Raw genomic sequence first — 59,321 nt, forward strand, 5'->3', positions numbered from 1 at the left:
CAATACCATCATCATCTTCATCAACATCATCATCATCACCATCATTATCACCATCATCACCATCATTATCACCATCATCACCATCATCATCACCATCATCATCTTCATCACCATCATCATCACCACCATCATCATCATCACTATCATCATCATCACCATCATCATCATCACCACCATCATCATCACCACCATCATCATCATCACCACCATCATCATCATCACCATCATTATCATCATCATTATCATCACCATCATCATCATCATTATCATCTTCATCAACATCACCATCATCATCATTATCATCATCATCACTATCATCATCTTCATCATCACCATCATCATCACTGTCATCACCATCATCACCACCACCATTATCATCGTCATCATCATCCCCATCATCATCATCACTATCATCATCATCACCATCATCATCACCACATCATCATCACCATCTCCACAACCATCATCACCACCACCAACATTATCATCATCATCATCACCGCCACCACCACCTGCCCGTCATTGTCACCATCTTACGAGACATTATTCAAAATCAATTTCACTACAAATTTACTCATTGAAGCACTTATGATTACAGCGTTATTTATTCTATCGAATTCATACATGAATTTATAACTGATGATTAACACAGACAGAGCAACGGCATTTTAATTAAGGGTTCCATACAAAACATAACCCTGAGTTTCAAAGAAAAATACAAAAATATGCGAAAAATAAATATTTCAAGTACATTTTAGCTTCGTTATGAACCTGACAATGGTCACAATGGCAGTAATAAGCTGTATTCGAAGGTCTTTTATCAAGCTCTTAACAAAATATATATCGAAATTCATAACTTTTACTGTAGCAATTTTGACATCAAATTGGATGAAGAGTTAAGAAACAAGGGTCGAGCACCATGCGAAATACTACATCACTACATTCACTGGTAAATTGGAAGAAAACAATTTCTTGACATTAGATAGTCAAAACAATCTGCTCATGTATATATATATATATGTATATATATAATTATGTAGGGCCCAGTTTATAAGCAGTTTTGCTTCTTTTGGGTCCTGGCCATTTTTTATTTTTTATCTTGTTTGTCAATGATTGATTTGTATGATACTTATTTTATGATTTTCATGTACTTTGTTGATTTTAAATGGTCAAATAAATGAAACGAAATGACATATATATATACATGTTCAGAAAAGTTTGATTCCTTTCACTGAAATATTTTCTCGGAAGTCATCCAATATGGATCGTTATTTAAGAAAAATTATAATAAACAGTTGACAGAAAATAAGTTTTGTGGCGGTACATTTTTTTCATCTAAAAGATATTTATCGATATTTGTCGATATGAAAAGAAAAAGTTCCTCTACGTTTCTTTGAAGAACATGTTCTGAACCTTAAAGGAAATTCCCTTTTTTCCTGAATTTTTCCATAATACATTTTCGAATGTTATAGAAATTTCAACTTTGTTAAAACATATTAGAATAATAAATTGATTTCATTTATCTTTTATTTTATGAGAAATCTAGAAGAAACTCGGACAAGAAGTCCGACAATCAATATCACTTCCAGTCAAATGTTGATTTAGTTCATAAAATAAAAGAATATCTTCATGACCATTAAAATGTGATATACATCCAGAATTTCTACAACAGATTGTTTTGATCATATTATATCTAGACATCTTGCAATATTCTTGATACAGAGTCTAAAATGTACATATTTTAAATATAAATAAGGAATATACAGTTCACAATAAGTTATATTACATAGAGACATGGTACATGACGAAGATTTCAATATCTTGAACGATAAATACACATAAAACTGCCATTGATACGTCAGTTCCCTACCCATAATGCATCTGTGTACAATTTTAATTTTATACAATGATAGTTCTATACACAAAATTCAGTCACATGATAATTTCATTATATATATAATAATTATATCTTACATAAATTGATTGATTGGTCATTATTGTCCTGAATACAAACAAAATTCCTTATCGCACACAACGTTGTGGAAAAAATCAAAATTTTAATATCAATAATTAGTAATATAAAGATGATTTTAGGACACGATCGTCTCGGAATCAGATAAAAGGATAAAAAGGGGAATAAAAACACGTTTTCGTCAACGATGTGCAGTTATTTTTTTCCAAATGTAAAAGTAATTATATTTGTAATCATCTATTACCATTTTATAATTGAGGCTCATTATAATGATTTTTTTTACGTTATTTCAATTTTTGAATAAAGAATAAGAAGATATCGTAAGATTCTCTAAACATCACAAATGACCACATGTCTATTCGCCACTAAAATGAGTTAATTTTGAGGAAAACAACAGCATAAAATCACGAAATATCGTATCAAGCATTTTAACCCAGAGCGTGTTTTATAGAGTATTCCCATCCACGATGTGTGAACTTCTGTACGAAAACAACAAATACTAGAATTTTAATTCGTCATGAGGACGAATTAGGTGATCTGCCTCTGATTCTCGTGATCACGAATATGATCACCATGTTAATTCAGATCAATATGATAATCATGATGAAAACCAAAATATGTTGATAGCTCTTGCAATTCGGAAAAATGAGGTGAAGCGGGGGTTGGTTATAATTATGATGTAATGGTAATAAGCCAATCTCCACTTACCGACAGACAATCATCCAATATATCAGAAGTGTTTCAATTATTGTATTATCCCAAAATTTGACACAATATACGCAAAATCGCACAGAACCTAATTTGGCTAGCACAAACGGTATCTTGGATTTTTCTCTAGGTGAAATGACAGAGAAAAGGGGTAGTACGGACTTGAATATGAGATGACGTAGAAGACACAATGTATGAAGTTTGCTTTAGCCTTAGGTGAGATGATACCAGCCCACAGAAGTAGTAATTTGAAGACGTTCTCAAAACATGTGCCTCCTAGAGTAGAAAACTTTGATAAGTGTGTTATCGGCGATGTTACACAGGCGACTGGTGATGGGTATGGGGAAAAAGTTTTACTTTTGAAACACATAAAATACTTCTCGTTAGACAGCTAAATTATATTCGTTAAGCTTTTGAGTAGAGGAATAGTTTATAAAAACACTTGAGCAAAATGTCGACATAAGCGTTGCACTTTATACCATGCAAACTGCCATGCATTGTGATAATGATAAGGACCCTTCAGTAGTTTGATTAATTGAATTCATATTTTGTTTTACTCAATATTTGATGTTACAGTTAGCATCTCATGCAAGTTATGATATTTTGTAAGGAAACAAACTCATCAATAGGTTATTAAATTTGTCACTCAATTTGACAGGGATCGCCTCTCACTTTAGTTTTAAGAGTCCATCACAAATCACGTACATGCCATCGATAACTGCTATCGATTGAGAATCACGTGATAAGTTTGTGTCGGGAGGAATTCAAGAAGCAGATAGTAAAATGTCAGGAGAGCATAGGTTCCCAACCCATCACATGCCGGATATTATCGGGCCGATCGCAGGACCTTGTTCGGCAATGTAGTCAATCCACATTCATCGGTCTCGGACGAAACTTGACAACCGGTTAGTTCCCATTCGAACCGACTCGAAACCAAATGATAACAGTATTGTCTACTTGATGCCAGCAATCCATTTCACTATTTTCGACTATGATACGATGTTTAGGCTTTCAAGACGTTGCTCACATGAATAAGTTGCATCCGTTTCCTTAAAAAAAAACGATGACTTAAATCCGACTTCTCTGCTTCAAATGATCACATTTGTCCTTTACTCGGATTGGCCGCTTGTCAGCTGATCATCATAAAAAAAAATCGTCTTCTGAGATGAGCTGGATATTCTTGTTTTCGGTCGGAGTAAAGTTTCAAAGTAAATTCGAACTTAGAAGATGGTTTATCTTTAAAATATCAAATCAATTATGAGACCTCGAACTTTGATAACAATTTCCCAACTTCTTTCTCTATAAAACTTCTACCACAGTGAAAGGACGTCCAACATCGACTGATAGTCTCATGTTCATCCGCAAACAATCGTGATAATGGGTTGTTGCTGTTGTTGCCGCTGCAGTTGTTCAATTTCAATTTCAAATTTGTCAATTTCAACACATCTGAATTTTGAAGGATGATCTAGACCGATTAAACTCCCATCAAGACTCCGCTATAGTCTGATCCCACTTGGATTTCAATTCTTCGGCCTGAACTATTATCGATGTACACTGATGCGTATTGCCCCTCCTGAAAATGGAAATAAAAAACAAAATAATTGTGACAGACTTTATGTTAACTGTCTTATTTGTTTCATTGTTTTTATAGGCCTATCCAAATCATAGAAATGTAAAACAAGGTCCTGTATATGTAATTTGGGTGAAATATTATGGCAGATATAAAATAATATCATAAGTGGTATACTCGCATATATAGCATCTAAATGTGCCACTGTTCTCCATCACCGGCTGCCTATGCATTCAAATACGGGTAAAGGGTTAACATTCAACGAGGGATCTTATCCCCCCCCCCCCAAGAATGATAAAATCTTGGGAAAAACATAATAGAAGTGTGTAGAAAAAAATGCCTCCAGACATCAAAGAAAAGTTGGTAATTGGAGCGACTATATATATATATATATATATATATATACATTTTTTTTTTTTGGGGGGGGGCTTGTCAATTTTCTTTTCCAAATGTGCACATTTTTTTTTAAACAAGTGCACACCTTACCAATAATGCATATAGCATTTCCATTTATTTGAAAGCAGGATAAAAGAGCATTGTAGATTAAATGCCTTGCTCACGGGCATAGGTGCCGCAGCCGGGGATCGAACCCCGGACTTTACATGTATAGCCAGGCGCCTTAGACCACTCGGCCACGGCACCTCCACGGCCCATCTGTTAAATTCTGGATCTGTATCACCCCCTTGTGGTAGGGAAGGGGAGGGGGGTTGTAGGGAAATAAAAGGGGGACAGTGCCATTTACCTCTATTTGAAGGAGACCAGATACTGCCACGGTGAATACTCGACTGTTGCTCTCCATGCCCGATACAAACTCTAATGACCTGTATTGAAAATAAAGATAAATCGATTTGAATTGATTTGATTTGATTTATTGCTTCCTCCTGCAATCATAACACATATCACACGTTTTTAATAGCATAACATAATATGTGATTACATAAATTACATTGCTTTGCACAAATTATAGATTAAGAGGACAAAAATGTAATTCCCAAAATTGTATGGTGCCATGATTATAATACTATTCACGTTTTGCACAAGAATTGTCATCATAAGCACATTGCTTGAAAAAAGACAAACCTAACCGAAAACTTACTCATTAAATCAATCATACAATTAATACAATCATACAATTAATCATACATTCAATACCGTATTGAGCAGAGATAGTAAGAAAGAGGGAGAGGGGCGTAAAATGAGAGACTGAAAGAATAGAAGTGTTATCAAAACATTACAATTCATTTCATATCATTTCACTTCATTTCATTTTAATTCATCTTTTTTTCATTTTTAAAAATTATTTTGAGTTCACTTAATGATCTGTGGGGAGAAAGGGAAAGCTTGGATTTGGTTTGGAATGGGATGTTTCTCGAAAAGCGCGAAGCTCCTTAATATGGCATTCTGCTTAATATGGCGACAAAATGTACGGGCGATCATATTTAATATAAACAATATTTTTTTAACCATAACCTAATTTCGGCAGATATTTTCGAGAAAAATAACTTGCCCAGAACGCCACATTTAAGTATATAGGCCTATATACTGAATATATTTTTAAGTCAAGAGCCCCTAACACCCTCCCGACGAATTGGTAATTTACCGCCCGAAAGAAAACAGAACTATTCAAAATAATGCTACTGCATAAGAAAGTAATTTATTAAAACCGTGAACACACGGGGAGGGTAGAGAGTATTTAAGAGATATGCCATCCCAAGCATTAAATGAGAAGCACGAGATATTCAGATCTGTTTAAAGGTTTTAAGAACTATTTAAAGAGTTTAAGGCGATTATAATCTGGCACCATCCCAAAGCCCATCCTAATAAAGGTAATAGTAGAGGCCTATTCTAAAACATACACACAAACAATCTCGTCCGCGCATCAACGTTACATTTAAGTGTGGATTTGTAGACAGAATAAATCAAAACCAGCAAATCGCACATTCTGAAATTAATAATCATGCTTAACCTGACCACCTACCCCCCCCCCCCTTCGTTAAAGTAGATACTTTTCATCTCTGAAAGAATTCTGTTCCGATATCCCTATACGTTTATTTATGTCGCGAAATCTACACCTACAACACTACAACACTTGTCTCGTGCTAATTAATAATTTAGGAGCCGATGTTCTTCTTAATTTTAAGTGTTAATTACGAAGTGTTATAGTCCCACATACTCCTTACATTATTTCATAAAAGGACTTCGCCACTTTCTTTTCTGATTCAGTATTTTAATGGACAATATTCTCATCAACGCTAAGTTACTTTGAAGACCAATTCGGCCGTGTCTTTGAGCTGTAACAAATGGGATATCGTGTTGTTTATAGTATTTTTATGATATACAAGAGCAGATGTGCCTCTTAGATCTCTCGAATTCGCCATTCTTTATGATTCACACTAAAAATAATAAATTCACAGTGTAAATAGCCCTATACAATGTCGATCGACTTCCCCCGTGAACTTCTCAAATCTGTCATCGGTGAAACAACAGTGTGAAGATGTTTCCGAATTCTTTTCATAACCTTCTGACATCCACAAAAATGAAATAATTTACATCAACTGTTTCACCAAGAATTCAGAAAGAGAGAGAAAAAAAATTGTCAACAAAATTATGAATCCTTCCAGAATTCTTGTTTGTGTTTATCGGCGCCGGAGACGTCATGTCCTCCTCCCAGGCGCGAAATTGGTTGATTTATTTCGAAATATGATTTTCTTGTCTCCGATTTCGCGGTGTTGGTGGCACATTTTGGAGGGGCACTTCGAAACATCATTTGGCTCAAGATTTATTGAAACAGTTTCTGAATTTAACGGCCGTAACCTCCTATTCTGAACCTATTTCGTTTAAACCACACAAATATGCATGGACTTATTCTTTTCTGCAAAATTTACTTTGCTACTTTGTAAACAGGAACCTCTCGCCAAAAATGGAATGGGTCAACCCCCTCCCCTTTTTCACCCCCCCCCCCTTCTCTCTCTCTCTCTTACTCTCTATTCATATTTCCCTCTCCAATAGAAAGCAAAGAGATACCCTCATACTCGAGTAAGTGTTTTGTCTTCTTGTACCGAAATTCTCCCAGAAAAGAACCATTCTCACGAAACATCACCATGTCAGAGACTTAGAATAAAACGCGTGTAAACATTACGACTGGACACTCTTTTGTGTGCCAAATAAGTCTTACAAAGTTTTGTGAAATCGAGTACCATTTATCAAAATGTAAACATTTACATCAAGGATGAGTAAGCATGCAACATAACGGTCGTAATTATATACAATTCTCTCGCTGCCACGTCAGATCAACTTCGGACAAACTAATGACATTCAACACATACCCGCACCATCTTTTATACAGAAGTATCATGAGTATTATAAGAAAAAAAACACTGAAAGACGCACCTGAAGTGGTGCGCTATTATTACATTTCCATATACTTTCTTACTCTACTTATGGCGACCGCGCTTTTGAGGGTCTTAAATTTGGCGTAAAATTCTTCCGGGAAAAGACGATTAAACTGAAGCAAAAGCAGTGAAAAGAAGTTGGTTTTATCACGCTGCGAGTTCTTCTTCTGTGGGATTCTCTATACACGAGATCCAATCTAGTCATTTCTTAAAGGGAAGATCGCCCTTTTACAAATTTGGTTTAAACAAAAGCATAATATGATGGATACATATCAAAGAATGATCGGTTAAAATCAATTAAAGAATTGTATATTTTGAAGTTTTAGATTAGTGACATTACATGCGAGCAGCTCACTCGTATATGCCATGTAAATATGCAATTTTCTCAGGAAATGAATTTACCTGTACATTCTACATTATATCAGACAATTATTATGGAACCATTAAATTACAAATCATGGAATTGATATGAAAGGAATTAATGCACAAAATAAAATGCACATAACACTGTTATGATACCAAACGCCATTTAAAGGAAAAGAATTTCGTAAGTTACTTGGACGAAAGCTCGCCCCAAATAATCATTAAGGTTGCTTCAAGCTTAAAAGTTATTTAAAACTATTATATACTATTTCTTACATTTTCAACTCGTTATCCAAAACTTAATGATACCAAACGCCATTTTTTAAAGGAAAATATTACTTAGACGATATATCGGTAGAAAATACAGAGATGATGTTAAATAGTATATAATTCAAACTACGACCCCTTGAACTGTATTAACTTAATTTTGGATTTACTTTGAACTTAAGAACGAAATGAATTATGGTACTAATAAGTCAATATAGATAATTATCATATATATATTATTACACTAATTCCGAATAAAGGCCGATGAATGGAAAATCAACATTTTTGTTTTTAGGAGGGGGTTTCCTCAGAAATTTGAAAACAAATTATAGGATTAGGAAAGTATGAAAGTGGAGTTATTCGGGGAAATGGAAATTTACAGAAGATGAAAGAATAAAGTAGGACTTTTGCCAAGTCATGCTTGACTTCTTGTGATATTTCCATTTGATATACATAAACTCGATCGCAAAGCAATATACATAAATTGACATCGTGGATGTATACTACAATGATAACAATGGATTGAAGGTTTATTTCTATATGCAATTCAATAACGTGTTAAAACGTAGGCGACCTTCCCCCAAACGAAAATATTGAATTTCGTCTCAATTTTCCCAAGCATAAGCATTGTTACAACTAATATTTAATAATATACTTATTCTTACTACTCAAAAGACGCTTTCGTGTCCTTCTTTCATTTTTTTTCTGCGGAGGAGGGGTTGGGACACCCTATTCACCGTGGAATCTGTGTGGTTTTGAATGGGAATTTGACGCGTTCTATTGTTTTCGGGACAAAATGGCGGGCATTGAGCGGTGATAAAATTGTTGTCATGACAGCGGGGCATCATGGGAACGCATGCTGGAAGGTGAATGGACAGATAAAGACATTCATAACAGTTACATTATCACAGGCGACAGTTCCCCAACGTGCTTAGACGATAATCAAGGATAAATCGTTTGATTGGCATTAGAGTAAGATTTATTCTGAAAAAAATTGAATTCTTCTCTCTTTTTTTTTTGCTTTACAAAAGAAGTAGCGCTCAGAGAGCGTGGCAATAAAACGAGTATCGCATTTATTATGATAGAGTTCGAGGGATGCTTTGACCAGAAATTTAATACACTGACATGGTTACATATTTGCCTGTATATTGGATTTGTAAGGAATACGATTTTATCCCCAAACGAGCTCAAAATCTTAATGATTAAAGACAAGTTAAGAATGAAGGAATGTATTTGATACTGACGGTGTAAAATAAAGATTTATCTTTTGAATTTTTGTTCAAACTTTGAAACAACTTCTTTAAAAACTTTAAACAAACAGTTAATGACGGGCATAAACATGCTTTTAATTAAAAAAAAAGCTTTTACAGTGTACACCATTAGGAAAACCACTAGATTTATTTTTCAATTTATCTCATGCCAATTCGTCTACAGTCATTTAGTCTACCGTCAGTTCGTCCACTATCCGCACGGTCTAACTGCCATTTCCTCCACTCACCACTTCGTCTTATAACCAGTTGGTCCAATAGCCAGTTAGACCATATATAACTTTGTCTAATTGGAATGTGTTAATTGGGCGAAATGAATGGAAAGAAAATGTGTATTAGACCAACTGGTTATGAGACGAAATGGTCATAGACGAACTTGTGATTAGAAGAAGTGATTATTGGACCAAATTCTGGTTGATAGACGAAATGTTGAAGGACGGAATGGCATAGGATTAAATGAGTGTAGACCATGTGATGAGTGGACGAATAAGAAACCATTCACACCAATACCAAGGTCGAATACACGATCAGAAGGAATTCCTTGAAAAAAAGTTTGAAAACGAGACATTGACATTGAGCCGTGGGTGCGGTGGAATATTTCTTACAGTCACCAATCAAGAGATATTGTAATAATAATTGCAATTCTTTGTCATTGTACGGGTTTGTGTTTTGTTTCTCTTTCCACATTAAACCGCAAATACACCGTCATTTTGTGGCAATGTACACTCTAAAAAGACAGAGATTTTAAATAAATTCTTTACGGCTGTGAATAGTAGTGATCAGTCGATATTTGTGATTTAAAATCAATCCTTAAAGATTTAAATGTCAATCTAAAAGGTTGATTTTTTAAATCCAAATTGATTAGCATTTAATCTTAATGGATTAATCTTATATCCCAACATCGACTGGTCACTAGTCATAGCCGTAATGGATTTATTTTAAATCCTTGTAATTTAGAGTGTAGGCAACGTTGTTTTCCCACCGATTATGTTGACGATATTCACGCATGTGTCCATTAAATATAACAGTCATCCATTCTTTAGCATATCCATCTACCCATCTTTTCCCCTTGCGTGCTCATGCACTCCTGCTATTCTCATTTAATGTGTTAAATTATTTCTTTCTTAATTCCTTTAATTTTGTCTCCCTTTCACAATGGATGCATGTTTTTATCTTAATAGCTTCACTTATGGCAATGGTACATCTTTTATAATTTTTTACCATGTTTTTAATGAATGAATTCAAAATAGGCCTACTTGGAATCCAGTGTGTATACGTTAATTGTTGCTATGTCGCACAAACTTACGACCAGCTTTTGTTAGAAAGCATGCATGTATATTGACAATAGACCAGTTCGGAGTGGTTTATCATGTTCATGGGCAATTTTGGTCAAATGACATTTCATTCCTTTCATTACGATAGGCAGATGTCAAAGCAAGATATTATGTAAGTATTCCTTACATATCAGGATGCAGAAATTGCATATACCTGGGGGTGTTCCACAAAGATTTAAGTATGGCTTAGAGTCACACTTAAATGTCTATTTGCGCGAAGTATAAAATGCATGACAGCATTGGTCAGATCGGGTCAGATCATGCCAAGAGGACGCGCACTATATACTGCGTATTAATCAATAAGATTTTTCAGTACGTGTCGGCATTTAAGTGCGAGTTAAGTCATACTTAAATCTTTGTGAAACACCTCCAGGTGACTAAAATTGCACACAATGAACACTCTATGAAGGTATTTGTTGCATTTCTGCTATGAATGCATTAGCATGTTATTATAACTATGTACTTGGCCAACTGTGAAATACCAGTCGCTAATACCTTCACATTTGTTCTACGGCGGCCGAACGACGAGTCGAAAATATTCGTTTTATTCCTTTTTATTAAAACCACCTATATGTAGTGATACCAAAAAAATGTTACAACGGCTGTTTTCGACTCGCTGTATATGGCCGCTGTAGAACAAATGTGACCAAGGTATAATGGACGCATTGTTCTTTGTGTGTGTGTGTGGATCTAATTAAAACTGGCATGTCTCTTCAGTACAAATGACCTTCTCCTGATCATACGCAGAATGGAAATCCGAGCGATTTTTACCGGGGATTTTTCTCAAATTAATTCAATCCAACAATGTGGTACTTACGTGTGTCTCTGGCACATGGAGTTGATACAGATGAGAATTCGAACATTATCTCGCGGCTTGAGTTCCCTTGATTTGACGTCGGAGAGCCGCTGGCCTATGTGAAGGTTTGCAGAGAGTTGGTATATGGCTGTGCGCGGGGCTGTGAATCTACCCGAACGGACATCCAACCCTCGCCCTCTCTGAAATGACCCGGTATCTATCGGCTGATAATTGGGTATATGAAGGAGAAAAAGGAATACGAGTTACGAGAAAAGGGTAGATGTAAAGGTAAGTCACTTATTTTCAGTTAGAACATAATGACTGTTTGAACATTCAGCAGAAATTATTGATCTGATTGGCTATAATAGACAAAATACAGTATGCTAATGATTCGTATCAATAAAGAACCGAATATAGTCTTTCTTATAAAGTTTACATACCATACAGATAAAGATAACTAAACCAAAAGTTCCACTTATGTAGATGCAGTCATGACCGTGGCCCAAAGAACACTGCCGCAAAGTATCCTAATGATTTTCATGACATTATACCCAAACGTATTCTTGCTACATTGTGAGGATCGGCCTTGGCATTATGCTGTATTGAATTCAATTGTTTTCAAGTTCGTTGTCAAATGTCAGAACTAACGGCTCGTCCAACTTCTCGGCAGTCGAGCTGTGCGGACATATGTCACACACATTCTAGACGTCAGAACGGCTCATCCAACTTCTCGGCAATTGGAAGTCAAAATTTGCAGACAAAATTGATATTTTGCACTTTTTCTGGACGTCAGAACGGCTCATCCAATCTCTTGGCAATCGACATTCGAGCTGTGCAGTGCAGGCAGACGAATATGTCGCACACTTTCGGGACGTGATGGTCACCATAATGACTTTATCTGGTTGGTGTGCTGTCATCATGTCCCTGCTAGCACTTCAATTGTTATATCTGAAGTAATTATTCATGCAATTATTCATAATATGTGATTGGAATTTCAATCAAAGACAGACCTTATGCACTGGCGTCACAGCGCCGCCATCTTAGAGGTTGAAGCAATAGCTTTGCACAGAGAGGCGGTCTGCTGCTGGTGAATTTCTTATAACTCCGTCTACGAGTATTCCTGTATCCTCTGAGTGAGGACGCTATGAGACTATGACGTCATGTAAACAGGGACCATTCATTTAACTCGAACCTGAACTACTCACCGTTCTAAAATTGACGACTTCAATAAGACTTTTCCCGGGAATGTCAAGGTCCCTACTGAGTTTACAATGGAAAGCAATGGGAAGGGTGGGAAGGAGTTCGAGTTCTTCAAGATTCGGAAGATGTAACTCTGTTCCTTCCGTCATGTTGAGAAGACAACTCGGACACTGAAAAGGATTTCAAAAACAATAGAAAATTGGTTAGCAGGCCTGGGGGCCGTTTCATAAAGCTATTCGTAAGTTAAGAGCGACTTTAAGAACGACTGGTGATCCTTTCTTACGCGCTAAACCGTTGCCAATGAATATACCATGTACTACAAGAAAGGATCACCAGTCGTTCTTAAAGTCGCTCTTTACTTACGAACAGCTTTATGAAACACCCACCTGGATATTTTGGAGTGTAGGTGACCGCAATAAAATGAAAGAGTTTTGAAAATCAATGAAATAAACTCATTTTTGAACGATGTCACAAGACACGAACTTTCATGTATATTGTTTGATGAATAATTACATTAGTACAATAATAATGAGTAAGAAATACGAAATCTGAATTGCTTGAACTAAAGGGACTAAACTTTACTCCGATATCTTGTCTGAATTTTATTTTTATAAGTTTAGATAAGTATACAGAAATTTCTAGCTATATATTGAATCTTTCTATTTTTCATTGTATTGATATAAACGTATTTTAATATTACCATGATCTTAGGATAAAAAGGGGGGGGGGGTTATGTTCGGAACGGAGGTGTGGCACAGGGCAGGAGTAAACATTTCCCCTTGCTCTAAAACTGGTAATGTGCCCACACTTAAAAATAGGTACCATCCTTTTCAAAATGACATTTTTTCAATTATCACAGTTTTGGGTTGGAAATTGCTTGTCATATTGTGTGTGTGGTTTTTTTTAAAGATGTCCATAACATACCCCATTCCACATTTTCTGAGATCCTTGATCGGCATACATGCAGTTGTGCTGGAAAGTTTAAAAGTGAACCCGACCACAACATGTACTCCTTCATATGCTAAGTGATGAATACAGACAACACTGAAATGTTCGGCAAGCCCAGAGAAACAAACTTTATTTAAAGGTCAAGTCCACCTCAGAAAAATTATGATTCAAATCAATAGAGAAAAATCAGACAAGCATCATGCTGAAAATTTCATCAAAATCGGATGTAAAATAAGAAAGTTATGACATTTCAAAGTTTCGCTTATTTTCAACAAAATAGTTATGTGAACGAGCCAGTTACATCCAAATGAGAGAATCGATGTCGTCACTCACTCACTATTTCTTTTGCTCGTAATGTACAATTTTTGCTCGTAATGTACAATCAGTGGATAGGCTAAAAGTTCTAATTGCAGATTTTGAAAAACTTTCTGGATTAAAAATCAATAATGACAAAACTAAAGTATTAAAATTAGGTTCATGCCAACATTTGCATCATGACTTCTCCTTCGGCGAGACCGTGGATTTTCTTAAAGTTTTAGGAGTATTTTTCACCTTAGATGAACATAAGAAAGAAGATCTTAATTACAAAGAAATCTTAAGCAAAATTAAAACACTCTTGAACTTTTGGAAGCTAAGAGATATAACGCTCATGGGGAAAATTCAACTATTGAAGGTGCATATCTATTCTAAAGTCCTCTTCCGAGCGTCTCTTACTCCTGTTCCTAAGTGGGTTTATGAGTCATTGGATAAATTAACTTTTGATTTTTTATGGAAAGGTAAGAAAGACAAAATTAATAGGAATACAATGTTTTTAGACTATAAGCAAGGAGGATTAAAGATGTTAAACTTCCCTGTACAGGTAAAGGCACAGCGAATAATGTGGATTAAAAGACTTTTAAATAAAGATGAAGATATGAAATGGAAACGGTACTTTAATTTTGCCACTAAACATTTGGGTGGAGATTTGTTATTTTCATGTGACTATATACCAGGTTTATTGAAAGTAACAGCTTCCAAATTTTACATGGACTTATTAGAAGAGTGGGTAAATATAAGACATACTAGAAGTACAGAGTTTGGGAAAGTGGTGATTTTTAATAATAAGCTTGTTCGATATAAAGGGAGTTGTATATTTGATAAGATTCTATACGATAAAGGGGTTTATAGACTGCATCATATTTTGGACAATAACGGTAAACTAAAATGTGATACACATTTTCTTAATTTGAATTTAGATGCAAATGATGTTAAAAAAATTAAGCATATTTATGCCTGTTTACCTGTTAGTTGGAAGAACAATAGTGAAATGAATGCAAAGCATAACTCTGGAATCGATTTCAATTTGGGTAAGAAAATGACTAATTTGATGTTTTTAAAATCAAAAGAAATATACGAACAGCTGTTATATAAAAATGAAATTAAACCTTCCATTTTTGACAGAATTAGAACGAATTATGATCTTACCAATAAGGAAATAGAAAGTATATTTTTAAGACTAAGATATTGCACACTGAATAGTCGATTAAGGGAGTTCCAGTATAAACTCTTGCATAATATTTTATACACTAACCACCACCTTTTCCGTTTTGGTCTTATTTCGACCAATTTATGCTCATTTTGTGAAAGGGAAGAAGAAACGTATGAACATCTATTTTATACTTGTGAATTTTCAAAATCACTTTGGGATCTATGTGCAAGAAGTTTAAATTTTGAAATAGATAAATTTAGTTGGCAGGAAATTCTTTTCGGGAAGCAGGAGAAAAGTAAAGGTAAATATCAATTAATTAATCATGTCTTGATTTTAGTTAAATATCTTATTTACAAAAACCGAGAATTAAAAAAACCTCCTTCATTGATTGAAATAAAAAATAGTATTAGGGGGGATCAAAGAGAAGAAAAGAAATTAGCAACAAAGAGGGGGACTCTTACAATCCATTTCTGTAAATGGGAAAACTTAAATATTAGACCATATACTGGAGCCCAGAGCCAGTTCTCCACCGGATAGGGGATGGGGGTGTTCAAGGGAGGGTTGGGGGGGGATGACAAGGGCTGAGAAAAAAAAAATCATAATCCTTTTTTCTTTTATCCTTTTTTCTCTCTGATCATGTCATATATTTTGTTAATATTTCATTTTGTAATTGCTGAAACGCATTAGTATATTAATTTCTAGTATTTTTGAAGTAATTGTATAAGTATAAGTTGTATAATTATATTGTAATGGATTTATTGTATAATTTGTAATTATGTTTCAAATAGTCTGTACGAAGTATGTATGTTGATTTGAGAGAATATAATAAAACATCCTTTAAAAAAAAAACTCACTATTTCTTTTGTTTTTTATTGTTTGAATTATACAATATTTCAATTTTTACGAATTTGATGATTAGGACCTCATTACCTGAAGCACAAAATGTTAAAATAATGGAATTCCACGTGTTCAGGGAGGAATGAAACTTCATTTCACATGACAATGACGAGAAAATAAAAATATTTCATATTTTATATAATAAAATACAAAAGAAATAGTGAGTGAGTGATGTCATCAACTCTCTCATTTGGATGTAACTGGCTCGTTCATATAACTATTTTGTTGAAAATAAGCGAAACTTCAAAATGCCATAACTTTCTTATTTTACATCCGATTTTGATGAATTTTTCAGTGTTATGCTCGTTGAATTTTTCTCTTTTTATTCAAATCAAGTTTTTGTTGGGGTGGACTTGTCCTTTACTGTAATATTTCATCACCCGTCTTCATAATTGAATATCTTTAATATGACAGAACTTGAATACTTTAAATATGTTCATTTTCTGGTGGGGTTCACTGAATTTGGGGCACCACTCTTTTCATGTCTACGAATTCATGTAAAAGGGTTGCGCCCATAGCCCATAGGCGGCGGAAGCGGGGGGGGGGGACGTGTCCCCCTTAATTTTTTTTGGGGGGCGGTCCCCCCCTAAATTTTGTTTTGATAACCTTTTTTTTGCTTGTCAAAAATTTGTTGGTTAGCAACTCATAAAATTTCTAATTTAGGTTCAAAACCTCTCTTGGGGGCGCTTGTCAAATTTTTTGCCTGTGTCCATCCCAAAAATTCAGGTGGACACCCCCTAAATTTTCTGGCTTCCGCCGCCAATGGTTGCGCCCCCATTTGACCCAGCCACCCCCACTGAATTAGTTAGCAGTGAATCATACCTTTTCTCCAATAATAATCTGCGCTCGTCTTTCTGCCGCTTCTGTTGAATAGATCGGGAAAAAACGAATAAGAATGATAAGAAACCGAGTTTTAGATATAAATGGAAATACGAGATCTACCTTAATAAGAAAAGTAAACAATCATCGTCTTTGTCAACTAGCGGCACGATCAAAGACTTTAAGAACGGGACCGAAAAACTACATTTGATTTTATTCCTTAACAAACGACTTGTCAGATCTATTGAAAAATATAACCTTGAATTTGTGATCTTTCCTTCGCCATAAAAACGGTCATTGATCATCATTACCATCCATCACTTTGTAAAATTGTGTTTTAATATCATTTTCAAGGAATAATACACAATCAAAGTGGAATCTAAGTAAAGTCCTTGATCAAAGTTAAGGTAATGAAACGAGCGAAGTTGTAGCCACCACGGAGAGATTTTTTTTTTACTTCTGCCAAGAAATTGGAATTACGTGGTCAGATAATAGTCTGATTTACTTTCATTATTAAGTATATATATTGCTTTAACAAGACTCATGTCATATCATGTTTGTATTATTATTATTATACAGGAAATAGTCTGTATACAAATGAGTGACCCCATTGCCGATATGTCACTTCCACGTGTGAAACATTCAACGAATCAAATAGTTTTTCTGATCCACAATTGTAAAATATATTTTTGGCACCTGTTTCAATGTGAGAAATTATCAATTATATTATCATTGTGATATACAGTGCGATTATCTAGGTATATTATTATCCTCCCATACATATATATATGTGTCTAGTCATATAGTTTTACAGGTGTTTCTCGACACGAGCACCCTTCCGCTAGTGAATCTCTCATCACAATTTAATTGCTTGAAGATTATATGCTGAACTCATCGTGTGAGAGTTAGCATCTCTATATAATTATGTGATGTTCCGTTTTCTTTTAGGCAAATCTCAGCTTATTTCACGACATTGATGGTAATTAAAGTGTAAATCAGTAACCGAAACCGCTAGGGTGTTGCTGGCTTCCATTCGCAATAAGGGACCAAACATCAGGAAATAATTCCTTTAAGGGTTATTATCGGTTGGCCCTTTAAAAGCATCCGAGTTAACACTCTCTTCTGCATAACTCCCATTTCCCTTTTCCTATCCCCCCCCCCCACGAGTCGAGAAATTGAAAACGGAGCTGCGAGATCATTAACCTACAAAACCCATTCAATAGTTCCTTCAGTGGGCTTTTCCAAACCTCTCCTTCACGCGTGATGTATTGCCCCTCGTCACACCTTCTAAAACATGTAAAAGAAATATAACTGTCGCATAGAAAATTCTTTGATTCTGGCTGGAGTTGTAATCTATTGCCCGTCAGTCTCCCCCTTTATTAACTTCTTTGTCCTGGAAGTTAGCTTTAGAGGAAGGCTTTTATCAATGATGTGAATGAAATATGTGTCATATAATATTACTGTTCGTTCGTATGAAGTCTTTGTAATGATCGCCAAAGCGGTACCGTACTTGTCCACGTCTGTTCAATTTAACAATACTATAATACAATTAAGAACGCTGCTTAAATTTTGAAGCAACATTGTTTAAGCCCAATACTCTAACTGTTACAAAACAAAATGTTCAAACTTTCTTGGAATTGATTAACATTTTTTAAACAACTTCTCTGAAAATTAAAACAATAGTTACAGGCTGAAACAACGTGCTTAAAATTTTTAACATCGTTTTTACAGTGAACACTTGGCGAATACTTTCAATACAAAATCTAATAAAATGTATAAATTTCTGAAAACGATGACATCTATTTTTTGTGAAGACTGTTTTTTTAAACTTAAAAACCATAATTGAACATTTATCTATACACATTTATTACCTCTAATCAGTGTTCTAAATTCTGTAAGTAGTTCCTGCTTTGTGATCTGTGCCCCAGGTGGGCCGGCAGGGCCCTGAGGCCCGGGTGGTCCAGCGGGCCCCTCCGCTACTGGCTGAAAAACGAGATAAAAAAAGATGATTGCAAAATTAAAACATTTACAAATTTACAAATTTTGCAAACATTAGCTGTGCAGGCCTTGGATGGTTCGAATCTTATTGTTGTGGGAGTTTTATGAAGATGTTCGCAAGTTACGAGCGAATTTTAAAACGACTGGTGATCATTTCTTAAGGTAAATTATGCGCACTAATTTTTTTTTTTATTATTGAGCTCCTTTAAGAAAGGATCACCAAATTCGTCCGCCCAAAAATTTGGGAGCAAAAAAGAAAGGGTCTTCAACCACAAATAAAGGATTTCGTACCAGAAAAAAAGGTCTTCAACCAAGAACAAAATTTGACTAGCAAAATAAAAAAAATTGTTTAAGTTCAAAGGAGCGGGCCATGGATCAGTTGTGACTCGTCAGGGGGCAGTCTGCCCCCTCCCCGTGGGTACGTTATTGCCAGTCGATTGTAAAGTCACTCGCGTAACTTTATATAGGAACAACTTTATGAAACACTCACACAGGGTCCCGTCTCACAAAGAATTGCGATTGATCTTATATACCACAACTGTGGAAAGCCAACAACTCCAATATCTAAAATGCATATGTGTGCTCAAAGTGTTTTATAAATTCTAATATAAAAATCATATATGCTTCATCGTTCCGACAATCAGTGTGCTCATTTTTGTTTCCGAAGGAATATTTCGCAAGATTCCTGTATGAAAATTATGACATTGATGGATTTCCATATAGTTGAAGTTGATCAGCCTTATCCGTCACTGGAGGTGGCTACAAGAATTACTGAAAGTTTCTTAAACTGTAAGGGATGTTTATACGCTTGGAGTACAAAAAGGTACATTTTTTTTAAAGAGTCGGGGTGAATAAAAAGAACATTCCTTGCGAACTATAAAAATAGGAAGTCGGAAACTTTTCGTCCAGGTATCTCTCGTATTTTGTGAACCACATATTTTATGTTGTATCGGCGCGTTGACGCGTGGAGCGATTTGAGCTTGCCTATTGTTATCAAATTCAATTTCAAGAATACCTGTAAAAACCGTGAAATAAGATCTTTTGGCGAAGGTGTGAATACTAATTGCTTCACGACTTGCTCCATTTACCATCACTGGTCCTTTTCTCTTCTCGTTATGTTCTCCAAAATCCACCGAGCTTAAAAAGAATTGTTGAAAAAAAAATCTACTTTTCTCTTACAATTCTCCCAAATGATGCGATAAAGCAGCGCACCCAAGGACGTGTTAGTCGTTATGAGAGGGCGACAATTGGGCGACAAAACCGCAAAATAATGAGAGTCGCTAAGGGTCATTTCATTCTCCTGAAAGTTCTTTTTTTTCACCAGCACCCCTGGAAGAAAAGTTCTTGATATTGGTATGAATTGGTTAGCGTGATCCCATGTATGCGTCTCTCGGAAACTATCGCTCTGGTGTACTGATGGTGATTGTAGTCAAACGGTCTTTGGAACTTGATATTGAACAATCATCAGCAACCTTGCACGATGAACAAACTATTTTACTTTCATAATCCTCCAGCAAGCCACAGTTTAAATATGTTCAAGGCGGGTTTGTCGGAGATCTGAAATTATTCGAGTCGGGCGAAAAAGGCTAGCCAGAATGATTAGATTTTCATTTCATGACTATTTATGAGAATGAATTTCATTTTGAAGTAAAAGGTCAAGTCCACCCCAGAATAATGTTGATTTGACTAAATAGAGAAAAATCAAACTTACTGAAAATTTCATCAAAGTCGGATGTAAAATTTATGACATTTCAAATTTTCGCTTATTTTTCACAAAACAGTGATATGCACGACTCAGTGACACGCAAATGGGACAGACGATGATGTCCCTCACTATTTCATTTGTTTGAATTACACAATATTTCTTTTTTTTTACAGATTTCAAAATAATGACCAACTTGACCGGACCATGTAGTATTAAACAATGCTAATTCCTCATTTTTAGGGAGGAGTTAATCGTTGTTTCACTTGAAAATGAGGAGAAAATTAGAATACTTCATATTTCATATAGTAAAATATTTTTTAAAATGGTGAGTGGATGACGTCATCAGTCTCCTCATTTGCATACCAACTAGGATGTGCATATAACTGCTTTGTGAAATTAAGCGAAACTTAAAAATGTCACAACTTTCTTATTTTACATCCGATTTTGATGAAATTTTCATTGTTTACTTGTTAGATTATTCTCTTTTCATTAAATCATCTTTTTGTTGTTGGGTGAGCTTGTACTTTAAGATACGGTTGCCCGTATTCATATGTTCAAAGTTATGAAGGAGGTGCCGAACTAAAGTTTCAAAGTGAAGGTGAAGAAAAAAGAGCACCAGACCTGTACTCCCCGACATTGCAGTAACATGAAACAAAGGATTCATGTTCTATTTACCACTGTCTTGTTGGTATTTTGTTATTTGTGTTTTTTCTTTTATTTGGTAGTACTGTATAACGAAATTCTATGTATCATTTACGCGTTGTATTTTTTATTTGGAAGTACTTGTATACGAAAATAATGAGTATCATTTTCATACTTGGGTTTGAGACTATGATGTAGGTCTGAATTATATTAGTAATAGTAGTAGTTACAACTATTAGTAATAATTAGTAATAATTGATTGCAACTGCAATTTAAGTTAAATGGCACAATAATTTGGTTTGTGTCATTAGAAAAACGTTTATTTTATAACTAAAATACCTATATTGGTCGTCGGACTTCAAAACGATGTTTGAGGTTTGAGTATACTCAAATTTACGTCACAGCAGCCTGCATACTTAAGGGTTTTTTTTCTCTGTCTTTTCTTTTAATAATGAGTGGCATCGAACTTTAGTTCATACTCGTTAAACAACCCTGTAGACCATGCAGACTAAAGATCGTTTTGCCAGTTTAGGAGCGGTTTTCTTAAGGGTCTAATAACATTGTCAAACCTTCTTTTTGAGGACTCTTGTCATCCCTGTCACAAATAATCACAAGAATAGAAATAATAACTGTCAATCAAAACAAGAATGGCAGGGGGTCCATTTTAACACTCTGGATGATTCTAAACTAAGATACCGAGAAGAAAAGCTTGCAGTGTGGGGGTGTCATCACCGGTGGGCTAAGCCCCCTCTAACCCCCCGAGCCCCCTCCCGATCACAATTCAACGGACACCCGTAATGCTTGAAGACGTCGTGACACAAAGGATAGCTTCCCAGTGGCGCTTCTCAACAGGACAACGGACAATGGGGAGTATTCCATGAAACAATTAGTCAGTGATCATCACTGATTTTCGTTATAAGGTACTGAAATCCTCGCACGTGATTGGCTCGGAGCAATTTTTTCAGTGAAAGTCACTGACAAGTTGTTTCATGAAACACTCCCCTAACTTACATGGCCTAGGGGGTACCATTCTCAGTTTGCTTCTACAAGCTTTTCGTCGTCTTGAATATGTCAAGAGCCTTCGCCTATTGTCTGGTGGTATTGATGAAAAACACTAAGGAGAAAATGTGATTGGATTGCTTGGTCGAGTGTATGCATTCTGCGTGATTATTGTGGGTGCTTTTGAACTAAGGAATGCCGAAGCGATACACTTTACTTGGTGAACGCCTGGTTTTAATGAAGTAAGATCACCATTGGTCGTCTCATAATACACCAATTAGTTTGTCTTTACGGTTTAAGGTTTCTGAGACACCTTCTTTAAAGGTCTTGCCTGTTCTTATCTCAAATTTCAGAATATATTAACAATTTGAGTTCTAAAATTGCAATTCATTCAAACGTTGCGATATCAAACCAAGTCTGTCACGTCATTTGTTAATATTTCAGAGGACTTGAAGTGATTAGCATATGGATGTATATTCCGAAAAATAATGCTGTATTGTCTCTGTGAAACGTTCTGAAAGTGTTCGTATGGTGATCGTGAAGCCAAGAAAGTAAGCTCAATGAAAGCCAAAATCACCATCAATGTCAAATTAAACCAATAATTGCCAAATTTTGATGAAAATGCTACAAACTTTATTCGTCGATGAGCAAATACTCGCTGTTATTGTTCTATTCACGGCCGAAGTCGACAAATTGGCTACCAAAATTCACAAAACTTAAACATGTTAAAGCACAGCGATTTGTCATCGAGTGTCCTTCAGGGCCACCGTAATATTGATGCATTACTTTTATGTGGCACTGGAACAGACAAATGAATAAAAACAGTGACTACTCACCAATCTTCTTGAATTCTTTTTGTCTTTATTTTTCTTCTCGCATTTCTTTTTCGATGATGTCGACGACGATGACGATGTTGAGGATCCCGATGTTCTCGATGAATGGCGAACGAACGACAACCAACTTCCTTCGGGGTCGACTTTGCGAGGTGGGTCATCTGTCTGCTGCAAATTAAAAAAAGGAAAAATACTATATAGCGTTCCATGTTGTTGAACCCATTTAGTGCGTTAACCTTTACATTTTGTAAAATTGCAAGAAGTTCGTTCATTTCTATAGTGTAAAATCATCATCTTCTAATTGAAAATTATATAATGAATCTATATATATATATATATATATATATATACTTTAATCTTACTTTACTCTGAAGACAATCTACCCTAAGAAGATTTCTAGTTCAAATTGGCAACATGATACAATTCCCGTACAAATCTTTTTCGATTGCTTGTTCTTAAAAGAAGAATTGGGCATTGTTTTATTGAAAGATATGTAATCCCCAACGTTCTCGTCAAATATTAGAATATTGGTCAAATTTAGCCATAACATGTTCATGACGATCTTAAACAGATACTATAAAGTCAGACGTACATTCAAGATACTTTCAAGATTCTGTTTCTGTTAAGGTAACTCCCTTAGGAACTCGACAGGATAGCTTTTGCAGATAAACGCCAAACTGGTATATATACCCAAGTGTGACGTTGCCATGGTGTCATGGCGGGCTGGTTCTAAACTGAGTCGCAGCTGACGATCGTCTGTCCACATGTATGACTTTGGCTAGTCTGAAAAATTCCGATTTTCTCATACTCACTCTGCCGATTCATTTGTTTAGAATCAGGCCGCCATGACACCATGCCAACTGACGTCTAGGTTAATCAGTCATAGTGGCTGACGGTATAGACGACATGTATGACTCTTGGGTCTTTTATCAAAGTGGAGACAATGGCAGAGTGGGGATTCGAACTCACAACCTTGCGATTACGAGTCCAATGCTTTAACCACTCGACCACATCGACCCGATTGCTCTAACCACTGGACTACACGACACAATTCTCTCAGCATAGAGGAGAATCATTGATTTAGAACAAAAGGGGAAAACACTGACAATTATATTTTTTCATTCTGAATACTTTATCAGTCCGAATGAAGCCGTTGGTAATGAATATTTATGGAAGTATGATGAATACACTTAAAGATAAAATTTTATTATGTATATTGTCAGGCGCGTACGCAGGATTTTTGAAAGGGGGGGTTCGAGCTGATTTTTTTTTTAAATCTCCCGCCCAGTCTCTAAAAAGTGATGAGCGGGGGGGGGGGGAGGTGATGATTTTTTTTCTCTTTTTTTTCAGCGCTTCAAATAAGACAATAACATTTAAGTGGGGACGGGGTATGTAACAGTGCGGTCATGACCCGCGAGCGAGCAGAAATGTTCTCGTTTTTGCGTTGAAAACATAACCTTTTTGTCAATAGTTTGTTGGTATCATAGTCGATGCTACATGTCCTTCGGATCGTAGCACTCATGATATGGCCTTGATCAGAACACTAGAAACTTGAGAAATGTCATGAATAATTACGAGCGAGCGGAGCGAGCGAGCCGAAATGTTTGCGTTTTTCCGTCAAAACATACAATTCTTCTCAATAGCTTGTTGGTAATGATTACATATTAGTTGATGATACATGTCCTTCTGCTCGTAAGTCTCATGATATGGCCTTGATCAAGAGACTAGAAACTTAAGAAATTTCATAAATGATTACGAGCGAGCGGAGTGAGCGAGCCGAAATTTTCGCGTTTTCCCGTCAAAACATACATTTCTTGTCAATAGTTTGTTAGTAAATCAAGTATTAGTCGATGCTGCATGTCCTTCTATTCGTAACACTCATAATACGGCCTTGAACAGGAGACTAGATACTTATGGAATTTCATAAATTATTACGAGCGAGCGGAGCGAGCTAACCGACATTTTAGCGTTTTCCGTCATTTTGGTTTTCATATCAATTGGTAAAACATATTTTGTAAGAAAACGTTTGTCTTTGTCTTGGTTCACTTGTATTCATAAGTATACATCATGATAATCATGTATGGCCTTGTTAATGGCGATTCCGTGATCATGTCGGCGACATGCGGAAATAAAAGATATAATAAAATGGAGCGAGCGAAGCGAGCGGAAATTTTTTCTGTGTTTTTCGTCGGAAACATGAGATTCTGTTCATTATTGCTGTCATATACATTATTGGGTAGGGGAACTGTCCGTAACCAGACCAAGGAGTTATCAGGCGCTTGCCCGATAACTCCTTGACCAGACCGACCTCTGGGGAGACAAGCAAAAAAAAAAAAAAAAAAAGGGGGGGGTTGAACCCCCTACCCCCCCCTTTGCGTACGCGCCTGTATATTGTCACATCGAAGCGCAACTTCAATCTTCACATCATGTTCGAAGATTAGGTTTCAGAAGTCACTGTTTAAATCTAAACTTACTAATAGGGATTGTGACCTATTGGTTTCATAGAATCTTGATGCAATGATCTATTTATTTTCTTTTTCTTTTTTAATTCAAAACTAAAAACGCTGGACAACAGGAAGGGTAGTAAAATTGAACAACACGCGTCTAATTTTCGCGGAAAATCCATCAAACACTCGAGTCTACAGAAGCCCTCGGTTTATCTGGTTACCGCAACCAAGGTTCAACACCTTAGCGTTCGTAATCCATTCTAAATCGACACCTTAAAAGATTTTAATCCCTATTTCAAACACAAAACCACATGAAAGAGCTCAAAGGTGCGAAAAGCTAATGCTAACCAACGGAACATACTTTATCACCATTTTAATCTCATTTGCAAAGCATCCGATTTTCTTCTAGTCCTGGTCACACGTTGCCGCGAAAAATGCATCGCCAGCTAGTGATGTGTTTTTAAATGAAATTGAATTGTATAATTGCTTCCAAATATACTTTTCATAACATACGAAAATTTACAATTCTGTTCTAGTTTCTGTTCTTATAAGCTTCAAGAATTTGATTGAGTCTCGTGTATAATTGTACACGGCATGAAATGTGAATATTCACATTTCTTTTCGAGTGTTCAAAACTTCAACGGCGTTTCCGCTTTATGTTCCTTTAATTATCATAATTATACTTAAGAAATTGTACATCTTATTGTTATGCGTTAAATGATAGAGTATAAGCTGCATTTTACGTTTGTGCAAACTGATTGCCAAATTACAAGGTGGTGGTGTCCAAATTTGTGGAATAAATGTTAATATTGTATGTCTTAATAGAGGCAGCCCCTTCTAATTATTGAATATGAGCTAAATTTGGCAAATTAATGTTGCGAAATCCAACGAAAAAGGGAACAGTGTGACAATAAGTGAAGTTTATAAGTAATATTAAATAAGTCTATCTGACTCAGGTTATAGACCTATTGCTGATGTTGTAAGTTATTGTGTGACCGGGGCAAGAAGTTCAAAAAAGTTGACGACGCCTTTTCTAAACTTTACCTTTTCCTCCCCTTCTTTTCGAACCCGATAAATGTTCTTTACGCGAAAATCAAACAGTGTTATAGTCGTTGATTACAAAGGACAAAGTTTGCATATTTGTTCAGATATACAAGAATACGGCAGGCGATAAACTATACACGATTGGGGAAGATTAAAAAAGCGCCAAAATTGGGTCTTGGACAAATCTTGGAATTTCGTCAGGGCAAACAAACTGACTTCTTCTTTCGTGAATGAGCCCGAAGCATGGAGTCATGGGGGATTTCTTAGGCTATATTGGTTTTGCAATCTGGAGGGACCTGGTCCTTTTATCGACAGGAGTTAGCCTAGTTTTGAAAACTAGTTTAGAGCACGCTCATCAAAGCAAAATTATGGGAACAATTATCGAAGAATCGGGATTGGCGCCACGCTTTTACGATTGAATAATCGCACAATCAACAAGCACCTTGATAAATTCAAATGATTGCATGTCGTTAGTGTTGGAAACAAATTATTTGCTCTGAGATTTGGGAATATACTTTTCAATAAATCGTATTTTTTTAAAGCTAAATAAATAGAATTACATTCGTGAAATAAATTAAGACCATATAAAACAGTTTATTTTTTATGAAGATTATTGAAAATCAATCAACTTTGAGCAAACTCTTCGAACTTCTACCTATATCAAATTGGAACTAAACAGTAATCTTACGAATGGAAATTTGATATTGTAGAAATCAAGGAGGGAGGTAGGTTCAAAAGTTATTAAATGTGGATGGGAGCTTATTGCAGTGCTTTTCTAATTACACAACTAAGATGCTTAACTTAAAATATCAATGACTTCATGTTGAAAAGGCACTTTTCACTGAAAATCTCATCACTTATATCACAAATGTAGAAACATTTTGTGCTTATTAGGAATGAGTAGGCTATAATAATATAGAAGGTTCGGCACCCCTGTCAAACTATGGGTGAGGACCACGAACCCCCCCCCCCCCCCACCCCACACACACGCACACGCCTTCACACGATACCTCATACACCATCTAACCTGGTTATCGATTTGCCAGGGCTACGGGTTGTTTTCCAGAGGAAGATTTAGATAAAAATTCTAGAACCTATAACATGCCGCACGCAATGGATATAATATGGGCAAGCAAGATCTCTGAAGACCGATTTAAGAATGCTCGCAGTCAATAGAGTCTAGCAATGCCAAGCAAAATGAGGAAATGTTGGGGATCTTCACTAAAAAGGCATCGGTCACTCTAGAAATAATAGGCCTACCAATGCTTTTTTTTACAAACTATGCATCCGATAAATGTATACAAGCACTCGATTCAGGTCTTTTTAATTTTTTTCCTTTAGATAGACTAACCAGATTAGATTTTTGTTTAATCTATCATTAGTGGCTTATCGGTCCTAATGATAATCCAGATGGATCCATTAAAATGCGTATCCTAATTTTGTAGTGGCGAGGTCAGAACCATTTTCATTCTGCATCCGAAATTGTACTCGCTTTGGCCTTTAAAAGGATTCTAAAACGACAACGCGACAGGATCAGGCTCTAATTTCAAAGCGCGATTCACGTGGGACCGCTTTGACTGAGGGGACTGAAATGACCGCGCAATCTCAAGGGGCGTAAAACCAACAAGGAGAAGTAGGGATTACAAGGTTTAGGAAAACCTTTGTGGGTTTTTGCTTCACAAAAGGGGCGACACGTCTTCGATATGAAAAGGGCAAATTTCTATCGACTATTCAGCATCCATGGAGAAATGGAATTGGAACAAGTTTGAGGGCAGCAAAAAGACTGCTACACTTAGTGCCTCATGTATTGAAGTAGGGATTGGAGAGGGCCTGTATGGGGGAGAGGGGAGAGAAGTGAATAATGTGTAGCTCTCTGACTTAAGTAATGAATAATTATATTTACAAAAATAGAAAGTGAACTTACATGTTACATTACGACTTTTATTTCTAATATTATTCATATCTTGAGAGAGGTGCTCTTATTCGCCGGGAGGAGGGGTTTCATAAATAGAAAGATGTAGAAAAAAAATACAACAGAATGGGGCATTTGGAGAGAGGGCAACCGCCGGGCAAGACATGAGTGAATGAGGGTGTGTGGTGTTTCATGCAGATGCAAATACTTATGGTGATGTGGGTGTATGTGGGATATGGGGCTGTGTGTATTATCTCAAAGAGAGATAGGAATAGAGAAACTGTATGTCGGTTTGTGTGTGTGCGCGTGTTTTTGAGTGTGTCGGTTCATGTGTGTGTATGTGGAGGTGCCGTGGCCGAGTGGTCTAAGGCGCCTGACTATATACATGGAAAGTCCGGGGTTCGATCCCCGGCCGCGGCACCTATTCCCGTGAGCAAGGCAGTTGATCTACAATGCTCTTTTATCCTGCTTTCAAATAAATGGAAATGCTGTATGCATTATTGGTAACTAGGTGTGCACTTGTTTAAAAAAAAAAAAAAAAGTATGTGTGAAAAGGAGGGTGGATGTGTATATAGAGGTTAATATGTGAGTGTTTGAGAAGGAGAGTGAGTGTGGATAATTATGTGTGACAGAGATAGAGAGAGCATGTGTGTGAGAGAGGGTGTGTGTGTATGTGTTTTTGTATGTGTGAAAATGAGGGTGGGTGTATATAAAGAGGTTAATATGTGAGTGTTTGAGAGAGAGCAGGGACGTGAGATGGAGAGAGAGAGCACACTGTAAAAACTGTGGTGTTAAACTGACACCAATTGGTGTTAATAGAGGACCACACCCTGAGGTGTTAAAATAACACCCTAGAGATTGAACATAACACCAAAGAGTGTAAATGTAACAACCATGGTGTTGTAATAACACCTATAGGTGTAAAACTAACACTACCAGTTTAACACCCGTGTAAAATAACTGGTGTGGTCCTCTGCGCCGGTTAACACCATAGTTTTTGCTGTGCATGTGTGAGAGAGGGTGTAGGGGTGCGTGTGTATGTGTAGAAAGATGATATGTGAGTGTGGTTGTAAGTGAGCGAGACTGAGTGTGTTTGTTTGTGTGAGGTAGAGAAAAAGAGGAAGATCGAGAGGGGAGGGGTTGTAAGTGGAGTGTGGTTGTAAGTGGAGTGGGGTTGTAAGAGGGGAGTGTGGTTGTAAGTGAGCGAGACTGAGTGTGTTTGTTTGTGTGAGGTAGAGAAAAAGAAAGAGGAAGATCGAGAGGGGAGGGGGTAAACTTCCATTTTAAGACAGAAATTTCCTTCTTTCCCGCATCAATAATAGCTGCCAAGAGACATCGAACAAGACATTTTCTGTCCATTGTATTTCTGTATACGAGACTTATTTTCTCATGTTTTAGTGAAGTCGCCATTGTGGCGAGGTCCCTTAACCAATCTCATACATTATCAGGCAGCACATACAAAAGAGTCCTGCCAGGGTGGTCACATCAACTTATGGATCGTAGAATCTCACTTCCCCCCTTGCATCATGTTCATACTCAATTTCTTCTTCTAAAACCACTTTTTCTCCTTTATTTTGTTCCTTCATTCATTTCATTTTTTAATGTATCCTTTTGTTACTGTAATGGTTATTTTTCTTATTCCTATTGGATTATTTCATTAAATCATTAATTTTTGTTTTTCAGGGATTTTCATTTGATCTTTCAAGCCATATTTTGTTTTAGTTTCGTATGTTTATTTCTTTCAAATTCTTAGTCCATTTTATTCAAATATGCATATCTTGACTTGGACGAGTGTTGTTGCTGTAGCTTCTTTCGAGCTCTAAATCCCATCCAGATTTCTGCATTTTTTTCCAAATGTAAATCCTTGACTTTGCATATCCATCTTTCCCTTTGTGTCCTCTCTTTTTTTATAATTCGATTTTCCCTTTTTCCATTTATATTTTAGCTTTATTCTTCTCTGTCAGAATTTCTTTACATTATAATTTCTTTTTATAATTCGATTTTCCCCTTTTCCATTTATATTTTAGCTTTATTTTTCTCTGTCAGAATTTCTTTAGATTATCTCTCTTCTTATTTCCTTCACTCCTAGATCCCCTTTCTCTTAATAAGAATAATTCCCCACTATCTTTTTTTTTATTAATATACACCCGTTTTTTTTTACTTTAACCCTTTCAATTTGACTGTCCCAATGTATATACGTCTTCCTAATGACTAAACCCGATCTTCGGTATTTTGAGGGTTAAATCCCGAGTCTTCGAGAGTTCTCTGACATCTAGGGTAAAGCTTCATGATCAGAGGCAGTCCTCGAAAAAAAGTAACAAGACGAATGAGCAAAAGAAGTAAGGGGTTTTTGCTTTTGAAACCGGAGCTACAAGAGGCCAAGTCGAGTCAAAATATGGGTATGTTCTCATTGGTATGTCATTTAGTCCTCTATCCGTAATGCAGAAGAACTAGAATCTCATGACTTTTCTTCCATGCTTTTTTATTTTAAAAAATCATTGATGTGAGAAAATAATCCAGACATACGGATTAAAAAAAAGATAAGGGGTCTGCTTTATCAACATGAATCCGGTGAATGAATAAGGAAATGGACACATGAGAGAGAAATACTAGTATATGAACAGTCAAAGAAAGTATGGACAACGAATGCAAATTGTTATTAAAAGCATCAAACATAAAGGTTATTAGATTAAGGAAGTTTGACTTTAAAATTTGCAAGTAATTATTTCAATCTAAAATGACACATCTAATTTAGGAAGGACAATTAACCAAAATAGAACATTAAAAAGACATATTGCTGAGTAAAAAAAAGTTGCAACTAGGGATGAAACAATTACAACACTGTAATGTGGATTGCGCTGATTTAATCCTAATTAATCTGCAAAATCTGGGGGGAAAAACCAAGGCAATGTTTTAATTAAGCATTTATCCATGGAGTAGAAATTATAGAAATCTGTCATTGAAACAACGATGATTGTGGATTTGATTGTGGTTGTGGAGTTATTTCTAGCTCATCTGAATGGTCTTCTAGAAGATATGACAATTCTATCTTGTTTAATATTATCAATCAACATTTGAAATATGTTTTGTCAGACAAAAAAATTATGATCATACAAATATGGTCACAATTACGCTCAGATGGTAGGGAAATGCTTTATTTCAATTTCCATAATGCTCTATTTTATGATTTTTTTTTATTACAATCTTTAGTCCGACATTCACTGATTATTCAATTATCTTATTGTAATAATGCTAAGTCCTTTAATTGGTATCTGATTTGTATTACTTTGTATAATGTTTGGATGGAAATGAGATAAAATGACGTATATAAATTACTTTTTTAATTACTCTGTGTATTGAGAAATTAGCTGATAAGGAGCAGGCATACAGTATATCAGTTTCAAATTTTCGGGGGCCATCTTTAAAAAAATGTGGCAGTGGGAACAGACCCCAGTCCTGCCATGGGGTAATATTGGTTTTTCAAATGTAGCGAGACGATTAGAATAGGGAGTCTGGTGCCGAGAAACTGCCCCGATACAGAACATTTCATCCTGCCTCTCTTTTGTGTTTCACAACTAAACCCCAGTCTTTAAAAAAAAATCGTGAGAATTTCTCATTTTCATTTCTGTCTGATTCCGGTTTATCCTGTCCCCTTTTATATCTGAATAATTTATCGTGACTTTCATTGGACATTGATGGAGGGAGGAGGAGAAAGTGGAAATCAAGCATGAATGCAAAAATAATAGTTTAGAAAAAGAGTGAGGAGCCAATGGTCGATAGATAGCAAGGGGGGTTGAAAAGAGATTATAAAAAAATACAAGTTTCATGGAGTATGAATCTGCAGATATTAGACATTCAGGGTTTATTTCACTGACATGACTTTTTTATTCAATCCAAGTATTCAACATTCAGCTTTTGTATTTGGCATCCGTTGGAACATCGATATCCTTTTTATGATAGTTTTCTACTGATATTCTTGTCAGCTTGAAAAAATCTTAATGAAATCAAATCAAATTTGTAAATGGAGTTTGAACATTAAGCCTATACCAGAAGATAGTAAGTTGCGGAAAAGCCAATAAACATTACAAAGAACAAATTCAAACAGTTATCATGTTTCCAATGATCAAAATGCATAATTAAGCACGTTAATTCGCAACCAAAGGTAAAGGTTAAACAAGTTCAGAAGTTTGAACGTTTACACAGAATATATTTTCCTACATGTCCTGGAATCATATTGCGTACCGATTGAATTCAATTCATTGTAGCTCACTCCTTTTTCAGAGTATTTGCCCCTGGTGAGTGAGGGGAGGACCTTTGTTACTTGAATTGCTAATTGATTGATTTTTTTCTGATTTAATCGAGAAATAGGAATCATTTCGAATGAACGTCAAACTAGACAGGATATAGAATGACGTGTTGATAATGGTATTAGGTCGAGCATGTATGAGGCTGAAGGCAGGGTGGGTCGACCTGTCTATTCCTCTTAAAATAAAGTGAGATAAGATATCATCATTATTTTTCCCCTCTTTAAAGTCAGGGGACATTCAATTTAGTTTCACTTTAAAAACTTTAAAAATCTTGAATATTGCACAAACGTGATTCATAAATTACAGTGACAATTTTGTAAGGAAGTTGTAATGAGAAACGCTAATACGATTTTTTTTTATTTTGGATTTCTATTCTCTGACAGAAAAGGTGATGTATACCGTCATTAAGGACAAGATTGAATCCTTAAACAAATATCAGAACAGGGCGGTCAATTTCCTAAATACACAAATCATCCCCCAAGTTTTATCAGCAATCTTTGCTCAATCCTACTTTTCTCCTCCCTCCATGCTAAAAAAAAATCTCAGAGTCATGTAAAGACAACACATCTTCTGTAAGAAATCGCAAAAAAGGAGAGATGAATTGCAGAAAACAATAAAACACCAAATATGCCGTTCTTCACGTGAGTCAGAATAAAATTTGCACTTCGGTAATTTCATGACTTCGCATGTCAACGCTAAGTTTGGCCATCTCAGCGCAATCCGGAAGCTATAAAAGGTCCCTCTTTACGGGTTAAATATTGATGGTATAAATCAGAAAGAATTATGTTTACGGTATTGCATAACGGTGTGATCGGAGTTTCAAATAAATATAAGCGGTGGTAATATGGATTCCTGAGGGATAACTAATCTTAGCGATTGATCGTGGGGCCGATTTTTTTTTGTATGAATGATCATACAGAATAGTCAACGCAATCAATCGTAGAAATCAGACTTATCATTAATCGCTGAGCTTTATGGATGAGGGCCGTTGTCAGTAGAGCCCTTAGTGTATGGTCTGATACCAATAGCATCATTACTTAACACACCCAACCCTCTCTATATTCATGTTATCTGTTTCCCTTAATTCTCCTCTTCTATCTTCCCCTCTGAAGTTTTACTGCTACCTGTCATTCGCATCTTTGTGTGTGTGTGTGTGTGTGTCCTTTTTCAAGAGTTTGCGCCAATTACGAATGTTACTTGCTCAAGTGATGTTCCAACTCAGCGTAAGGATATCTCAAAATGGTCCCCAACACAGAGTTTATTGTGTTACAAGTATAATTGTAGCAGACCAATTATTTGATTCCTCTATATTACTATGTTCAAGGGAGACACTATGTATGGAGGTAATGGCGTCGAGGTCTAAAACTTTGCAAATAACACGGACAAGTTGAAAGAATGCAATGTTTGACGAAACTGTTTTCCGAAGAACACAGAGGAAGATTCGCAAAAGAGGAAAGGAAAACAGAACATGTAAAAATACAAAAACACTTGTCTAATTCAATAGATAAAACCCGATAATTCGGCGCTAATCTCTCTGCAAACTTGGGGCCGCTTGTTGGTCAACTCGAACGTCCAGACCCACCGGCTACCTCGGGTTGCCAAGCCGTCGCCGCCTTGGGTAGTCTCATGTAATTTCGTGAGGGCCAAGTATTCCAAGAAATTTTACAGATTCTGTTACGGATAGTTGATACGCGATTTAAAACGCTTGAATTCATAGAAGTCTTATGTGTGTTTCTATTCTTTGCTCATGCTTAATATTTCAGGTGGATCCGCAAGATACTTAGGATTTTCAAAGTCATATACAGTATATACACTATCTATGCAACAGTTACGATCGAGCTCATCATGTATACCAGTGATATAATAACAAAAAAATGGGACTGAGTTTTTATACAATTTTATGCATTATTTTGGTACATTTTTGGTACGTGCGAATGAAGAGAGATAATGAAAAAAATTATTTTCAAACAAAAAATTCTAAATAATATGTAGCCGGAATTTGGCGTGTATGAAACTGTATACTGTAATTTAAATGCCATAATTTCTTTATGATTTGGTCTCGGCTTGTATGCATATCCCCAAATACCTAAAATGATAGAGTTTCTCATATATACTTACATGTGTATATGTATTTGTTTATATTATGTGAGTTATAACTTATCATGAAAATATGTGAGAGACATGAATCATGATTTGGAAGTCCATGTAATTTTGGAAAGAACCCCCTTTTAAGATATAATCAAAGTATCAATCAGTACTCAGTACTATCTTTATCAAACAACTTTTTTAAAACATCTTCATTTCACCATTTACATTTTTGGTATTTTTTTTTCAATCACCTCACGTCCATCTTCATTTATCTCTGTCATTGATGTGGTATCACTGACAGACTGACATCTTCAAGTGTGTTGACAAAGCAAACCTGATTGGTCTTTCACTCTTATTCATGACTGACCTAAGCCAATGAGAGTGTTTGTTTAAAGCAAATGAACATGATGTAAGAAAAGTCTGCCCTCTTTTCCCCCATCTCTCTCTCTCTCTCTCTCTCTCTTGTCAGTGGTATTACTATTATGGTATGCTTCGCATGCGTTTTCAGTTGAAAATTCTGAATCTTTTTTTTCCAAAGCCCCTAGGTTAAAATTTCGAATACACATCCACTCACTTTATTGCAAAAGATATATTTGACTGCAGCAGTGGTGACTTATTTTCATTTCGTTCTGTTGAAAATGAAATAAAACAAATTTGAAAAGAATGAAATTGAATTCTGCATTTGAAATTTAATTACTGATTATATACTCTCAAATAAAAAAAAATTGTCATGCACGATGGCCGTTTTCTTAAAACTTTGGTCATGATGGTGTACTTGAAAAAACATTAAAATTTTCATTTCACCCTCGTTGTTCGATTCGTTACAAAAAAGATGACAATGATATTGCAATTGTAACATTACTTGAACAATGTCACTGCAAGGAGTGCCAAGTTATAATTTTATTTATTCGAACAATCCAATTTCCTTTCTTGTCGGTGTACCCTTCTCCGTTATTTATTGTCACTTGTCCACACGCATCTGTTCGTTGCCCTTATACCCCACTTTTCGCTTTTGGCGCAAAAAAAATGCAACTCATGTTGGTCTTCTGCAAAAACAGAACGAAGAAAAAACGCGCGCAGAATAAAGTCTAGATATCGCCCTAGTGGTAAACGCAAAACTTTATGAAATTGGGTACTTAGTGGTTAATTTTCGTCGGTTCATGCCGATGTATAGCGTCACAACTGACTTGGAGACACCTTTGAATTGTTTAAGAGTGTTGGTAAAACAGAGAGGGGTAGAGAAATTGAATTATTTTCCTATTTCCCAGTCAAAATCAAATGGTCTGCACCGGAAATGGAATAGGAAATGGATTATGAGCATGAGTATATGACTGGAAGCGGACTAGAGAGAGTAGCTGATTAAGGATTGGCCCACTTTTTTGCATGGTCATCCTACTCACAACTATTCTAAAATTTGAGAACTGTATGATATTTTTAATGCAGTTCATGAAAGTGCTCATTTTTGGCTACGTAAGGGTGTCAAATCATTTGAACCAGATTAGCGATAATGCTTTCGGATATAATTATCTCTATTATTTCCTAGGACAAAAATGAGGCATTAAACAATGCATATTTTTTAGATAAACAATGTGAAGTATCCCTTAAATATTTAAGCCTATATTTATGCATGGTCTAACCAACACTTTCCCGAAGGAACCAAGTCACAGATTTTGTGTTTTCTCAAGGAATAAGTTAAATTTCATAAATGCCAGCAATAAGGTGCTTGCAGAGGTTATGTAGTAGTAGTAGTAGTAGTAGTAGTAGTAGTATGGTATTTTTATTCAATCAAGAAAACTGGCAAAACAGTCCAAAGACTGAAAAATCCAGTGTACAGTATAAACAAAGGCAAAATACAATATTATAAAGATGATATCAGTTCAGGATGGTTATCCGGAGTCAAGTCATGGTTATTACTTAAAAGTCGGGTAACTGACCTGTTGAGAGGGATACCAATGTGCCTTCTCATCAGTTGGTGGGATTATTATCAACGAGCAACAGACAAGAGCTACTTGCTTTTGTCATGCAATTTTTATAGGACTATGGAGAAGAACGGGGGAAGTATCTGAAGTTATTGCCCGTCGGCAAACAAAATGAAAGAGGGTGGAGTGTTCCGCCATCTTCTCAACTGGTTGTAAACCTTGAAAAGAACTAATAGTTTGGATGAATTAAGAGGCAAAGGATATGGGACGGAAGATAGGAAGGGAGGATCATAGAAAGAAAGAAAGAAAGAAAGAAAGAAAACGAAAAAATATGATAAAGAAGTGAAAGGAATAAAGAACGGGGAAACCGAAGATTCAACATGGGAGAGGAAAAGAGTCGACTGAGGGGTATACTTGGCGTTCGATGGTCATCTTGGGGACTATACAGTCAAACTGCAGGTCCCAAGAAAATGGCTTCTTTCATCCAATTGATATTCATGACTTGAGATGTTTTGCATATTTAATGAGCTTGATGTATAGCATCCCCACTTCTCTGCTCTTTTCCCTTGTCGATGTGTTTGACGTAAAATGTGAGGAAGAAGCAACGAGATATCACGATCAGAAGTGACGGCGATTGCGCAAGATCACAATTAGTGTGCGTGCGTATGCAAGTGGGGGTGAATGTGTGTGGGGGTGTTCGTGTGCGCAGAGAGAAACACCCTAATGGATTGTGATGAGAATGTAATAGAAAAGACATTGTCAAAAAATTAAAGACTAAACCACTTCACCAAACCAACACTAAACCATTCGCAACACACCCACACCCACCCACACACGCACAGATCTCATTACACATGCACGTGTCCACGTAAGTGATATACAAGGACTTTTTATATATATTTAAATACAATACAAGGACTTAGATATGACACTGAATGACCACAAGGTGAGACGGGAATAAAAAACAGTGAAAGAAAATAAGAGAGAGAGAGAGAGAGAGAGAGAGAGCAAAATAATGAAAGCTGAATCTATTGAAACGCCGAAAAAGATACAATGTTTGCGCTGTTGTGGTAAGGAAAGGAATGCTACGGGTGCTATCTAGGCAATACCTCAAGAGTACAAAACAATTCTTAAGGGTGTCCGAAGGTTCATAAGACGCAAATATCATAGGTGTTATATTGTGTATTTAAGAATAAATCTTTTATAGTTAGTGAAAATGAACAAAATATCATAAGGGTATAATTTTGAGAGCGGTGTGCTGGAGGAATTTTAATTGAGAAAGATATCATAGAATTTGGGGGCACCAAAACGGTAGGAAATAAGCGAGTCCTACACGGTTTGGTTATGTTTTACTTTGTATATCTTGGAATATACAATCACTGGGAATGGATCTTTGAGAAATGAAAGTCACGAAAATATCGCATCCGTTTCGTCGTCACCATTTCGAAATTACTTCCGTCCGAAATAGCCGCTGCTAATGCGGGGCTAATGAGACGATCATCACCTAAGCTCTGGTCCGTCGGGAGCCCGGATAAAGGCTTTTGGCCTTCCGCTGTACATCCATTACACATGCGTCTGGATCTAACATAGGCTACAACCACTTGACTTTGTATCAACTCCAACAGCTTTCATTCTTTTATTGTCTTTATATGATAATTATCAATTACTGTTTACTGTTATTTTTACTACATAGCCAATCAGCATATTGCACTTTCTACTATCTTTGGTAATACGAAAGGAAAAGGGTTTAATTTTTGTTTTCCAATTACATCACATTAATGTTTATTCGAAAGTAGGCTTGAAGGATGTTTGCCCCTGCCCCCCCCCCTTGACGTTTGGGAAAACACCTTTAGCATGTCCAACATACCAACGCGGACGTCCCTTGGGTCTTTTTAAAAACAATGAATAAAATTGCGATGTCAAATTCAATCATATCAAAAATCATAACGCGCTCTCGTTATTGGAGTGTCCCCACTGCCAATGATTAACATGGAGCAAAGTAAAACTGCGCAAAATGTCCATACGAACATAATCATGTACATAGGCTTAATTGTTGAACAAGATGTGTCATCTTCATTGACGTATAGTCGTAGCCTACGTCATTGAAAATGTTATACAGTCTATGTCACTACATGCACTATCATTCAAAAAGAAGACATTTTCTTCGAAAATGCATCATTATGTTTAATATGCATTTTATTTTTTCGTACGATGTTTAAGGTGTGCAAAGTGCGGCACATGTCAATAACGCAACCCTACATTATTACGCTGACGCACGTATGATTTATTATTACAAGACAGTTATTTTGTTTGTTGGGAGTTTTTTCTTTAAGTTTCTTGGTTTTTGCACCATCCCCCAGCACAGACGAAACCGTGACGGTAGCAGTATGGACGTTTGTACAGAGCCTTCGCAGAAGTCTTAAATTTATCCAGAAGTGTTAACGAACCAGCTTCCGCGGTGATTGGCCGCGAGATATTTCACCTGACATAGCCTTAGTTCCAGATTCGAACTTAAGTGCTACAGTTCGTGATTCTGTTCTCGCATTGCTAAATAGAAGTTTTCCCGCACAATTGACTCGGAAGAAAATCAGTATGTAGTTAGTTTTCGTGTATACATTAACCGTTTTTTTTTCTTCCTTTAATTCACTACCCTTTCAGGTTACATAACATTTTATCAGCTAGCTTGACAATTAAGTAGCTAAAGCATGGAACTTGAACATAAAAATAATGTTCATTTAATGGTGGGGTTCACTAAATTTAAGCATAATTTCTGTTTGAAAGAAATACTTTTGTAAAGATATATATATATATATATATAATGTGAATCATTAACCTGAACAAGAAGCTCCTGGAAAAAAAATCTGATATGAAAGATGTCAAACGGGGAAATTATGATGAATATTATCAGAGTAACATCTGAACAGAAAACTACGAGAATTCGGAAATCAAGCTGCGATAAAACCGCGCGCAGCAAGCGTCGTATTCACTCGTGTCGAAAAACAATCTAAAAAGCCTAACTGTGCAGATTTATTGAATCAGAACAAATGCATATAACGAAGTTAATGCCATAATAGAATTTGGAATGTCGGGATTGTACGAAGAATGGGCGGACAGAAACAGGGATGGCAGAGATGGAACTTCTCTCGCTGTATCTGCACTCTTCAACGTTACCAGTCTGATTACGGCATAAAAGTAACTCTTACCAGCACCAGAGAAGCTTTTACCATCATTTAAAAAACTATTTATTGATCAGTATAAGTCACAATACGATTCAAAAACAAATCAACAAGCTATTTACATGGGGTATTAAAAGTAGCAGCTCTTCTTAAGTGTGACACAAGCTATGGAGACAGCTACGAAACACAAGAAATTTAATATAAAATCTCATTTTTTTTAATGTACGGGTAACCTATTATTCTTCTTCGCCAAAAAAGTATTCAAGATTCTTAATACATTTAATAATGCTTTTAATTCCACAGTATTATGTGTTTTTTTTTAAGTCTACCATCTTCATATCTTATCCTTCCTCTGTTCCAAAGAGATCCATATTAACTTAAGAAGCAAACTGCAACTGGAGGAACACCAGGAACAAATTAGAAGAGGATGAGAAAAAGAAGAGAAGTAGAGGAGGAGGAGGAAACACTAAAACTTCAGAAGGAAAAAGGGAACAGAATGGGGAGCAAAAGAAGGAATAGAAGAAAAACGCGAAAGAAAGACGGTGGAAAAGAAACAAAAAATATCCATCCCGCAAAGTAAGTTAAGAAGTTGAAGATCGGAGCCCCCCAAGTAAAACATCCAAATGAATTAAAGAGCAAACACTCGAAGCTAAAATGAAAAATGTATAGAGAGAGAAAAAAAGGAAGAAGGGAAAAAAGATCATCTACTTCTGTGACTCGGAAGTTGAAGTATTAAAGTGTAACGCCAGATAAAGATTTAAGTCCGTGATAAAAGTGGCCAAAGTAGCCGTCCGCCACCTTTGAATGGGTTCGTATTGTTCAGGCCTAACATCAGTGCATAAAAGGGGCGACACATTTTTCTATGAAAGGCAGATCGAGAAAATAGGGGAATTTAAAGAAGGGAAAAGAATTTTTACAAAGAGGGTGAGAAGAAATGGAAGTAGTGACAAAGCATATTATTATTTCTTCAACTAGATATTTTATACAAGCACGACAAGTATGGGTAAATACTACCCCAAAGTCCAAACACATGAAGAAACATTGCGAACGCTCTTACCCACTTTAGATTGCAATAATCATGGCTATGAGGAGAGTATGAAGCTACAAAGTAATGTGAAAGTTTTACTTAATTTGGGGTTCAGAAATATCAGTTTAGTGGAATTTCATGAGCACATTTTCTCTCGAATTTTTTCGAAACTGCGGATTTCTACAAAGTGTTTTTGAATTCAATTCATTTATTATTTTTCCATTAAAAAACAACAAAATATGTACATTTGAAATACACATGTTTATACAAAAATAGATCAAATACATAAGCATAGTAAATTAATATTGTAAGAGATACTTACTTTATTAATATGGCGGCTCAGCTACAGCCGGGGTAATAATATGATACCAATTATCAAAGCGCAGTAGAGTATATGCACATAGTAGCTGCGCTATATAAATGGACCTATTATTATTATTATTATTAGATAGAAATAAATGGAAAATGGAACACCTGTAGAAAGCTTTTAAGAAAGCTTGTAAATGGCAGGAATGGTATGGTAAATTGAAAAAAAGGAAAATCAAATGCATTTTTATTTGGGTCGAACAAAGTGATCCTATTCTATGTCCAGAGATCAATTTTTTGTTTCCAGAGATGACATGTAACAACCACGAGTGCTCATACAACACTCTGCTGTTATGGTACCTGGTTAGACAACAAGTACGGAGAGGGGGTTCAGAATAATGTAAAGCAAATTGCTTGGATTTCTTTCGTTATAACTCACAGAAATAATCATTCCATGTGTCTATATTGAAGATATCAAAATAATGGTATATTTATACCTTTATTTTAATTCTCAACAAAAACGTGTTGATTTTCACCATCGGTTCTGAAAGCGCTTAAAAATATTTTGATTCTATAAATCAAGGATGAAGATAAGTGTAACTTGCCAGACGTCATCATGGGATCTTGGTCTCAATTGATCAAATCCACTCCCTTAGCCTATAATTGAACCTTTCACCCAGGCGCCAAGAAAACTCTTAAAGACTGGTGTTGGACTGCCCCTTTTTTAAAGGCAAGATAATCGACGAGGGCGCCTTACGAGGCAAAAAAGCAATCGTATACAGCTATTTCAAAATAAGAAAGAAAGTAGAATATCATAAGGGATGAAATATATGGATGGAGAAGAAAAATTAATGATCCTGATGGCAATGGAACTATGACAAAGAAATGGAGAGACTATATAGTAAAAGGGATAATGAGCATGATGAGGGGAAGGACAGAGATCCACAGAAGAGAGATGAAGATGGGAATGAGAAATAGATAGAGAGGAGAGAGAGCAAGCCAGGCAAAAAAGGGAAGCAATAAAGGGGAACATGGTAATTTATGTATGAGACAGAAGAAACAATATAGAATGGGTTTAATTTAAGTTACAATATTTTTTTCTACTGCTTACTTGCTGGACAAGAATGACACAGGCGCCACCGGGTCACACCACTCTGAGCACCAAATACACACCTTAAAGGGATGGTCCAGGCTGGAAATATTAATATCTTAATAAATAGAATAAAATTCACAAAGCAAAATGCTGAAAATTTGATCAAAATCGGATAACAAATAACAAAGCTATTGAATTTTAAAGATTTGCATTATTTCGGTGAAACAGCTCTCGGCATGTCTATGAATGAATATTCATTAGGTGGGCTGATGATGTCATTTTCCCCACTTGTTCTTTTGTATTTTATTATATGAAATTAGGTGTTTATTCAAAAAATTCTACCAAAAACTAAGAAAATTGGATTCACAACTAATTAAGTGCATTATCTATTTATTGCCGCAACTTATTTCATCATAATGGAGACGCATCATCTACACACCCATGAAAAATGAAACATTTTTGGTTTCATGTAATAGCATAAGAAAAAGGAAAGTGGGGATATGACATCACCAGCCAACCTAATGAATATTCATGACGATGTGCATATAACTGTTTTCACAAAATATTGATAAACTTAATAAAATTCAATAACTTCGTTGTTTGTTATCGGATTTTGATGAAATTTTCAGCATTTTGCTCTGTGAATTTTACTCTATTTATTTAGATATAAATATTTTCAGCCGGGACCATCCTTTTAATCAAGGTTCTAGGAGGTCCTACCATTTATTCTAGTTTCACATTGCCCTTTTTCAAACACATACCCCAGTGTAATCGCAAAATAAGAATTATTAAGTCATTTATGGATAATCCCGACAACTAAAACCTATATAATGAGATGAGCCATAAATTACGTATGCGCATCGCAATGGGCCTAGCTTATAATTCAACAATCAAGCAATATACATGATTATATGAGGGACTGGGGAGTTTCAAAAAGATGTTCGTAAAGTAATCGACACCTGTATACGAATGACTTGAATATTACACGCCATAATGGAAGTCCAGTGTTTTCCTGTTCAAGTCTAAGCTTATGGCCATACTTATAATGGTTTGATTTAAGTTGTGGCAAATTCATATTTTACACTGAAAAACAAATAATGTGATGTATTATGTTCACGGTAATAATTTTATTCAATATCGTTATATTTCAAATTTGGCTGATGTGACTAATACCCGAACCCTATTTTGCTTCTCACGCTACAATCATTCTTAAAGTCGTCAATTACTTGCAGATTTATGAATAACTCCTGCGTCGATGTTCATAAAATCTTACTGAGTTGGCTTTCAACTACTTAAAATTGAATTGCTAAGTGATAAGGAGCTTAGTTTACTGCTTCACATAATTCTAAAAGTAGAATCATCATGATCACAAAATGATAGTCCATCTTCCTTCTTTCCCAATCCTTAGTGGACCCGTACTTCACCCCCTAGAAAGAGGATCTCCATTATTTATCCCGGAAAAAAGATAGAATTGCGTGACTTCTTTGACTCTACTCGGATTAAGGACCCCATTGCATTCTTTAGATTTCTTGTGAATGAGTACTTTTGAAGAAAAAAGACGAAGGTTACTGAATACGACTTTAATGTAACGGAATAATAATTGAAGAGTGAGAGTGATAATAAATGAGAATCATACACAAAAGTATCTTTCGGTGATTATTCTGCATACATTATTACGGTCCGTTGGGAGACGGAATGAGGGAAATCTCGGAATCAACTTGTATTCCTTCTTGGCTATCAACAATATCTCCCTTCACCCATTTTAATAATTTACACATTTTCAAAGATGTTTTTCCTGGTTCATCTTAAAAAGTCGTGAAATTGTGCATTGATTTTTTATCTCCTTTTTTTTTACAAAAACAGTCAGTGTAATACCTCATGAAGTAAAATCTATATTTTCATCTTGAACTGATGAGCGAATTCATAGATTATCCCGTTTTCTCGTGGTAATGCATCGCGAAGTTGCTAATTCGTGTTAGATCTTTTGAATTTGGTTTTCGCTCAAACTTTCTCTGACCTTTTCTATATTCTCCCGGCCTATCAGATCCAGGAATTTCATTGTTTTTTGCGACTTGTCTGAGAAAAGGAATCGATGACAATTAGTCGCCATGTGCATGATATGAGGTGCTTTCTGTTCTTCCCAATTAAGTGTTCAGGGCCCCGTCTGACGAAGAGTTGCGATTGATCCAATCTATCGTAACTCTATGGAAATCCATCAGTGTCATACTTTTTTTCTACAGGAAATTTGAAAAATGTCCTATGTAAACAAAAGAGATCACACCAAATTGTCAAGAAATCAATGAAAATATGGATATACATCCATATCTAGATTTTTTTAAAAATACACATGCATTTTATATGTCGACTTTGCTGGCTTTCCAAAGCTGCGATTGATTGGATCAATCGTAACTCTTTGCAAGACGGGGCCCTGCTGATATCAAAACTGACTTATGTCAAGGGTGTTTTCACCCTTTAAGGGGACCGTTGATGATCCATGAATCAGAAAAAGATTTTTTTTCAAACACGACAACGATGTGAAATAACGTAAATACAAAACGGCACGGAAGGAATTTGTATCGTAAGGAAAGATTTGTAGCAGGGAGAAAGAACTTTGCTTTCAGATTTGCAAGAAAATAGTTATTTAAAGAAGAGAGCTTAAACCTTCAAAGTGCAGCTTAAATCGGTTTAATGCGTAAATTGCGGTCAGACGAGAAGTAAGTGTTTATGCATAGTTGATACAAGGCTGTTTTGTCACTGTTACGAGGTTGATTTTTATGCAATTGAAATAAGAAGAATCCTCCAGAGTTTCCATTTTCAAAAGATGTCTTTTTCCATCAGTGTTTGAAGCACACCAAATTGAGGTTGAATGTATCCAGATCTTGGTTAGATCATGAAGGTATTATCTATTGTTGGATAATGAGTTTACGAATAGTGACAAAATCCTGATCCAACATAATCTCATTTTCATAATCTTATAATGATTTTACGATTGGGTGTTATGACTTGCCCCAGTTCGTAAGTTTTCGGGAGCAAGGACTTCGATACACTGAAACAGATTACATCCCCTGTAACATTTAAACTGTACAACACATAGTGATTTCTACGATATACTGCATGTTTCTTTTAGTCGTATATTACTCGTTCTGATTTGCATAAAAGAAATTGTAAAATACCTTGAAATTGAATTTCATTCAATATTCTTCATAATTAATACATTTCCAAGTTTCAACTCAGTTTGCAATTCCGATTAAAAAAATCTTATCTTTGAACTTGATAATAATAATAATAATAATGATTATAATTCCTTATCCTGCTTGTGCTTATACTTGCACATGATGAATATTTTTTATTTGTCAATGTCATGGTCAGCTCTTTGTAAGGTTACGTACTCACACTGACAATTGACCTTTATTAGAGTCATCTTAAAAAAAATCCAAAACCTTATGACAATACATAACAAGTCAAAAGGTCTTGAACCCCAAAGTTTGTACGACCAAACAAAAAAAAAATGAAGGGAGAAAAATGGAAGAAAAGTAAACTTAGCGGGGTGAGATTTAATATCATTTTCTTAAAACTATTTCATACGTTGTCACGAAATTAGATTTTCATTTCAAAATTATTTTTTTGTTATCTCACTCCGGATTGTTTGTTTACCCCTACGCCATACTGTGTCAGCTAATAGCGTGATCTCGAGATCTTAAGGCTACCGCACACCTAACGCGATCGCGATCCGATTTTGGAACAAATCGCATTTTGCTAATTTTATGAAAATGTGAATGAAACATATCATTTTATTTAAGGTTAAAATCAATCGAAAAAAACTAATATAACCATTTTTAAAGATTGCAAGTTTTTAGTTTGGAGTACAGGCCAAATTAGTTTCAAATCGTAGCCAATCGTACGACTGCTGTGACGTCATTACGGCTAGATATTTATTTTATTCTAAGAAGGGTGATTGTATAGTCACAGATTTGACCATGGTATTCGTACGATGATTTAGAACATTGCACAGCACATTCCATGTCTCGATATTAGCATCGAATTCTACATTTTATACTGAAATCGGGTCGCAGGTCAGTCATAAGGTGTTCGGTCGCCTTTAATTACTCTAAAATTTTCAGATTCTTACCCAGAATGCGTCATTGCTTGCAATGAGGGTCGGAATGATAATCGTACTAAAAGTGCAATGCATTTCCGATTATTTTATAAAAATACATATATGGATCAAGACTTGACTATAAAAAAGCACATGGGCTTGGGACCCATGGTTCACTGTGTGATCAAGCTATTTGGGATATAAGAGGAAATAGGCCAAAGGCGGTTTCATTCGAAAGCCGAATTTCCCCCCTCCCAAAAAATAAATAAATAAATGAAAATATTCCAGCACTGAGGCGATGAAAATGTGAAATTTCGGTCAAGAAACAAAGAAGTCGGAAGCTTCCCCAAATGTATAATAACATACCAAAAGGCGAATGGCAATGAGGACATTACGGTATCATTCAGAATAGTAATGGTCATAAAGGAGCACCCTGTGTCATTTCAGTGGCGCGACTGTTAACTTTTAATAACGAATGTCTTTAACTTGTGAATTTGAATACATTGAAATACAAACGTTGATAAAATAAAACATGGCGCAAATCGATCTTGATAAACCAGATAAAAACACCGTGAAAATTATTTTTTTTTATGTCAGCTTCCATGCTCAGATTTTGGGCAAACTGTAAGTTTTTACTATCATTTGAGCTCAATGTTATAATAATAGATGGTTTTATTTATAGCACCTTCGGGGCTCAAACGGGCGTTGAACCAAGAAATGTATATGTGAAAACGGGGTCGGGAGCTAATGGGGAAATGAAAAAGGTTAATTTTTCTCCAGTGGATATTTATTGTCTGCTGTACAGGGACGTATCAACGACTGCAAGAAACCGACTAAAAGAAATGTGCCATAATAAAGGGGAGATGTATAATTGTGATGAAAGTTTTAACAACAAATTGTAGATTATTTGCTTTTAACGTCAGGATAACCAAGGGCAATTAAAATTCAGTATACGCACACAATAAACAGGCAAACAATAAACATGCAAAATGATGAACGATTAGGTTGCATGCTGGTAACGCTGGGAAAACGTGTCGCCGACATACTTAGGCCCTACCTAAAGCGTGATAGTACGAAGTGATTAAACTACTGAAAATGTACTTAGGTTTCACTTAAAATTGTAACAACGTTCATTATCTAAAGCCTTCACTGAAAGTGTTTAGGATGTTCATTTCCCGAATGAATTTTCTTGGAATTACTGAAAACATTTTGATGTTTTAAAATTTAGATGCATGCTCTAGTCATGATTTTGATTTCGGTCAATTGGATTCGTTTTCCCTTTAAGATGGGGACAGACCTCGGCCAGCCAGCCAGAGAACGAACATGCTCGGTTTCAAATCTCGACCCGTATCGCATGTCGAGCTCCAGAAATCCGCACCTGACAGGCGCACTTTGGATTATTTATTTTGACAAAATAGGAGGATATTCGAAGTTCATGGATGGTCGGAATTCGAAATATATCGGGCCTTGTTTTCTGAAATAACACATTCTGAAGCTCAAGTGAGAAAGAGAATGAATTCCTGTGATTCTCTATAGCTATACTTTAATATTCATATTTCTGTTGAGGGTAAAGGGGTTACTATTCGTTTTTTTAGGGAGATTATGTACTTGGGGATGTGGATTTAATATAAAGAGGGTTTAGGCATACCAGTTGCATTCGTAATATCTTTTTTCGTGTCATATTACAAGAAGAATAATAATTCAGCATATACTACAAAGTGGAATGAACATTATCCCCTCCCTCTCTTTCACACACAGTCTACAACGCACACACATACACACACACACACAGTCTAGAATGCACTCGCAAATAGATCGACACTCAGACTATTATATCACAAATTTCATCCCACAGTTAATTAACCTCTCTGCCCGATTCTTTCCTCAACGTTTTAACCTTATACCCTCTACCTCCATAAGTTCTGATTCCTTTATTTCTCATGGTCTTTCTTTTTGTTTTCTTTATGCTAGAAAAGTTTTCCTATATGCATCATTTTGACAGTACTATCCTTTCATCGCCAGTGTCGTTGGAACCAATAAATTTTCAAAACATAAAAGTACACTGTAAAAATTGTGGTGTTAAAACTGACACCAATTGGTGTTAAAAGAGGACCACACCCTGAGGCCTGTTAAAATAACACCATAGAGATTGAACATAACACCAAAGAGTGTAAATGTAACAACCATAGGTGTAATAACACCTATAGGTGTAAAACTAACACCACCAATTTAACACCGGTGTAAAATAACTGGTGTGGTCATCTATGTACACCGGTTAACACCACAGTTTTTGCCTTTTGAACTAACGAGCAAAACTAGCGAAAATTGTGGTGAAAAGTTAATGAGCAAAAGCGATTATATGATCAATTCTAGACTTAATTTTTTTTAATGAACCAATCAATCAAGGTTGCTTGTCTTGACACACTTTTCAGAGATGCATGGCGTCATGACATCGTCCAGAATCGTGAGGTGGTGGCGGTAAAGATGACGTCACAAAATGTACTCATAAAACTGAGACTCGATGACTACCACACTTTCGTTCCTAATCAAAACTTTTTACACGATTGCATTATGGGTTTCATTTAGATAATTGTTTTTCTCGAGCCTACACACAGCAAAACATGTGGTGTTAACCGGTTTACATAGAGGACCACACCAGTTATTTTACACCGGTTTTAAATTGGTGGTGCTAGTTTTACACCTATATGTGTTATTACACCTATGGTTGTTACATTTACACTCTTTGGTGTTATGTTCAATCAAGGGTGTTATTTTAACAGGCCTCAGGGTGTGGTCATCTATTAACACCAATTGGTGTCAGTTTTAACACCACAGTTTTACAGTGCACTGTTTTGATAATGCACTACGATGGGTTAATCGTTTTTTGCGATAATTAACGCTTTGTCCCCCCCCCCCCACCTTCCCTCTTACTATTTGTGGGGATGTAAACATGTGTGTTGTCTTTTCTCATCCATCTTTACTTGGCTGCTTGAAATCGTGTAGAACCATGGTAGAACGAAGCTATTTGTGATGTAAGCTATTCATTCAACAACTTTTAGAGAGTTTAGACTACCCTTTCTTGTAGCTCTCACCCTCTTTTACCTCCACGCTCACACTAAACTCTTCATCTAATCACGCTCTAGGTTACTTTAAGAGTATGATAAAGGAGTATACCAGTACTCCTTGGAAAGATACTTTGGTCTGTTGTATACTTTTCTTGCTACAGTAATAGATCATGCTATTCTTCTCTCTTCCCGTCTCTTTCAATACGCAGAAAACTGTGCTTTAATGTAGAGGACGAGAGAAGACAGAGAAAGAGGGAGAGAGAGAAGAAGAAAGAGAGGGGACTAAAGAGGCGACCAGGGCTCAGCCTTCGCGACGCCACGAAACAAAGCCCCTGAAAGCGAAACGGTGTAAACACTGACGCCACGAGTCCCGGGGAGCATTGGAGGTCTCGATAGGTCTCAGGGCCGACCGACCATCAGGGCAAAGAAACTATGAGAGAGACGTCAAGAATTGACAATATACTACAAGCCGGGATACAACCAATCGCAGAAATGAATGTATAAAGCAAATAGTGAATGGTATAAGTTATTTTATCGAGGAAAACGTGTGTGTGGATTAGTAGGTGAATGTGTTGACTAGTATTTCATGGAGAATTTTGTCGATTTTGAGTGTGTGTGGGTGGGTGTTTAGGTCTACATGTGACATGTGTTATGTACAAAGTACATTGTCATCACTGGCTACATGTGTGTGTTTAAACGTGTGTGTTAGAAAATTGTGTTTGTGTGTGTTCGTGTGTGATGGTAAATGAAAAAATCAATGTAGCTGTTGATAATGTCATGAAACTATATCGAAAAATGACATGGGTGTCTGTGTGTTTGTGGGAGAGAAAGAGAGAAAATATAGAGAGAAGGGTGGATTATAAAGAGAAAATTTATATGAGCTCTCGGTGAGAGGGAGAGAGAGAGTGAAAGGGAACGAGAAAGTGGACGAGTGGAAAAAATAATTACAAAGGAAAGAGATTTAAGAAGAAAAAACAGAACCCTAACTTGTGTCCGTTTGTGTGTGCAAGATAGACAAAACATCTTCTGTAGATTTCAAAGAAAGAAAAAACTTTATCTTAAATCATTTACCAGTAAACAAAGGATTAAATGCTTTAAATGGCTACAGTGAATAAGACGAGTGCTTGGAGAGTTATACAGAGTTGAAAATATATGAATAGGCCTAAATATTTTATTTTTTAAGAATGTGGGTCGATGCCATAATGAAATGAAAATCATGCCCGCTCACTCGGGCCAAATTTTGATCCTAAACAACGTAATGTGCAAAGCGGGCAAAGAGGTTGCGACATAAGCTTTTATAATACTAATCAGCATGTTCAAAAGAACTTCAATATCGCATCCTATCAATGACATTGTTACACATGACCTGTCACTAAGAATTATTGATAAGATCTGTGTGCTTTTTGTTAGAATTGTTCCCATTTTCCGACTTGTCGAAGATAAAATCGTCTGCATTTATAGAGTTACAATAGAGTTCTATGAAATTAATGTAAGGGAGTAGAAAAGCATGGGGGAAGGTTTGAATGAACATACAGATGAATGGCATTTAAGAGACTTTGCACCCGGAGCCAAATAGTTTTTGACATTTCACTGAGAGGTGATCAATTTTATGACTCACTTATGTTCGACAAGTATGTCATGTATGATAATCAATGCCTGGTTAGGATTAGTGTTTAACATTGCTCAACAAATACTGGTGTACTTCTGTGTTTCACCAATTGTAACAATAAAATAACTAATCTGAATCATCATGGAGCTTTATGAAGTGAAATTATCAAGTTAAGCCGAGAGTGAAGGACTAGTTACGAAGGGTGTGTATGTGCCAAGATGTGTATATTGTGGATTATAATTGATAACGGATGAAAAGGGAGCACATTTGGGAAATGTATGAAGGGGGAACGACAAAATGGAATAAAGTACAAGTGGACATGAATGTGTGTGGGTGGGTGTACGTTTTTGCGTGTGTGGGTGGGAGGTTGAGGTTTCGTGTGAAGAGGGCGTAGAAGAGACAAGTCTGAATCAGCATGCTCTCATTTTGTGTATTGGGTTTAATAGTGTGAAAGAGAAAAACCTAGGGCATGTAGGGTAAGGTTATATGCAGGTCAGAGAGAGACAGAGGGAGAGGGAGGTATGGACAGTAAGCCTATAGAGAAAGTGGGAAAATCAAATAATGATTATTGTTAAACTAGAAAATTCCGTCACCTGTAAACTCAACATCAACAATGTACTACGCAAGAAAATGTTTTTTCTTTCATACTTCTAAAAACACCCCTATTCTTTTATATTTTTGCAGGTGGCACATCTTACAATTTTTCTTACAAGTGGCTTGGCTTTCTGAGCTCAGAACCTTCCGATCACCACGGAGAGATTAAAGCGCATTTCAAGTAGCTCGAAACTTCATAAATAAACACGCAAATAACATCCCATTCTTTCCGCAATCATTGAAGTTTCTGAGAATGTGTGTACTCTGTCGGCTTCTCACAGCCGAACCAAAGAATAGGAACCTGGGCTAAGTCCTGTCTCTCCTTGCCGCTGAATCGAAAAGGACCTCTTACCGTCTTCAGTTGTTACAAGTAAAAAGAATGGCTCCTCTGTTAGATCTGCCCACCTGAGGACCAAGAATCCTCACTCATCCGGGCCAAAATCCTTTAAACAAGTACACAGGACGATGACATGGGTCGTTGGATATCGCTAAATCGGAATGTCGTCGCGGTAATGTATACCTGCACGCATGCTTACTTGACGCGTACTTAAGAATCCACATTCTTGAGGGAGGGTTCTTTTGTGAACTTAACACCAACTTCTAAATATTCTGTAAAAAGGGAAGGTTTTTTTTTTTGGGGGGGGAGTACATTTCTTGCGCTCCCCTAGGAGTATCCTGAATATTTCGCAGAGACTAGTAATTTATCATGAAGTGAAACTAACAAATCTTTACTCTAACCCTTTAAAGGTCAAGTCCACCTCAGAAAAATGTTGATTTGAATCAATAGAGAAAAATCAGACAAGCACAATGCTGAAGATTTCATCAAAATCGGATGTAAAATAAGATAGTTATGACATTTCAACGCTTCGCTTATTTTTAACAAAATAGTTACATGAACGGACCAGTTACATCCAAATGAGAGAGTTGATGATGTCACTCACTCACTATTTCTTTTGTTTTTTATTGTTTGAATTATACAATATTTCAATTTTTACGAATTTGACGATTAGGACCTCCTTGCCTGAAGCACAAAATGTTAAAATAATGGAATTCCACGTGTTCAAGAAGGAATGAAACTTCATTTCACATGACAATGACGAGAAAATCATATTTCAAACAATAAAAAACAAAAGAAATAGTGAGTGAATGACATCATCGACTCTCTCATTTGGATGTAGCTGGCTCGTTCATAGAACTGTTTTTGTGAAATGAAGCAAAATTTTGAAATGTCATAACTTTCTTATTTTACATCCGATTTTGATGAAATGTTCAGTGTTATGCCTGTTGAATTGTTCTCTTTTTATTCAAATCAAGTTTTTGTTGGGGTGGACTTGTCATTTAAGATTTCTCACGCGAATACTAAGGTCATAACGTATGTTTTGCCAGCCAGATACAAGAGAATGTTATATCCTTTAATGTTAAAATAAAATTCAAACCCTTAGCAATATTGTTAATGAGATATTGTTATACTTAACATTTTTACTTTAACTTCACGTCCCAAAGTTTAGTCATTCTGATACGGGTTTTAGAGGTTTAAGTGTCCACTGATCCATATCAACTGTATTTTATTTCTTTCGTTCTTTGTCAATTTCATGGGTATTTTAGGTTCAATTTAAATTATGGACGCAGAATACAGAACAATTCGTATCAAGAGCAAACCATCAACATTATAGGTAATATTTTGTCACGTAAATTCTGTAGCGTAACGCTGTTTCACTTAGTGACACGGTGCGCTTTTCAACCTTTCATGCGACTCCGTAGTAGTCGTATAAGCCTGAAGTCGATTACCCTAAATTAAATTTGACCTCTAAAAGTAATTATTGATTTATCTAAGAGAAAAGAAGGTGTGAGAAATCATAAAATCTGTGTAACCCTTTTTTTTTAGAAAAAAAAAACCTTTCCTTATGTTTAATTTTTTAAAAAATGGCACTAGTGTAGAGTGTGCGAGCGAGAGAGAGATCAATTCATTCTATATCTGAACGATTTACTACCGCGTTTTTAAGCTTTTGTACACATCTTTACGATGTTTCTACAAGAAACTTGTCGCCAAGTGCATTTTATCTTATTGTTGTGTGTGTTTTCTTTGCAATCTGATACTCGGCTAATATAAAACCAACCGAGTGGGGTTTATAGCCAAACCAAGGACTTTGCACTCTTTAGTTCAAATTTCATATCATTAACACCCCCCCCCCCCCGATATCCGCCCTTTTAAAATTCATTGTCAGCTAAATACTTCTCGCGCACGTGCGTTTTGTAAGTAGGCCTATTGGTGATTGCGACATGATGTGAGTGTATACTTTAAAATATTTTATCATTTCAAAATACGATGAAATTAAAAAAAATCAATCCTATTCCTATTACAAGTACATCACCACTAATCTTGATGAAATGAAAACGATGTCCAATCGAGTCGAACTTTACAGTGTAATTTACAGGCTCCATACGAATCTCGGTATTTGTTAAAAATTCATTGCCTGTAAGTGCTAAGCAAAATAATTCCACATAACGTAAAAGCACTCAAGCACTGACCTTAAAGTACACTCACACGAAATATAAAAAAGCAATACTAGAACTTATAAGAAACAAGAAATTATAAAATCGAAACGTGGTGCCCATAACTACACAGATTAAAAGTAAAATGACACATAAACTGCTTTAGATTTGGAAAAGGCAGAAAGAATGATTTTTGTTAATATAGGATAATTGATATGTTTTTACGGAACCTTAAGATCTGAAGAGAAGTAAGGAATCGCATATACCATGATGAGATGCAAAAGAAACATGCATTTTGTTGTGATTTGGGGGCAATTTTAATGATAATTGAAAGCTCCTTCCGCAGTTTTTCCTTGAATTGTCAGAATCGATCAAATTATTGAGAAAAGTAAATCACAGCCAGATTTCCATCCCTGATGGTCGAATCGGCACAAGGAGGGAGTTTGGTTCTAATTTCAGGCGAAATTTGTTCCACACTAAGATTTGTAAGTGTTGCCATGGGAACGCAATGATGGCTAATTATCATGGTAGGTGGATGGAACTACAATGTCTGCCTAAAGTTTTGGTCAGGAAATATTTAATTGTTTTAATTACATTGAAGTAATTTCTTAAAATAATTATCTGAAATTTGATATATCGTAAAACTATACAGACATATCGAGTATATCATGAAAGTCCGTTACGTGCGTTAGAAATAATATAGGGTATTTATATTGCAACATATCCACCTTGTTAGGTGCTCAAGGCGCTCCTATATTACCCGGCTAAGCTAGGCGTTCATAGCGCACACAGCTTTTTAAGGAATTACTTCCTACCGGTACCCATTTACCTCACCTGGGTCGAGTGCAGCACATTGTGAATCAGTTTCTTGATGAAGGAAATTACGCCATGGCTGGGATTCGAACCCACGACCCTCTGTTTCAAAGTCCGAAGACTAATCCACTGGGCCACAACGCTCAGAGATGGTTTTGCACCGAAAAGAAAAAAAAAATACACACCATTTTTGTAGAAGATTTTTTTTCTTCAAGGCACTAAAGACAGGGAAGTATAATGGTCACGTCATGATGAATAATTATGATAAAAAGAAAAAAGTCAGAGGCAATGATAGGGTAACATAACAAGTGAAAGAGGAGAAGTATGTGAAAATAAAAAGAAAGAGAAATGGTATTGTATATAAAGTAACTATCTTGGGGAACGAGGTATTGCAATGAAAATTCGGAAGAGCATCTGTAGCGGATAGGAAGCTCAATCAATCCGTATATCCGCTTAATCCATATATCCGTTCAATCCGTATATCCGTTCAATATGTCCAGCATATTTCGGTTGGATGCTTTTATCAAGAAAGGTCGTTTATATTATTCACAGATCATGACTTAACTTTCGGATCTCTCAATCAAATTTCAACTCCCATCTTTGCAACAGAAAAGAGAAGATGCAAATTGATGGCTTCTATTTTTATATTTGATTAATACATTGTTTGAACTCTGAAAAATAATGCGGTATTTTTGTGTAGTGTGTTAAGATATTTATATTTTTTAATCTAATTTCGGTTTTAAACATCTCAAATCTCATAAGTAATATAGATCTGATACGATAATGAAAAGAAAGGAGCAAATAATACAGAATATAAGTCTTCATACATAGGTTTAAACCTGCGTTCACAAGTAGTCTGCAGGCACAGACCCTGATTGAAACTTTGATCAGCAAGTGTGTCTCCACGCACAGACTAACACAAACAAAACTTGCTGTTTCAGGCCTTCAGTACACAAGGCATGAGTATAGGCTGCATATTCAGATCCTTAACTCGAGTGAAAGGTTTGCCCAGCAGACTTGTTCACGAGCATCCATGCAGAAGTATGATATTCTAGTGATATGTTTCATCCATCAAATTTGTATAATCATTGTATATAAACTAAGATATCTAAAAATAGATACTGCATCTCATGACTAAATGTGAGGTTTTTCATGTCCGAGTAAAAACTCTGGTTCATTCAAAATAATCAAAACAACACAAATTTAATATAATGAAGCAATTTGAATCACTTCCGCATCTTCTCTTGAAAGTTACACGCCACTTTGGCCAGTACAAATCTATCCACAACTTGGACATACTACCCTAAGCAACTGGACACAGATTGAACTCCGTCTCAAGGAGGATTATTCTCACAAATAAGCATATCAACGAATTTGAAACCATACAAGTTTTGACAGGGAGGAATCTTCTTTCGATTAGGAGCAGACTTGGGACTGATATTTCCGGCGACTGGGTGCATGGGACTTGGGCCAGAGTCCGAACAGACTGCATCTTGAAATGACCCCCCCCCCCCCTCTCTCTCTCTCCAAGGTGATCATATGTTCATGATGGCTTACTTTTTTCAAAGTTGAATGGAATTCTAAACGCATTTTTTTATATTACTGTCAATATTTCAAGTTTCAATAAATGTTGCTCAATTCAGTGGGCACAGTATATAGATGCCGATTTCTGCCTTCCAAAATAGATTATGACAAGTAATTTTGTTATGAGGAAGCCACGGGAGTTTAATTAGACAGTGGTATACATCTTCGATACATTTGTACAGTTAAAATTAGGCAAAATGATATTCGACTTTCTAGTTTTATTAATTCTTTTGAAATGGCTTTGAATGTTGGCTAAGTATGAAAATTCTTTATAGAAAAGCACCGCGACTGGCGACAAAGGCGTTAAAGGAGTGTTTCATTTTGCATCTTCACTATTTACCCTATGTTGTGGGCACTGTTTGTGTTTTGTTGGGGCTTTTTGGGTGGTATCGTTGGTTTGATTTGTTTGAGCATTGTGTGAGGGCCCCCCAAAAAGAGACAAAAAGATCTTGAGAGCTCCTCGTCTCCACCGTATACGTGTAGAAACTCGTTATCCTCGAAAACGGGCGACGAGTAGACGACCAATCCCACCGTCTCAAAACGGCGCGCGTTCATTTACCGAGCAATTAATCCGAACAAAGGCGCTTCTTTTCATCTACCTGCAAAGAATCGGCTTATGTCACCTTCGAGATAAAACATCCATTCCAAATAGACGTCGCTATTATTGATAGAACGCCAGGCGAGGTAATTAATCCCCAAGCTTTTCTAATAATATTATAAAACGAGCCTTATTGCGTCGATCATTATATACCTCAAGCACCACGACGAATATATATGACGCGTCTAACATAAATCGCGTCTATACAAGATTGTAACCTATATTAATAGGGGGGTATTAACAAGGTAGATGCACTATTCCTACCACCCCTCCCCCTAAAAAAGGAAATAAATTGACCTAGTAATGTTCATCAAAAGGCATTTCAACATGTTTTCTCGAATGGAATACCTTCTAAAGATATTTAATCCATTAGAATTGAGCCAGTATATGGCCGAGATATCTTGAACACTTGTGGTATACTGACATCGGGTCGTGTTCAAGGGGGCATATTCAATACGATCAATCGCATTTCGTGTTAAAATCAAGCTCACCAAAACATCGAAGATAAAAACTTCGTATGGACAGCACCTACACTATCACCACCAACAAATTCAGTGGATCAAATGCAACGACACGAAAGTCATCAGTGCTCGATACTGCGTCATTCGAAATATAACGCGATCCTTTTGATCGGCGGTGAATTGGTTCGGCTATGTGACTGGGGTATAGGTTTAGGTGGGGGTAATCATGGTAATGGGACTATAATTGGTCTGAGAAAGCCAAGATCCGTGGGCCTGCAATCAAAGGCCCCAACAATGATACTGCCGGGGACTAACTGTTCCTAGTCTATTGTCGGGGCCAGAGACAGACACCTTTTATTAGAAGGGCCCAGCTGACTTTCAAAGCTCCAAGGAACAATGACTGAAGCCATTGATGGGGGTTTAGAGGTATTGTTGTGTTATGGGAGCATGAATGGGCTCTTCAAAAAGCTTGATGAATCATGAAGCTTCTTCACACGGGTGGTATATTATTAGAAGAAGCGATTCAAACGATTAGAAATTGAGATCATTCAGATGCAATGCAACAATATATTAAAAGAAAAACACTTTTTTTTACAATTCCTATACATATAGAAATTATCTTTCGACATGGACTTTCCAATCAGACTTCACAAAATTGTCAGAACCTGTTGACTAGATTCTCCTGACGAACAAAACCTCCCAAACTTAAAACGAAAGAAGGCGCTGAAATTTTGAACATTTTGGCCATATTTTTGTTGATATGTCGGGCAAATCAAAGCTGGTTCTTTAACTATATTCTAGAGTGCTAGAAGTAACGATAGGAAACATATGCTTACCATTGAGACTAGACTGCCGTAGTCGTCGTCGGGATCGTCTGGGAACATGTTCATTTGAATATATTCATCGTTAGTGGGTTGGGCCTCGACCTCGGATACGCCCCTCGTCGAACTGTGCAGCCACAACCCGCATAAAATCAACACCGTCCTCGTCAATACTTGATGCATATACATGATTAATGATCAATGAATATTCATGCACGTATGAATATTCAATAGTCGAAGTTATTCGATTTGTCGTTTCTTTTCAACTCGGCGTCTTTGACTATGAATAGCCACATGTGGTGTCAAAATAAATATAGATATTTTTATCACTTTTTTTCACTGGTTTTCATTCACATGACTCTGTTACCTTCTCGATGTTTCCTTTCTTTCAGCTTTCCTCGAGTAAATGTCGTTCATGATGACTTAAATTAAGGGATTTTAAAGATTATCCACGCTAAATGCTTTTCCTCTTAAAAATGTATCAAATGTGATTTCCACAATTTGAATTCCTCAGGTACAAATATTTCTTCGTTACATTCCTCGACAAAAGGCGATCTTCTGAAACTCCCGTTATTTCAAATCGAACCGTACACCTTATCTACTCATTCAAGCGCGAAAAGTAGCATGATGCAAAAATCGTATACATTAACATCCGATACATGAGAAATGGCATTCTAGCAAATTCATAA

At 36.1% G+C, this 59,321-nt stretch overlaps 1 protein-coding gene across 1 annotated transcript; it reads right to left on the minus strand.

Annotated features, from left to right (window-relative positions):
- Window positions 1-3,544: 3,544 nt before the first annotated feature.
- On the minus strand, window positions 3,545-58,695 carry LOC121427287 (adipolin-like). Its single transcript, XM_041623624.1, has 8 exons — window positions 58,648-58,695; window positions 23,183-23,347; window positions 18,874-18,985; window positions 17,006-17,046; window positions 12,876-13,040; window positions 11,692-11,894; window positions 4,993-5,071; window positions 3,545-4,253 (listed from the first exon to the last, which is right to left on the minus strand). The coding sequence occupies exons 1-8, from the start codon at window positions 58,693-58,695 to the stop codon at window positions 4,155-4,157; spliced, it is 912 nt and encodes a 303-aa protein (XP_041479558.1). The 3' UTR covers window positions 3,545-4,154.
- Window positions 58,696-59,321: the final 626 nt, after the last annotated feature.

The sequence above is a fragment of the Lytechinus variegatus genome, chromosome 14, assembly GCF_018143015.1.
Source record: "Lytechinus variegatus isolate NC3 chromosome 14, Lvar_3.0, whole genome shotgun sequence".
NCBI classification, from domain to species: domain Eukaryota; kingdom Metazoa; phylum Echinodermata; class Echinoidea; order Temnopleuroida; family Toxopneustidae; genus Lytechinus; species Lytechinus variegatus.

Bases quoted from the DNA above. Each gene is read 5' to 3' on its own strand.
- LOC121427287 (XM_041623624.1), bottom strand. From the start codon at position 58,695: ATGTTCCCAGACGATCCCGACGACGACTACGGCAGTCTAGTCTCAATG. The intron at 18,986-23,182 runs GTGAGTAGTCAC...CTCGTTTTTCAG, and splicing joins AAAAGAATTCAAGAAGATTG to CCAGTAGCGGAGGGGCCCGC. The intron at 4,254-4,992 runs GTAAATGGCACT...TTCCATTTTCAG, and splicing joins CTGGTCTCCTTCAAATAGAG to GAGGGGCAATACGCATCAGT.